Source organism: Daucus carota, chromosome 3 (assembly GCF_001625215.2).
Source record: "Daucus carota subsp. sativus chromosome 3, DH1 v3.0, whole genome shotgun sequence".
NCBI classification, from domain to species: Eukaryota; Viridiplantae; Streptophyta; class Magnoliopsida; order Apiales; family Apiaceae; genus Daucus; species Daucus carota.
Genome location: NC_030383.2, coordinates 15,753,358 through 15,825,446, shown reverse-complemented (window position 1 = coordinate 15,825,446; position 72,089 = coordinate 15,753,358). Strand labels below are relative to the sequence as shown.

At 36.6% G+C, this 72,089-nt stretch overlaps 1 protein-coding gene, 1 long non-coding RNA gene and 1 other non-coding gene across 28 annotated transcripts; all 3 read left to right on the top strand.

Annotated features, from left to right (window-relative positions):
• Positions 1 to 22,134: 22,134 nt before the first annotated feature.
• On the top strand, positions 22,135 to 22,241 carry LOC135151804 (small nucleolar RNA R71). Its single transcript, XR_010290720.1, has one exon. It is a non-coding gene; the product is annotated as a small nucleolar RNA R71 (small nucleolar RNA).
• A 19,244-nt stretch (positions 22,242 to 41,485) lies between these two features.
• On the top strand, positions 41,486 to 45,457 carry LOC108203755 (uncharacterized). Its single transcript, XR_001803504.2, has 6 exons — positions 41,486 to 41,815; positions 42,072 to 42,122; positions 42,381 to 42,447; positions 42,868 to 42,935; positions 44,157 to 44,458; positions 44,857 to 45,457. It is a non-coding gene; the product is annotated as an uncharacterized LOC108203755 (long non-coding RNA).
• Positions 45,458 to 45,733: 276 nt separating this feature from the next.
• Positions 45,734 to 53,308, top strand: LOC108192711 (uncharacterized). Of its 26 annotated transcripts, none has more exons than XR_010290377.1 (12): positions 45,880 to 46,222; positions 46,349 to 46,420; positions 46,508 to 46,556; positions 46,792 to 46,846; positions 47,722 to 47,821; positions 49,071 to 49,158; positions 49,812 to 49,845; positions 49,965 to 50,138; positions 50,597 to 50,698; positions 51,241 to 51,334; positions 52,162 to 52,629; positions 52,726 to 53,308. XR_010290377.1 is itself a non-coding variant. In XM_064090432.1 (9 exons), coding segments are annotated over exons 3-9 (579 nt in total). In that variant the 5' UTR covers positions 45,880 to 46,222; positions 46,349 to 46,420; positions 46,508 to 46,554; the 3' UTR covers positions 52,233 to 53,308. The 26 variants fall into 26 exon arrangements, 1 of the variants encoding a protein (XP_063946502.1); XR_010290376.1 differs by having other exon boundaries at positions 49,802 to 49,845; XR_010290367.1 differs by lacking the exons at positions 49,071 to 49,158; positions 49,812 to 49,845 and adding an exon at positions 45,734 to 45,873 and having other exon boundaries at positions 46,133 to 46,217; positions 46,792 to 46,827.
• Positions 53,309 to 72,089: the final 18,781 nt, after the last annotated feature.

The window sequence follows — 72,089 nt, the reverse complement described above, 5'->3', positions numbered from 1 at the left end:
AGGGTTGCCTTCCCTGGAATTCTCAACTGATGATCTTTGTGAAGCTTGTCAGAAAGGAAAAGCGAAGAGAGCATCTCACAAAGGCAAAACCATCAATACCATTACAGATCCACTTCATTTGTTGCATATGGATCTGTTTGGCCCTGTAAATGTTGAATCCATTGATGGAGGAAGATATGCCTTGGTTATTGTGGATGACTTCTCAAAATTTACTTGGGTTTACTTCCTGGCTTCTAAGGATGAAACCCCGTTGACAGTGATTGATCATATAAAGTTAGTTGAATTGGATAAAGGTGTGCCAGTCAAAGCTGTAAGGTCAGACAATGGCACAGAGTTCAAGAATCAAACTCTAATTAACTTTTACTCTGAAAAGGGAATTAGAAGGCAGTATTCAGCACCAAGGACTCCTCAGCAGAATGGAGTCGTCGAAAGAAAGAATCGTACACTGATCGAAGCTGCAAGGACTATGATTGCTGAAGCAAAGCTTCCACTGTACTTTTGGGCTGAAGCTGTGTCTACTGCCTGCTACACCCAGAATAGAACTTTGATCAACAAGGATCATATGAAAACTCCATTTCATCTGTATAACAACAAGAAGCCTTATGTCAAACATCTTCATGTATTTGGAGCCAAGTGTTATGTTCTCAAGGATGGTGAAGAGAACTTGAACAAGTTTGAGCCAAAGGCATCTGAAGCAATTTTTGTTGGTTATACAAACAATGCTTATAGAGTTTTTGTAATTGATACTCTGTCAGTGAAAGTTAGTGTCAATGTAACATTTGATGACACTAAACTACCAAGTTTACAATCTGCTGATCCATCTGAATCTCTGAGGTTTGACAACTATCCAGATTCTGATTCAGATGATGATGTGCCACCTGAGGTTGCCACAGGTGATGACAACAATGATAATGATCCAGGCAATGGTGGAGGAAATGGCAATAATGCTGGAGATTCCACTAATGCTAGTGGTGGATCATCAAGTCAACCTGGCAACAGCTCAGGGGGAGCTGGTGGATCAACTAGTCATACACATCAGCCTAATGATGATACTGCTGAATCATCAAGGACACAACTTCCAAGGGAAAGGATTTGGAGCAGAGATCATCCCTTTGATCTGATTATTGGTGATCCTGATGTTGGTGTAAGGACTAGAAGTGCTACGACAAATGAATGTATATTCTCTGGTTTTCTTTCACAATTAGAACCAAAGAAAATAGATGAAGCACTTGCTGATCCTGATTGGGTTCTTGCCATGCAAGAAGAACTCAATCAATTTGAGAGACAAGAAGTCTGGGCCCTGGTTCCAAGACCAAAAGGAAAGTCTACAATTGGATCTAGATGGGTCTTCCGTAACAAGTTAGATGGTGATGGCATTGTTGTGAGAAACAAAGCCAGACTGGTTGCAAAAGGTTATTCTCAAGAAGAAGGAATTGATTATGATGAAACCTATGCTCCAGTTGCTCGTCTTGAAGCCATCAGAATATTTCTTGCATTTGCTGCACACTCCAACTTCAGAGTTTATCAAATGGATGTGAAAAGTGCATTTCTGAATGGAAAGCTGGAAGAAGAAGTGTATCTGGAACAGCCCCCTGGCTTTGAAAATCCAGAATTTGCTGATTTTGTGTACTTCCTATTCAAAGCTGTCTATGGGCTTAAGCAATCACCAAGGACATGGTATGACACCCTCTCTGAATTTTTGATTGAAAATAAATTTACTAGAGGTGTCATAGACAAAACTCTCTTTTACAAATTGCATGATAATGATATGATATTTGTTCAAATATATGTTGATGATATTATATTTGGTTCTACTAACGATAACTTGTGCAAGAGATTTGCTAAGTTAATGCAGAGTAATTATGAAATGAGTATGATGGGTGAGCTGTCCTACTTCCTTGGTCTTCAAGTAAGCCAAAAGGAAGATGGAATCTTTATTTGCCAATCCAAGTATGTTAGAGATCTTCTTCGAAAGTACAATCTAGAAGACTCTTCTCCGGCAAAGACACCCATGGCCACTGCCACAAAGCTTGACCAGGATAAATCTGGTAAGAAAGTTGATATCACAAGCTATCGAGGTATGATTGGCTCATTACTTTATCTTACTGCAAGTAGACCAGATATCATGTTTGCAACGTGTTTATGTGCTAGGTTTCAGGCTGATCCTAAGGAATCACATCTTATAGCCGTCAAAAGAATCTTTAGATATCTTAAGGGTACACCTGGTTTAGGTATTTGGTACCCTAAGAATACTGGTTTTGACTTAACCGGCTATACAGATTCTGATTATGCAGGTTGCAGGATTGACAGAAAGAGTACGTCTGGAAGTTGTCAATTTCTAGGACGTCGATTGGTTTCCTGGTACAGCAAGAAGCAACACTCAGTGTCCACTTCTACTGCTGAAGCTGAGTACATAGCTGCTGGCAGTTGCTGTGCTCAGATTCTCTGGATCATAAACCAATTAAATGATTATGGTATTTCTATCGACAAAATTCCAATATTTTGTGACAACACCAGTGCCATAGCCATTTCAAACAATCCAGTGCAACACTCCAGGACCAAGCACATAGATATCAGGTATCATTTCATTCGAGAACATGTCATGAATGGTACTGTGGTATTACATTTCGTACCCACAGCTGATCAGATTGCAGACATCTTCACTAAACCACTTGATGAATCCACTTTCTCTAAGTTGGTTTGTGAGCTAGGGATGTTAAATATGCCATGATTCTCTTTGTATATATGTTATATGTATTGTATATATTAATTATATATTGTTGTGAATTTTATGTGTAATTATATCTATTTTATTAGATGTTATATAATTGTATGTATATTATTTGATAATTATCTGTGTAATTATGCATGTCAATATATTTATCTGTATTTTTCTAAATGCCTGCATACTCCCCTGTATTATTCTCTAAGCATTTAGATAATTATTTGTATTTATTTTGTATTTTTCAAAATTAATTAAGCATAAATATTTGATTTTAAGTTAATTCATTTTAATGAATTAAGGTTAAATTCATAAGTATTTATATTTAATTAGAGTTGAATTTTACAAAATATATGTGTAATATATAATATATTATGTGTATTAGATTTTTGATTAAATGTGCAAAAAGGTTTTATTGTTTTTAAATAATCAAAAATCATAAGATTCACTAATTTTCTTTCTAAATTCCGCTTATTTCAGTCGGTATGACATTTTTATAAAATGTCATACCGCTTCTAGCGTGTCTGGTAAGCCTCAAGAACGCGGCATGACTTTTCTTTGAAAAGTCATACCGTGTTATGCTACTCCCTTTGTATTCATCGGTATGACATTTCTGGAAATGTCATACCGAACGCTCAACATGACTTTTGAAGAGCACGGTATGACATTCCCGTAAAATGTCATACCGACCCCCACATCTCCATATGACTTAGCTTTTGAAAGTCATACCTACCCCTTTTCATCTCCCTCACGCATACACTCATACACTGCCATTGTTCTTGCTCGACTTTTTCAAGTTTTCATTGAAAAACTTGCTGGTTACTGTTATTTCAAGCTTAAAGCTTGCTGGTTACTTCGAATATTCAAGAAATCAAGTCGAATTGCTGCTGAAATTTTGAAAATTTCGAAACCCTTCGACCCGAGTTAGACTGAGTCACCGAGTTTCATCGATTTTGACCGAGTCTGAACGATTCTTGACCGATTCTGTGCTCCTGTGGCCGTGTAGTACCAGTTTTGTGCGATTTGTGGTGGTTGGTGCATACTGATTTCAAAACCCCTGTTTGTTGATTTCGAAAATTAGGGTTTTGAGAAGCCAATTGGGAATTTTTGAAGTTAGTGGGTGCTAAGACATTGTTTGGGACCTTGTAAAGCCATTTTAAGGATTAATTAAATTTTAATTCGATTTTACCCATTTAAATCAAATTATTAATTAATTAATTAATTGATTTGTTAATTATTAATTGAAATTTGTGAGAAATTTGAAAATTATTATTTTATTTGAAAAATTCTCACTTAATTCAATTTTTAATTTTAAAAATGGCCGGTCGCTTTGTTATCGAGGAGACTAATTTGAATGGATTTTTCGACCCCGAGGCCAGTTTGGCTCGATTTAGACCGTGGGTCCGGTTTCTGAATAGCCAGTCGCTCGTCAGCACTGCTATTACAGCTCATGCAGACCTCCAGATACAGCCAATTCAGGACTTCTACACGACAGCCCTGAATACTACTTTGTTGGATAATCATCGGGTTTCTGGAGATATACACGGAGGACGTACGATTACTATCAGCACTGATGATGTGAATAGGATTTTGGGGTTTCCAAGGGAGAATTTTGCTGAACTCCCTACCGAAGCTGAACTCTCCAATTTCTTCGAGACAATCTTATATCAGGGAGAGATCAATTTGCCTAGAATGTTGAAAGGCAATCTGAAGCCTGAGTGGGATCTTTTCTTCGACACTTTGGCTAAAGTGTTTGCTCCGACCACTCGTAAGAACTTTAATGTAATAACCTCGTTGCTTCAGAAGATTGGGTTCAGCATTGTTTATAATCGTCGGATTAACTTTGGAAAGCTTATTCTTCAAGCCATTCTCTCCAAGTTGGGACCTCTTAGGAACAGATCTGTTGAACAGAACGCAAAGGTTTCCTGTTTCTATCCAAGGTTTATTATGTTGTTTCTAAATGATAAGATGACTGACGCTGAGAAGGAACACTACTCCAACTCTCCTGTGGCACAAGTTCCTCGTGCCTGCACCAAACTTATGACTCAGTTGGATAACAAGAATAAATTTGCCAATGTTCCACTAATCACCACTCCTCACCTGCTCCAAATGTTCAATGCTCCTCTTCAACCGTATCAACTTCAAGTGGCTCATCCACCTCAACCTCAGCCACAACAACAACAACAGCAGCAGCAACCTCAAGAACCTCAACCCCTGCAGACTCAACAACCTACACAACACCATCAACAACAACTTCAACATCAACAACAACTTCAACACCAACAACAACTTCAACACCAACAACAACTTCTACAACAACCACAACAGCAGCATTCACCTCAACAATCCCAAGAAGCACAATCTTCACACCACTCATCCAACCAATCATCATATCACTCCCCCATCCATCAACCAGAACAATCTAACCCTTCATTTGAAGATCAAACTTTGGATTATGATCTCTTCGAGCATCAACCATCTTCATCTGAACCTCTCCCACACCAAACACAATCCCAAATCATCCCACAAACACAATCTATCTCACAACCCCTACCCTCTGACTCTCCTATCAACCCAGAGCTTCAGTCCTTCCGTCAGGACCTACAGGTAGCTCAGGTACTTTCTAACTTATCATCTAATTTTAATGTTGATACGTCAGATTATGGTTGTGATTTTGTTTGTAACCTTGATTTTGTTTTCCAGCCTACCAGCAATGAACCTGACAACACACAGGTTCATAACCTAGCTGAAGATTCTCTTCAACAAATTCTCGTTTCTCCAAACACATCAACCAACACTTCTGTTATGGATCAAAAATCGAGGGGTGAGCTTCGTGCTTTTTGACTGATCTCGCGAGTCGGAACTCAGACGGGTCCTCACGAGGTGCCTACGTATCTTCAGCGGGGTGAAGAATCAAGTCAAAAAACGTAGTTCTATTTTGGAGGGGTAGAGCCCTTTATATAGATGTCTCGGGGTTAGAGACTGATTAGAAGTAGGATCCCTGGTGTTAGAGTCCTAGTAGAAATAGGTATTTGAGTCAGAGATAGGATAGGACTGATCTCTGATCCTTATCTTGAGCTACTGGAGGTTATCTAGGACTCTAGATAGTTATCCACGAAATTCAGAGTTCTTGTAGGACTCTTGGAGTCTTGGACTCGTCAGTCAGACTCCTAGTAGGACTAGGATTCGAGTTCTGGGCCCTAACCGGGCTGGGGGCTCGTGCCTTGAGTTTGGGCAGCCCATGTTTCTCAAACATGGATGCCCAACGGGCTTTTTATAACCTCAATCTGCTAGCCACGAATTTTAGGTGATAAACCCAGAATCCGGGCCTTATATTTTGGCCTATAATCAAACCAGGGCTCAAAATAACCCAATAATTTTTAGGGCCAATTTCAGACCCATATCATTTGCCCCCCAACTTTGGATAAGTTTCGTAGAAACTTTTCTAAAGTTTTAGAGCATTTTCAATCACTTCTCGAGCCTATTCTGAGTAAGGTCAGCCATTTAGGCCGATTCTGGACTTCCCTTAGTCGATCCGAGGCATTTTGGGGGTACATCAAGTGTTCTGGGGCGCTTTTTGAGCGTTTTCCGGGCGCTTCCAGGGCGCTAGACCTCGCCCAGGTCGATTTAGGGCGCTCAGGGCGTCCAGGTCGACGCTGGCGCGCAACTCGGGCGCTCCGGGGCGCTCGACCTCGCCCAGGTCGATTTAGGGCGCTCAGGGCGTCCAAGTCGACGCTGGCGCGCAGCTCGGGCGCACCTCGGGCGCTCAGGGGCGCTCGACCTCGCCCAGGTCGATTTAGGGCGGATTGGACGCCCAGGTCGATGCTGGCGCGCAGCTCAGGCGCTCATGGGCGCTTATGGGCGCCCAGGTCGACGCTCGCGCGCACCGTGGGCGCACCTTGGGCGCTTATGGGCGCTCACGGGCGTTAGGTGTTTTTTGTCACCCAAGTCAGTTGTCGACCTCACCCAGGTCGATTTAGGGCATCCTTGGTGCCTAGGTCGACGCTGGTGAGGTCCTCAGGCGCACCTCGGGCGCTTTGGCGCTCCTGGGGCGCTCATAGGGCGCTCCCAGGGCGCTTCTTGGGCGCTCTCGGGCGTTAGGTGTTTTTTAACACCTAAGTCGATTGTCGACCTCACCCAGGTCGATTTAGGGCATTTTAGGTGCCCAGGTCGACGGTGGTGAGGTCCTCAAGCGCACCTCGGGTGCTCTTGGCGATCCTGGGGCGCTCATAGGGCGCTTCCAGGGCGCTTCTTGGGCGCTCTCAGGCGTTGTGGGTTTTTTAACACCCAAATCGATTGTCGACCTCACCCAGGTCGATTTAGGGCGTTTTGGGTGCCCAAGTCGACGGTGGTGAGGTCCTCAGGCGCACCTCGGGCGCTCTTGGCGATTCTGGGGCGCTCACAGGGCGCTTCTCGGGCGCTCTCGGGCGTTAGGGGTTTTTTAACACCCAAGTTAATTGTCGACCTCACCCAGGTCGATTTAGGGCATCCTTGGCGCCCAGGTCGACGCTGGTGAGGTCCTCAGGCGCACCTCGGGCGCACCTCGGGCGCTATTGGGGCTCCTGGGGCGCTCATAGGACGCTTCCAGGGCGCTTCTCGGGCGCTCTCTGGCGTTGGGTGTTTTTTGACACCCAAGTCAGTTGTCGACCACACCCAGGTCGATTTAGGGTATCCTTGGTGCCCAGGTCGAAGCTGGTGAGGTCCTCAGGCGCACCTCGGGCGCTATTGGGGCTCCTGGGGCGCTCATAGGACGCTTCCAGGGCGCTTCTCGGGCGCTCTCGGGCGCACTTGGACGTTGCACGCCTTTTGGCACCTAAGTTGATTGTGGAGCTCACCCAGGTCATCAGGCGCACTTAGGGCGCTTGCAAGGCGCACTTAGGGCGTTGGGTCCTCAAGCGCTCCTTGGTTGTTCTAGGCGCTCCTGGGGCGCTCATAGAGCGCTCCCAAGGCGCTTCTAGGGCGCTCTCGAGCGTTGGGTGTTTTTCAACACCATGTTGATTGTCGACCTCACCCAGGTCGATTTAGGGCGTGTTGGGAGCCCAGGTTGACCATGGTGAGTGTTATCAGGCACTCCTCGGGCGTTCTTGGCGCTCCTGGGGCGCTCATAGGGCGCTCCCAAGGCGCTCATAGGGCGCTCTCGAGCGTAATCATGTTTGATTATGATAGACCCAGTTCAGGTTGATTTAGGAGTTTAGAAGGCTTTTAAAGCCGAGACTCGCTGTGTCTAGTTAGCTTATTGTCTAATCGAGACTAGTTTTTTATTTGTTAAGTCAAACAATAATCCCTTAGGCATATCATAGGCCAATTTCTTAACTAAGACTGAGCCATGGCATGTGTTTTAGGGGCCATTTCTAGGCTTATTCTATAATGGGGTTGTATTAGGCTTTCTCAGGCTAAAGCTTGGAAGGATCAAGCTGAGGGCCACAGAAAGACCATAGAACCCCTGTTTCGAGTTGATTAATTCGTTGTAGATAAACAAATACTCAAGGAAAACATTGAAACATTAGATATGGAACAATCCTCGAGAAATTTTATTGAAACTATAGTAGAAGAGATAAATAACTAAAATCAACAAAGTTTAAAACTAAATGACAATGGTCTATCAGACCTTATTCAATGGTTATCTACTTACTAAGACAATCAAACATAATAAATCTTCATGTTGGTGGCGTGCCAACTTCGTGGAACCTTGGCTCCATCCAGGGTCTGAAAGTTGTACGAGTCGCGACTAGTGACACCACTGCTTTGGCTCCATAAGCTAACTGAAAGACTTCGAGTCTTGAGTCTCCCCAGACTTTTAAGTTCTTGATTCTCAGAGTTCTAGCTAGTCCAAGGCACGCCAATAAGGCTTCACATTCAGCCTCGTTATTTGTGGCCGGGAAATCTTGCTTTGTAGAAAGCTCAATGACGAACCCATCAGGGGTTTGGAGCACAAGCCCTGCACCATTTGTTTTTGAAACTTCGTCAAAAAGCTCATTAAGTTTCTCCTCTTCTTTGGGTTCCTCTACCCTACTCTCCTGCCCCCCGACTTCCTGGTTGTCAATGGTGCATTTAACTAGGAAGTCAGCCAGAGCTTGAGCTTTGATTGCCACCCGTGGCTTGTATCGAATGTCGAAATTTGCAAGCTCTACTGCCCACTTAATCAATCTTCCACTAGCCTTCGGGCTATGCATTATCATCCTAAGGGGTTGGTCAGTCAAGACTTCGATCTTATTTGTCCTCAGGACTCTGAAAGCCTCTCTCAGGCGCTCAAGGTGATCAGCTTTCTTCAAGCTCTTCACTAGCATATCATTGACATAGACCTCCACGGTCTTCTCATTTAGATGCTTAAACATCTTATTAGCTAAGCGCCAATACGTGGCTCTTGCATTCTCAAGATCAAACGCCATAACCTTTTCTGGTTTACCTCGGAACAAGGAGATGGGAACCAATTCCTTAATTGATAAAACCTGCCCCCCGACTCCCCCGGGTTTCAAGGCTGCAACATAACAACTCCTGGCCATCTTCTGGTCTCCTTTTTCTTCTCCTACCCCGTTTCTTGTGGGGAACTTGATTTTCAAGTGATATGTGGATGCTATGGCTTTAAAAGCATGCATCCCTGTCCTTCCTAGGATAGCGTTGTAGGTTGATGAGGCCTTAATGACCATAAAGTTCAACATATAAGTGGCCTGTCGTGGCTCTGCTCCCATGGTTACTGGTAATTGGATCATTCCTTCAATCTTGGATTCTACTCCGTTGAAACCATAAATCGGCATGTTGGACGGTGTCAACTGTGAATCAGCATACCCCATCTTTTGATAAGCATCATAGAAGAGGATGTCTACAGAAGCTCCATTATCAACAAGAACCCTCTTAATAGATGAGTTTCCAATAACGGGAGTTATGACCAACGGGTCGTCATGGGGGAACTTCACCCCTTCTAGATCAGAATCATCAAAGGTTAATGCAATCTCGGTCTTGGCCCTCTTCGGGGGTTCTCCAATGATACACATCACTTCACGAGCATAAGCTTTTCGTGAGTTACTAGACAAGCCTGCTGCAGTCGGTCCTCCAGAGATCATATTGATCACGGGCCCTCGAGGCTCGGTTCTCCTATCATGATCATCATTGTCCCTATCGCGACTATCATTGTCACGGGGATTCCTATCTGCATCCCTAGTATACCTGGACAACTTGCCTTTCCGGATCAAAAACTCAATCTCATCCTTCAACTGCCGACAATCATCGGTCTTATGTCCCGTATCCTTATGAAACCTGCAATACAAGTCCTTGTTTCTCTTTTCGGGGTCAGTCCTAATTGGCTTCGGCCATCGAACTCCTCCCTCTTTCTCAATTTCCATCAGAATCTGACTCCTGGGGGCATTCAGCCTTGCATACTCAGTGAACCTCGGTCCTGATTGCTTCTTGGTAGGTGACTTTTCACCATCTTCCCTTTTCAAATACTTGTTATCAGCATCATATTCAGTATCGTTCCCACGCTTCTTAGAGTCCGTGGTTGGTCCCTGGTTATTCTGGGATTTTCTCATGCTTTCCTCCGCCTTAATATACTTCCCGGCTCTCTCTTAGAGCTCATTCATGTTGTCAGGGGCCCTCTTGGCTAGTGAGCGGCGGAAATTATCATCCGTGGTTCCTTGTTGAAGGGCGATCATCGCTACCTTTTGGTCCAAATCCGGGACTTTGAGCGCCTCCTTGGTGAACCTATTCATATAGTCTCGAAGGGATTCGTTCCTGCCTTGGTGAAGGTTCATCAACGAGGCTGAACTCTTAGCGTGGGTCTTACTCCCAATAAACTGGCCTATGAAAGCTCGGCTCAAATCTCCGAACGAGGATATAGAGTTAGGGGGTAGTCGACTATACCAGTGCTGAGCCATCCCGCTCAAGGTTTGGGGGAAGGCTCGACACTTGATGGCCTCCGTGACTGGTTGCAACAGCAATGCATTCATGAAGGTTCGTACATGATTCGCGGGGTCACCCGTTCCATCATATGCCTTAATAGTGGGCAATTTGAACTTTCGAGAAATCCTTGCTGCCATGATTTCCTCGGTGAATGGGGGGATCGGGTTCTCTGGATCACCTGCAGCCAACAAGTGAATTCTATTCATACCTGAGTTCTGAGGGTTTTCAGTCCTTTGTCGAGGTTCGGGCGGTGGCTGCCTGGTCTGGTGTGCCGCCCTGTCTCTTCTCAACTGAGCTATCTCCTGTTCATAAGCTCGAATCCTGGCTTCGTACTCCTGGTCCGTGGGTCGACGGGACTCGGGGTTATTCGGCCTGGTGTTGTGCTGGGAGCCTCGGCTCTGGTTTCCGTCTCTCCTCCTTCGTGGGGGAATATCGTAGTCCCTCTCTGAATCTTCAGAAGAGTCGTCCGTATAAACTACATACTCATCTGTTGGTCCTCTTGTGGTTGTCACAACGGTAGAGTAATGAGTCCCATGATCAGTGGTTGTGGCCACAACATTAGTCAGAGGGGGCAGCGTGCCAAAAATCATAGGAATCGAGGTTTGAGCAGCGGTGGTTGTGCCACTGCTAGCAAGGGTCAACGTGACTGGTGGTGTGGTGGTGATGGGATTTGAGGTTCCAGCGGTGACCTGAGACAAGGGTGGATCCTGGGTTGCGGTGTTGTCTCCGTTTGAAGGTGCATGAATTTCTGAGCGTAATCTGGTGGACACCATGGTTGTTGTCTTCTTCCCACAGACGGCGCCAAATGTTATGGATCAAAAATCGAGGGGTGAGCTTCGTGCTTTTTGACTGATCTCGCGAGTCGGAACTCAGACGGGTCCTCACGAGGTGCCTACGTATCTTCAGCGGGGTGAAGAATCAAGTCAAAAAACGTAGTTCTATTTTGGAGGGGTAGAGCCCTTTATATAGATGTCTCGGGGTTAGAGACTGATTAGAAGTAGGATCCCTGGTGTTAGAGTCCTAGTAGAAATAGGTATTTGAGTCAGAGATAGGATAGGACTGATCTCTGATCCTTATCTTGAGCTACTGGAGGTTATCTAGGACTCTAGATAGTTATCCACGAAATTCAGAGTTCTTGTAGGACTCTTGGAGTCTTGGACTCGTCAGTCAGACTCCTAGTAGGACTAGGATTCGAGTTCTGGGCCCTAACCGGGCTGGGGGCTCGTGCCTTGAGTTTGGGCAGCCCATGTTTCTCAAACATGGATGCCCAACGGGCTTTTTATAACCTCAATCTGCTAGCCACGAATTTTGGGTGATAAACCCAGAATCCGGGCCTTATATTTTGGCCTATAATCAAACCAGGGCTCAAAATAACCCAATAATTTTTAGGGCCAATTTCAGACCCATATCAACTTCAATGCAACCTGTTCGTAAAGTTGCAAGGAAACGGAGTTCGAGTAGTTTAATGAATAAACCCACAGCTCTGTCTCCCTCAAAGAAGCAAAGGGTGGAAGCCTTGGAGACAACTGTAGCCTCATCTGTGCCTTCCCAACAAGGCTCAGATTTTGAATTGGCAGATAAACAGTCTCTGGACCCATTCTCTCTACAGGATGTGGCCATTGAAATTGACCGTCCGGCCGCGGTAACTTGTACAGAGTCAAGCACTGCGCTAGCACTCACGCTAGTGCCAGCCCAAACAGATACACAGGTTACTATGTTTACTGAGTGCACAGATTTTCAAAATCAATGTATTATATATGAAAACTTTGCTGATCACCCTTTCTTTTCTGATCAGGCGGAACTTGGCAGCGTGCAAGTTAATCTGCCCTCACAGGCGTCCGGAGGACAATTTGTTCCTCCACTACCTTTGAACCCATCTCAGGGGACATTGGTAGTATATACAGGTACAGCGGGAAGAGTGACTGAACAGAGTGATGTAAGGCAAACACCGAGCGATACACATGCACGTGAGGCTAGTGAAACAGCTTTGAGTGTACGTGAGGTGAGCGCACACACTAACCCTGCTCTGTTTGAGGAACAAATGGCAAAGCTAAGAGCTGAGCTTGCCAGAATGATTGCTGAGAACGAGAAGCTCAAGGGTGCACAGTTGGTGACCCTGCAACAGAAAGCTGAGGAGAGGCCATCCAGTTCTTACAGGGATGAGCTTAAAGAGGAAATCCATGACTTGGCTGTTGAAATGAGGTCTAATCATGAGCTTTACATGTCCAAATTTGAGACCATCGACAGCAAGTTAGATCAACTCCTCAGAAACTCCAACAAGTCTGATGATCAACCCTCCGGAGAGGATCCCTCAACTAAGGGGGAGAATAGAGACAAAGGTGACAGGGATGATAGAGGCAATAGCTCAAATCAAAGCAACAAGGATAATACCACTTCTGGATCTGCCCCTGACAAAGAAACTCATAAGTCTAAAGGCAAAGAACCGTTACATCAGTCCGAAAATGTTTTCAATTCTGATAGTTATGATGACTATCCACAGGATATGGATGATGATGACATCTTCGATGCTACCTATCGTCAAGCAGAAGAAGAAGAAGGTAAACTTGATGAGGGTTATTTGTTTCAGGATGAAGAACCTGTTGACCTAGAACATGAGGAGAATGTCCGGAAGTTCAAAGCTGAAAATGAAGCTAGGAAGCGTAAGCTTCGTGATTTCCAAAAACTTCTAGAGGACAAGTTGATCACAGAAGAACAAATCAAGATCGAGAAACAGAAAATCTATGATGCTGCAATCAAGCAGAAGAATCTTGATATAAGGAGGAAAGAAGGAAAAAGCTGGGACATTGCAAGAAGAATCTTTAATGGACCTCAAAGGGAGCCTTTCGATGACAACAAGTTCTTATCTCTGATCTATGATCTTAGAGAGGTAAACCCTGACGAGGATGTCTTTATGCATGCCTTTGCTTTAGAATTAAATTATGTGACTGTGGGAGTCAACAATTTGCTAGAGCAATGGGAGCTAATTGTCTATACACAGAGGAATGGTTCTTTCAGACTATCTGTCGAATCTCTGAAATCATTCTCTGTATCTGAGCTCTGGGTGCTTCGGAATAAGGTAAAGCGCAGCTCCAACCTGAATGAACTTCTTCGTGACAAACTGCTGGAACAAGCTGTATTCAACAGTCCTCAGGTTGTCAGGAATCCTTATTGTGTTAAGTTCGTTCACAAGGAGATCTTCAGCACTGTCTATCTCAACGAAGAAGCCTTGCCAAAGTATCCAGCTAAACAACTTGCTCTTGCCTCCACTCTTTTAAGAACCAAGGGCTTTGCTTCTAAAGCTAAGTCTGATGCTGATGATGTGATTCTTGCTTACTGCACTCGAAAGAATGTTGCTCAATACTTTCGAAGGATGAAAAATGTTACAAAATCTCAGCCATCAGACTTCCGCGAAGACCCTGTGGATTTGGAAGTGCTACATCAACTGGCTCTGGCAAAGGAACGAATGAAGCGTGGTGAATCCACTACATCTGAAGTGCCAACCAGGGAAGAACCATCAACTCCTATTCTTCACACTTCTGATATCGAAGAAGGAGAAGTTGATCTTTAGATTCATTAGGGATTTGTAATATATGTTCAGTAAGAACATCCTTTTGTAATCTAATGTAATCTTTTGAATTCTGGTGAATGTTTAATGAAATACCAGAAACTTTTTGCTATTTACAAATCATGTTTAATCCTTTGTCTTATCAGTTAGTTGAGTTATCCTCTCAATAATTTGCATGTTATATTAACAAACAAATAGGGGGAGATTGAAAGGCATATGTTTAGCCTATTTGTAATTAAAGAGGTACCAACTCAACTCTGATAAGAAGGCAAGGTAAATAGCAAGTACTGTTGAAGGAATCCGTACGAAGAACGTCAAGTGATTTATTGAAATTATATGTCTGAAGAATTTCAGGATGATGCTGCACACCACTGGAAGAAGTTCATTAATATGTTCAAGCCTCAGTGTACAAATAATCTTTTGTAGCACGTCCAGAAGTCCAGAAGGTATAAAGTTTTAATACTTTATTTATTCAGAAGATTCCATACTATTGTTACTAATGAAGAAGAACTACGAAGACAAAGAATCAACGAACAAGCCACATATCAAATGTCTATTTGATAAAGAATATTTAATTCAGCTAGATACAGATGAACCAGACAGTACATTTGTGTGTCAGCTACTCTAATTAAGTATTCTGCATCAACTACAAGTGGCCGTTCGATCAAGACAAAGATCTACAAAGTTTAATCAAGCCTGAAGTCTCTGCAGATGAAGTTATACAATATTATAAGTATTTATTTAATTATCTCACTATTCATAATAATTAAATTGACTATATAATTTATTTATTAAGTTGATTCACCTTCAAATTAATTTAATTTATGAATTTATATATTTAATATAATTAAGTGGGTAATTATTTAATATTTATATATATTAAATCAACTGTTTTTATGCTTAATGAGCTCGGTATGACATTCTCAGAAAATGTCATACCGTGTCAATTGAGCAGGCATTCTCAGGGTTATGTTTTAATGTCATACCGTGGCTGTTTGTATGAGTAAATCATTCGGTATGACTTTCTCTTGAAAGTCATACCGTTTGCTCTCCACAGACTTCATCTGGTATGACATTAGAATGTCATACCGTGTCCCACCTGCAGGCTTTATCAGTTGTGTGTATGACTTGCTTTTGGATGACTTGAAAAAGTCATACCGAAGACAACCGAATGACTTTTGGGTTGTATGTCATACCGAATGACTTAGTGACCAAGTCTGAAATGTCATACCGTGCCTATGCAGTATGGCATTCCTTATTTATGTCATTCCTTTCTTGTTTTAGGGCATGGCTTTGTGTAACAATGTCATATCTTCCTTTGTAATGTCATTCCTAAGCTTAAAAGTCATTCCTTTCAATGTCATACCTAGATCTAAGTGGTTTGCCTATAAATATGGCTTCACTTCTTCATTTCTCAAATGTTCATTGCATTGTAAAGCTTTCAAGTTGTGCTAAACTTGCTTTTGTTTAATCCACAGTTTTCTGTGCTTTGATCACTCGGTTGTTTTAATCCGCTAAGTTAGAATACTTCCTGTCAAATTTATTCTACGAACTAGTGGACTTTAAATCGAACCATATTAATTATATAACGACTTAAAAATTGTTATATTAATTAATTTAAATCTGATTAACAAGTTAAACTCCAATCAGATTATTCCGCCGCGATTATTTTGTGACGATTGTATTCAACCCCCCCCTTCTACAATCGTATCTGGACCTAACAATTGGCATCAGAGCGGTTGATACCATTTTTCCGTATCAGATCCTATACACACTCTGTAACGTCCAAATATTTTTTATTCGAATTAATTTTATTCCAAAAATTAATTCTGATTTAAAATATTTTTCTTTCAAAAATCCAAATCTCATCCAAACACTATTCACTTCAAATCCTTAAATATGAGTACACAAAAGATCAGTAGCATTAAAATCCCACCGTTCAGCAAAGAACACTTTGGCCTATGGAAGAGGCACATGTTCCTATTCCTCCGCACCGCGAACCGAAAATACATCGGGATTTTGGACAAAGGTGTTACTACTCCGATGAATGTCATATTAGCACACGAAGAGGATGGTGTGTTAATACCTCATCAGATCATTCCGAAAGAACTTTCTGAGTACACAGATGAAGAGAGTGAACAGATGAACTTAGATGACGCTCTCCAACTAATATTGGTGGAATCTCTAGATCCAGTAATGTACAATGCTGTTGTTAATTGTACGAACGCCAAGCAAATCTGGGATACGTTAGAGATTATCAATGAAGGCTCAGAGGAAGTTAGGGAAAACAAGAAAGAGATACTGATGGCTCAGTATGAACAGTTTGGTTCTCATCCCGGTGAAGGGATTTCAGAAGTATTTATCAGACTTAATAATTTGATAAATAATTTAAATCTGAATGGGAAATTCTACGACAAGAAAGAGGTCAACATGAAGTTTCTCTTAACCCTTCCTGAACATCTGGAACACAGAATCACTGCCATCAGGGAAAGTGTTCGGTGAAATCTACACGCAAGCGCACGTGATCATAAGTAATATATTTGTTCGTTCCCACAAAGACTGGTGAATTAAGAATACGCACCTATGCAACAATGTATGATCAATTATCACTGCTAAGACAATTAACAAGGATTGGTTTCTTTTATACTAATAACTAAAATTACTAATCAAATTCAGAATAGGATAACACATGGGATTCTAACTTCATTATCGAATTCATCTAGAATTGAAATTACTGATTAACATGCGACTGTTGATCCTAATCAGACAACACGGAAGTAATACATGCCAACTCTCGTTGCACACATATCATACCAATCAAAATCCGCAATTAAGACAGAAATCTCATGGACACCAACAAAGCTCAGACCCTATATCTCTATAGCGGTAGTGTAAGCAGAGAGGTTTAATAACAAGTCATCTATCGTGATTACACAGGGTGATAAAAATAGTTCAAGTCTACCACAAATTATGTTTCATTCACATAATCCTATGTTTACATGGCATAGTTCTAAATTCAATCATCCACTCTCGCTTCAGAAAGAATTAACAAACAACTTAGAAGTTAGCTACGCTCCTAAGAAGAATAAGCACGGCTCATGCAAAGAAATCAACGTACGTCGCTAGATCAAGTAATTAATATTCGTTACTAGACTTCATCGATAAATCCATTAGAACCCCATGAAGGCGGTTAGTTCATAATCGAACTAATCGACATCATGGGTTCCAATGAAAGCATGATAAATAAAAGACAAGAATTAAATGGAATAAAAATGCTTGAATTAATAATAAAGATCACACGTTACAGATTTGAAGTTCACGATCTCGCTTGAAACTGTCACTTCCTCGCGAAGAACGATCTAATACAAACTGATAATGTGCTTGAATGATTAAACTAAATTACGATATTATTCTCTACTAAAACTACTTCTATCCGGCTAGGGTTTTACACACGAGAAATAAAAATACATTGACCAAGTCACACGGGCCTCGACCGCTGCGAAAATCCACTAAAAAGCTGTAAAAATCGGCCCGGGGAAGTTCTGCTGGGCGCGGCCACGCTAACTTAGCGCAGGCGCGCTAGTGGTTGCAGTCTGTAGCGCGGGCGCGCTAACAAGTAGCGCGGGCGCGCTACTTTCTGCACTGGTGGCCCTGTTTCTTCGTTTCTCGCTCGTTCTCGCGTGTATGTCCTTCCTCGCTTCTAGTACCACTTCCGTAGGTGATCACGGTTGCATTTAGCACATGCAACAAGCCCTTTAAACCCCTAGATAGCTCTAGTGGACGAGTGTGCTCTCGTGAGGGTTTGTAGAAGATGTACCCACAAAATCCCAAGTCGTGAGGAATCCACAATTCTCTATTCTTGCAAATAATGCACCAAAACCAACCTAAAATGATAGAAAATCACTTCATCACCTCAACTCGTGACCTGCACAGAAAAACAATAAAAACACATCAAAAGACACTAAACACTTAAGTACAACCAACCAATTTAAGTGGAAATGAAGGCCTATAAGTGCGTATAAATACCACTTATCACACCCCCAAACTTAAACTGATGCTTGTCCTCAAGCGTCAACGACACTATACAATAATACAATGCAATGCATGAATGCAACTACGTGATGAATGAGTGAACTATGAAGTAATTGCCTTGCCAATTATAATACCTCAGATTGTGCTAATGTTCTCGAGTTTCATCTCTCTCGCTACCAAGTCAATTACTCTTCTATTTACAAGTGTGGAGTGCCAGTGTGTGCAAGCATGCTCTTTTATTGAGACAAGACAAAAACTACTACTCCCACAGAATCCCAATCAAGAATCGTAAAAGTTTAAAACTAACACCCCGTCACTCAATTCCAACTAAAAGCCAAGGTCCCAAAGAATGTCCACACCCTTCTATTTTATTCCTTATAATATTTTTTTTTTCTTTTTGTTGGTGTTTAATTGCTCGGTCTAAGGTTAGAGCGCTTCGCAGTGTAAATGCGTTACGAACACCACAAGACTTCACTCACCAATTATTCACTTTATTCTAGTGGTTTATTTAACCGTGCAATGGTTGAGATCCCTAAAGATTTATACACTAGTACCCATGTAGCGAGCGTTGGGTCAACAATCCCAAACCACGAAGGGCTTTAGGTTGTTAGGCACAAAGTCCCCTCAGACTTAATTACTCGAGTACTAATGAGCTCAACCTAGTTAATTCTACCACTTATTTTTCTAGTGAATTTATTACTACTAATTTTTCTTTTTTTTTTTTTTTTCTATCCTTTTTTTTTTCTTTCTTTTTCTTTTAGAAAGGTATATCTACTCCTCAGTTCCCCCAAACTTAAGATTTACAGACCTAAGCTGAAGGGTGTTCAATTCAATCCTAGAATTCATGGAATTTCGTCTAAATCCTATCTCAAGAACATATGTGAATTACAATTTCCAACACAAGCAATTTCCAAGTACTAACCTAGCATTGCAATTGAAATTACTAATCAAGAACTACGCACATAACTCATCATAGGCAATTAACTTGGCTTAACTTCATAATTCATGCAAATGCTCGTGATACTAGCTACGACAATTACTACTAAACATGTAAAAATAAAAAAAAAAATATGAGAAAAATAGAAAAACGTGAGAAATAATCAAAGCAAAATAAAAAAAAACGTGTGAACTACATGAACTAACTAACACATGCAATAATAAACTACATAATAATATGCTCTTCCTTAGATTACCACCCCCAAACTTAAAATTTTCAATGTCCCCATTGAAAGTGATAAAAAGGCTAGAGCACCCACATACCTACTCGGAGTCCGAGTCCTCCCCCTCCTCTGCTGGAGGTGAATCAGGTGGAGGATACTGCATCCCTGCTCCGAATACTGGCCACTGAACTGTGACCCCCTGTGCCTGGAAAGCACTACCTAGAGCCTGTGTCAAGTCAAAAGCAAACCTCTGGTGGATGTCATGCATGGTATCCATCCGTCTCTCTAGGCGGCGATAATGAGCATCTCCCATCGGTTCGGAGCTCCTCTCCGTCTGTGAAGTACCAGCTCCAGAAGCTCTAGGCTGCTCCCTCCTCACAAATGCTGGACGTCCCCCTGGCACCTCATCATATATGTACCCGAGGCCTCGAGGGTGGGGAACTCCTCCATCCCACTCCGTCATCCAACTGATCGCCGAATGATCAATAGGTGTTCCCGGCAACTGTAGTTGCTCGTTGGCTACTACTGTCATTCCTCCTTTCTTAGGCACGCATTGTACTGGGCTCACCCATGAGCTGTCAGAAATTGGATATATGATACCTGCATCGAGCCATTTAAGAATCTCTTTCTTTACAACCTCCTTCATGATAGGATTTAACCTTCTTTGTTGTTCCACTGAAGGTTTGCTTCCTTCTTCAATGAGAATTTTGTGCTGACAAAATGATGGACTGATTCCCTTGATATCAGCTATAGTCCACCCAATTGCTGTTTTGAATTCCCTTAGCACCCTCAAAAGTTTTTCCTCTTCCTCACCTGACAAGTTAGCTGCAATAATAACAGGAAGAGTAGAACGTTCACCAAGAAAAGCATACCTCAAGTGATCCGGTAACGGTTTAAGTTCAAGTTTAGGTGCTTCGATCACTGATGGTTGTAGTGGTTTGTGATCTTCCTTTAATTCTTCTAAGCCAAGAGATTCGACAGGTGGTTCAAAATTCCTTCTCCAAGGTGATGAGTTAAGATGATGGATTTCTTCCAATTCTTCTTCACTGTCCCATTTCTCATCATTGGTAAGGATTGCTTCCAATACATCATCCTGTAAAACCCTTTGGCTATTAGCTTCTGCCGTAGTATCAAGTACATCCATACTGAAACAAGATTCCTCATCGGTTGGTAATTTCATTGCATTGAATACGTTGAACGTGACCGTCTGATCTTGTATTCTCATTGTAAGTTCCCCTTTTTGGACATCGATCAATGTTTGCCCGGTGGCTAAGAAGGGTCTACCCAAGATGATAGGAATCCTTTTGTCTTCTTCAAAGTCAAGAATCACGAAGTCAGCTGGAAATATTAATTGATCAACCTTGACTAGCACATCTTCAATTATACCCCTCGGATATGTGATCGAACGATCAGCCAGCTGTAAAGACATGTTTGTCGGCTTGAGCTCTGGTAGGCCAAGTTGTGTGAAGATAGATCAGGGCATCAGATTGATGCTAGCTCCCAAGTCGCACAGACACTTATCAAAAGAGAACTTCCCAATAGTGCAAGGGATAGTGAAACTTCCCGGATCTTTAAGCTTAGGTGGTAATTTCTGTTGAAGCACAGCACTACATTCCTCCGTTAAAGCCACTGTCTCTAACTCCTCGAGCCTTAGCTTTTTTGAAAGAATACCCTTCATAAACTTGGCATAGCTAGGCATTTGCTCGAGTGCTTCAGCAAACGGGATGTTGATGTGAAGCTTTTTGAACACTTCAAGGAATTTACCAAATTGCTTATCCAGCTGCTGTTTTTTTAACCTCCTAGGAAATGGAGGTGGTGGGTATAATGGTTTTGACACCGGAGCAGCTGCAGGGATAGCCTTATCTTTTTCAACAGTAGAGTTGATTCCAATTGTGTTTGAAGGAAGTTCTGCTGGAATTTCTTGCGGTTCATCACCCTGATCTTGTACTAATGTTGAGGCAGGCCCTGTTGTAGTTTTTCCAGATCTCAGCGTAATGGATTGGACTTGCTCTTTAGGGTCCCTCTTACCTGGTACCTCTGTATCACTAGGGAGATTCCCCTGTGGTCTGTTCAGTAAAGCATTAGCTAACTGACCGACTTGTGTCTCCAAAGCTTTTAAAGTTACTGCCTGACTCTTGTACATGAGCCTTAGTTCTTCCATGTCAGACCTTTCGTTAGCTGATTGCCCATGATTCTGAAATCCCGGCGGGTGCTATGGCTGTTTAGGTGCATACTGTTGTGAAATCCCAGCCTGACTGTACTGTTTAGGTCCCTGTTGAAATCCTTGTTGAGGTTGGTTATACCCCTGGTTATTACTCCAGCTGAAATTAGGATGATTTCGGTTGTTAGGATGATAAGTAGCTGGAGCAGGCTGTTGACCTCTCTGAAAGTTGCTCACAAATTGTGCTGATTCACTAGAAATGGCACACTGATCAGTAGCATGAGTACCAGCACATAATTCGCAAATAATGATTGGCTGTTGAATTCCTTGGTGAGCCAGAGAATCGACTTTCATCGTGAGAGCTTTAAGTTGAGCTGCTATAGCTGTAGACGTGTCAAGATCAAGAATTCCGGCTACTTTCCCTTGAGTAAGTCTTTGAGTAGGGTTCTGATATTCATTAGCCGCCATCATTTCAATAAGATCATAAGCTTCTTCATAACTCTTAGCCCATAGCGCACCTCCAGAAGCAGCATCAAGCATAGGTCTGGATTGAGGTCCAAGACCATTGTAGAAACTGTTTATTTGCATCCAATCCGGCATACCATGGTGGGGACACTTTCTTAGCATCTCTTTATACCTCTCCCAGGCTTCACAGAATGTTTCTCCTGATTGTTGAGAGAATTGAGATAGAGCATTTCGTAGCGCAGCAGTCTTTGCCATGGGGAAGAATTTAGTGAGAAATTTCTGAGCTAGATCTTCCCATGTAGTAATCGAACCAGATGGTAAAGAATGTAACCATCCCTTGGCCTTATCCTTCAGTGAAAATGGGAAAAGTCTTAGCTTCACAGCCTCATCAGAGACGTCATTAAATTTGAAAGTGTCACAGATCTCTATAAAATTCCGTATATGCATATTAGGGTCTTCAGTAGGAGAACCCCCATACTGTACCGAGTTCTGGACCATTTGAATAGTTCCTGGTTTGATTTCAAAGGCTTTGGCTGCGATTGCAGGCCTGACAATGCTTGATTGGATATCATCGATCTTTGGCATAGAGAAATCCTTCAATGCCTTACTGTCTGGTTGTGCTTCAGGTTCTGTCATTGTTTCAGAATCAGAAGAAGAAGTAGAAGATGAATCAATTGCTTTCTTACGGGTCTGAGAACGTGTTTGCATAAACGCGACCCAAGTACCTGAAATAAAGAAAAGAAGAAAAGTGAGAAGAGAATAGAATCCTAGTCAGTGACTTTTAATGCACACTGATGACAAGTACATAAACTAATTAATTAACACGCCAAAAACTTGTTCGGTGAAATCTACACGCAAGCGCACGTGATCATAAGTAATATATTTGTTCGTTCCCACAGAGACTGGTGAATTAAGAATACGCACCTATGCAACAATGTATGATCAATTATCACTGCTAAGACAATTAACAAGGATTGGTTTCTTTTATACTAATAACTAAAATTACTAATCAAATTCAGAATAGGATAACACATGGGATTCTAACTTCATTATCGAATTCATCTAGAATTGAAATTACTGATTAACATGCGACTGTTGATCCTAATCAGACAACACGGAAGTAATACATGCCAACTCTCGTTGCACACATATCATACCAATCAAAATCCGCAATTAAGACAGAAATCTCATGGACACCAACAAAGCTCAGACCCTATATCTCTATAGCGGTAGTGTAAGCAGAGAGGTTTAATAACAAGTCATCTATCGTGATTACACAGGGTGATAAAAATAGTTCAAGTCTACCACAAATTATGTTTCATTCACATAATCCTATGTTTACATGGCATAGTTCTAAATTCAATCATCCACTCTCGCTTCAGAAAGAATTAACAAACAACTTAGAAGTTAGCTACGCTCCTAAGAAGAATAAGCACGGCTCATGCAAAGAAATCAACGTACGTCGCTAGATCAAGTAATTAATATTCGTTACTAGACTTCATCGATAAATCCATTAGAACCCCATGAAGGCGGTTAGTTCATAATCGAACTAATCGACATCATGGGTTCCAATGAAAGCATGATAAATAAAAGACAAGAATTAAATGGAATAAAAATGCTTGAATTAATAATAAAGATCACACGTTACAGATTTGAAGTTCACGATCTCGCTTGAAACTGTCACTTCCTCGCGAAGAACGATCTAATACAAACTGATAATGTGCTTGAATGATTAAACTAAATTACGATATTATTCTCTACTAAAACTACTTCTATCCGGCTAGGGTTTTACACACGAGAAATAAAAATACATTGACCAAGTCACACGGGCCTCGACCGCTGCGAAAATCCACTAAAAAGCTGTAAAAATCGGCCCGGGGAAGTTCTGCTGGGCGCGGCCGCGCTAACTTAGCGCAGGCGCGCTAGTGGTTGCAGTCTGTAGCGCGGGCGCGCTAACAAGTAGCGCGGGCGCGCTACTTTCTGCACTGGTGGCCCTGTTTCTTCGTTTCTCGCTCGTTCTCGCGTGTATGTCCTTCCTCGCTTCTAGTACCACTTCCGTAGGTGATCACGGTTGCATTTAGCACATGCAACAAGCCCTTTAAACCCCTAGATAGCTCTAGTGGACGAGTGTGCTCTCGTGAGGGTTTGTAGAAGATGTACCCACAAAATCCCAAGTCGTGAGGAATCCACAATTCTCTATTCTTGCAAATAATGCACCAAAACCAACCTAAAATGATAGAAAATCACTTCATCACCTCAACTCGTGACCTGCACAGAAAAACAATAAAAACACATCAAAAGACACTAAACACTTAAGTACAACCAACCAATTTAAGTGGAAATGAAGGCCTATAAGTGCGTATAAATACCACTTATCAGAAAGCAGAGATCTGAATGAGATTTCTCTGGAAAGACTCTACGGAGTTTTGAAAACTTATGAACTGGAGCAAGTTCAGAGTAAACAGAGATATGGCTGGGGTAAAACACAGAACCATTCGAGAGCTCTAGTTGTTGAGTCACCTGTACTGGAAGAAAAGAAGAAGGATGTTGTTGTTCTTTCTAAGACTACTCAGGAATTTGTTGTACCTGAGATGGGTCAGACTGCTTCTTCCAGTGGTGACGAAGAGTTCTATACAATGGAAGAACTTGAACTGTTAGAAGATCAATCTCTATCCCTGTTTGCCAAGAAGTTTGGAAACATGAGATTCCGGAAGAACCCTTCCTATAAATACAAACCTACTGTTAATAAGTTTCAGAAGGGAGGCTATTCATCTTCAACAAGCAAAGGAGGATACAAGACTGGGATGGTGGACAGAAGTAAATTTAAATGTTTCAACTGTGGTGAACCTGGACACTTTGCAACTGAGTGCAAGCAGCCCAAGGTTCAAGGAAAGAGAAAGGATTCGTATGATGAGCTGAAGCAGAAGTATGATGCCTTAGTAAGAAAGCATCATGGTACTTCTGGAAGTCAAAGCTTCAAGAGCAAATCATATCTAGCAGAAGGGAAAAGCTGGGATGATACAGATAGTGATGAAGAAGAGCAGATTGGGAATGTTGCTCTCATGGCTGATGCTGGATCATCTTCACCTCCTCCTGCTGGAAGCTTTCAGCTAGATCCTACATGCCCTAAACTGTTTATGCAATTAGGACTTGAAAGAGATGATGCTATTAAAAAGTTGAAAGCTGCCAATCTTAAAATTGATACTTTAGTCTTAGATATTCATGCTTATAAAATGAATGAGATGAAAGTATTAAAACCTAAAATAGAACAATTGACTATGGATTTAGGATTTCAAAGTGCTAAAGTCAAAGTTCTAGAGAAAGGTGAGATTGCTTTAAGACTTCAGCTAGACGAAGAGAAAGTTAAGTGTAAAGCCTTTAAGGATGCCTCCATGATAGTCAAAGAACTTAATGATAAACAAGAGATCAAGAGAACTGTTGGAATAGGCTTTGACTATAACAAATCTGTAGGTAAGGCTAGTAACATTACTCCCTTTAAGAAGAGTGCAAAGGAGAGAGGAATTCCTTTTGTTTTGAAAGATTCCCCTCAACCTTTGTTTAAGGTCTCAGAAGCTGAACCTCTGTTAGAAACTCCTGTTGTCATTAAATATGAACTCAAACAGGAAGACCTTAAAATGAAAGAGAGTAATGAGAAGAAAGATGAGATCCCGACATCACTGAAACCAATCAAAGTGAAAGGCAATGTTAGGTTGCCTAAAGCTGGTTTAGGTGTCAACTCTGAAAGAACCAAATTCAACAAGCCTAATAGTTTTGTGAACAGTAAGAACAGAGATAACAGATGTCATTCTACTGAGAACTTTAAAACTGTTAACAAAGTTAGAGTAGAATCTGTTGACGTTCCTACTGTGATGACTGATATTCCTGTTGCTCCTACATTTGATTCATGTCATAAATTCTGTGGTGTTGATAACTGTATGCTCTGTGCTTTCAATACTATGTCTGCTTATTTTAATAATTTGCATGCTAAAAATGAAAACACGACACCAAGACAACACACAAACCACAAGCATGCTAGATCAAAGACTGCTAGTCCTCCTCGTGTTAGGAAGGAGACTTATGTTCCAAAGCCTAAAACCAAGGTTTATAAGGCTGTTGTTAAGGAAGTAAGTTCAGTCAAATCTGAACCAAGTATCAGTCCAAGAGGCTCTGTTGTATTACCTAATAGAAATCAGTTCTTTAAGACTGCAGGACCCAATCAAGTGTGGGTCCCAAAGACTGTCTAATCAAGTTGTCTTTTGCAGGGTGCCAGTGGAGTTGTTCGTGTTACCTGGGTGCTTGACAGTGGAGCGTCAATGCACATGACTGGCAATAAATCCCTGCTGGAGGACATAAGAGAAGGAGCTGGCCCTACAGTCAGTTTTGCTGATAATAGCAAAGGTCGTACTGTGGGATATGGCAAGTACAAAATTGGAAGGATCATCATAGAAGATATTGCAATAGTTGAAGGACTTCAACATAATCTCCTGAGTGTCAGTCAATTCTGTGACAAAGGATATTATGTTCATTTTGAAAAGGAGATATGTATCATTAAACATATCAAGGATAAGCGTCCTTCACTATGTGGCATAAGGAAAGGCAATATATTCGTAGCTGATTTATCTTCAGGACCAGGAAACGAAGTTCACTGTTTCTACGCCAAAGCGTCTGCTGAAGATAGTTGGTTATGGCATAAGAAGCTCTCACATCTCAACTTCAAAACCATGAACTCTCTAGTCAAGAGAGATCTAGTGAGAGGGTTGCCTTCCCTGGAATTCTCAACTGATGATCTTTGTGAAGCTTGTCAGAAAGGAAAAGCGAAGAGAGCATCTCACAAAGGCAAAACCATCAATACCATTACAGATCCACTTCATTTGTTGCATATGGATCTGTTTGGCCCTGTAAATGTTGAATCCATTGATGGAGGAAGATATGCCTTGGTTATTGTGGATGACTTCTCAAAATTTACTTGGGTTTACTTCCTGGCTTCTAAGGATGAAACCCCGTTGACAGTGATTGATCATATAAAGTTAGTTGAATTGGATAAAGGTGTGCCAGTCAAAGCTGTAAGGTCAGACAATGGCACAGAGTTCAAGAATCAAACTCTAATTAACTTTTACTCTGAAAAGGGAATTAGAAGGCAGTATTCAGCACCAAGGACTCCTCAGCAGAATGGAGTCGTCGAAAGAAAGAATCGTACACTGATCGAAGCTGCAAGGACTATGATTGCTGAAGCAAAGCTTCCACTGTACTTTTGGGCTGAAGCTGTGTCTACTGCCTGCTACACCCAGAATAGAACTTTGATCAACAAGGATCATATGAAAACTCCATTTCATCTGTATAACAACAAGAAGCCTTATGTCAAACATCTTCATGTATTTGGAGCCAAGTGTTATGTTCTCAAGGATGGTGAAGAGAACTTGAACAAGTTTGAGCCAAAGGCATCTGAAGCAATTTTTGTTGGTTATACAAACAATGCTTATAGAGTTTTTGTAATTGATACTCTGTCAGTGAAAGTTAGTGTCAATGTAACATTTGATGACACTAAACTACCAAGTTTACAATCTGCTGATCCATCTGAATCTCTGAGGTTTGACAACTATCCAGATTCTGATTCAGATGATGATGTGCCACCTGAGGTTGCCACAGGTGATGACAACAATGATAATGATCCAGGCAATGGTGGAGGAAATGGCAATAATGCTGGAGATTCCACTAATGCTAGTGGTGGATCATCAAGTCAACCTGGCAACAGCTCAGGGGGAGCTGGTGGATCAACTAGTCATACACATCAGCCTAATGATGATACTGCTGAATCATCAAGGACACAACTTCCAAGGGAAAGGATTTGGAGCAGAGATCATCCCTTTGATCTGATTATTGGTGATCCTGATGTTGGTGTAAGGACTAGAAGTGCTACGACAAATGAATGTATATTCTCTGGTTTTCTTTCACAATTAGAACCAAAGAAAATAGATGAAGCACTTGCTGATCCTGATTGGGTTCTTGCCATGCAAGAAGAACTCAATCAATTTGAGAGACAAGAAGTCTGGGCCCTGGTTCCAAGACCAAAAGGAAAGTCTACAATTGGATCTAGATGGGTCTTCCGTAACAAGTTAGATGGTGATGGCATTGTTGTGAGAAACAAAGCCAGACTGGTTGCAAAAGGTTATTCTCAAGAAGAAGGAATTGATTATGATGAAACCTATGCTCCAGTTGCTCGTCTTGAAGCCATCAGAATATTTCTTGCATTTGCTGCACACTCCAACTTCAGAGTTTATCAAATGGATGTGAAAAGTGCATTTCTGAATGGAAAGCTGGAAGAAGAAGTGTATCTGGAACAGCCCCCTGGCTTTGAAAATCCAGAATTTGCTGATTTTGTGTACTTCCTATTCAAAGCTGTCTATGGGCTTAAGCAATCACCAAGGACATGGTATGACACCCTCTCTGAATTTTTGATTGAAAATAAATTTACTAGAGGTGTCATAGACAAAACTCTCTTTTACAAATTGCATGATAATGATATGATATTTGTTCAAATATATGTTGATGATATTATATTTGGTTCTACTAACGATAACTTGTGCAAGAGATTTGCTAAGTTAATGCAGAGTAATTATGAAATGAGTATGATGGGTGAGCTGTCCTACTTCCTTGGTCTTCAAGTAAGCCAAAAGGAAGATGGAATCTTTATTTGCCAATCCAAGTATGTCAGAGATCTTCTTCGAAAGTACAATCTAGAAGACTCTTCTCCGGCAAAGACACCCATGGCCACTGCCACAAAGCTTGACCAGGATAAATCTGGTAAGAAAGTTGATATCACAAGCTATCGAGGTATGATTGGCTCATTACTTTATCTTACTGCAAGTAGACCAGATATCATGTTTGCAACGTGTTTATGTGCTAGGTTTCAGGCTGATCCTAAGGAATCACATCTTATAGCCGTCAAAAGAATCTTTAGATATCTTAAGGGTACACCTGGTTTAGGTATTTGGTACCCTAAGAATACTGGTTTTGACTTAACCGGCTATACAGATTTCGATTATGCAGGTTGCAGGATTGACAGATTGAGTACGTCTGGAAGTTGTCAATTTCTAGGACGTCGATTGGTTTCCTGGTACAGCAAGAAGCAACACTCAGTGTCCACTTCTACTGCTGAAGCTGAGTACATAGCTGCTGGTAGTTGCTGTGCTCAGATTCTCTGGATCAGAAACCAATTAAATGATTATGGTATTTCTATCGACAAAATTCCAATATTTTGTGACAACACCAGTGCCATAGCCATTTCAAACAATCCAGTGCAACACTCCAGGACCAAGCACATAGATATCAGGTATCATTTCATTCGAGAACATGTCATGAATGGTACTGTGGTATTACATTTCGTACCCACAGCTGATCAGATTGCAGACATCTTCACTAAACCACTTGATGAATCCACTTTCTCTAAGTTGGTTTGTGAGCTAGGGATGTTAAATATGCCATGATTCTCTTTGTATATATGTTATATGTATTGTATATATTAATTATATATTGTTGTGAATTTTATGTGTAATTATATCTATTTTATTAGATGTTATATAATTGTATGTATATTATTTGATAATTATCTGTGTAATTATGCATGTCAATATATTTATCTGTATTTTTCTAAATGCCTGCATACTCCCCTGTATTATTCTCTAAGCATTTAGATAATTATTTGTATTTATTTTGTATTTTTCAAAATTAATTAAGCATAAATATTTGATTTTAAGTTAATTCATTTTAATGAATTAAGGTTAAATTCATAAGTATTTATATTTAATTAGAGTTGAATTTTACAAAATATATGTGTAATATATAATATATTATGTGTATTAGATTTTTGATTAAATGTGCAAAAAGGTTTTATTGTTTTTAAATAATCAAAAATCATAAGATTCACTAATTTTCTTTCTAAATTCCGCTTATTTCAGTCGGTATGACATTTTTATAAAATGTCATACCGCTTCTAGCGTGTCTGGTAAGCCTCAAGAACGCGGCATGACTTTTCTTTGAAAAGTCATACCGTGTTATGCTACTCCCTTTGTATTCATCGGTATGACATTTCTGGAAATGTCATACCGAACGCTCAACATGACTTTTGAAGAGCACGGTATGACATTCCCGTAAAATGTCATACCGACCCCCACATCTCCATATGACTTAGCTTTTGAAAGTCATACCTACCCCTTTTCATCTCCCTCACGCATACACTCATACACTGCCATTGTTCTTGCTCGACTTTTTCAAGTTTTCATTGAAAACCTTGCTGGTTACTGTTATTTCAAGCTTAAAGCTTGCTGGTTACTTCGAATATTCAAGAAATCAAGTCGAATTGCTGCTGAAATTTTGAAAATTTCGAAACCCTTCGACCCGAGTTAGACTGAGTCACCAAGTTTCATCGATTTTGACCGAGTCTGAACGATTCTTGACCGATTCTGTGCTCCTGTGGCCGTGTAGTACCAGTTTTGTGCGATTTGTGGTGGTTGGTGCATACTGATTTCAAAACCCCTGTTTGTTGATTTCGAAAATTAGGGTTTTGAGAAGCCAATTGGGAATTTTTGAAGTTAGTGGGTGCTAAGACATTGTTTGGGACCTTGTAAAGCCATTTTAAGGATTAATTAAATTTTAATTCGATTTTACCCATTTAAATCGAATTATTAATTAATTAATTAATTGATTTGTTAATTATTAATTGAAATTTGTGAGAAATTTGAAAATTATTATTTTATTTGAAAAATTCTCACTTAATTCAATTTTTAATTTTAAAAATGGCCGGTCGCTTTGTTATCGAGGAGACTAATTTGAATGGATTTTTCGACCCCGAGGCCAGTTTGGCTCGATTTAGACCGTGGGTCCGGTTTCTGAATAGCCAGTCGCTCGTCAGCACTGCTATTACAGCTCATGCAGACCTCCAGATACAGCCAATTCAGGACTTCTACACGACAGCCCTGAATACTACTTTGTTGGATAATCATCGGGTTTCTGGAGATATACACGGAGGACGTACGATTACTATCAACACTGATGATGTGAATAGGATTTTGGGGTTTCCAAGGGAGAATTTTGCTGAACTCCCTACCGAAGCTGAACTCTCCAATTTCTTCGAGACAATCTTATATCAGGGAGAGATCAATTTGCCTAGAATGTTGAAAGGCAATCTGAAGCCTGAGTGGGATCTTTTCTTCGACACTTTGGCTAAAGTGTTTGCTCCGACCACTCGTAAGAACTTTAATGTAATAACCTCGTTGCTTCAGAAGATTGGGTTCAGCATTGTTTATAATCGTCGGATTAACTTTGGAAAGCTTATTCTTCAAGCCATTCTCTCCAAGTTGGGACCTCTTAGGAACAGATCTGTTGAACAGAACGCAAAGGTTTCCTGTTTCTATCCAAGGTTTATTATGTTGTTTCTAAATGATAAGATGACTGACGCTGAGAAGGAACACTACTCCAACTCTCCTGTGGCACAAGTTCCTCGTGCCTGCACCAAACTTATGACTCAGTTGGATAACAAGAATAAATTTGCCAATGTTCCACTAATCACCACTCCTCACCTGCTCCAAATGTTCAATGCTCCTCTTCAACCGTATCAACTTCAAGTGGCTCATCCACCTCAACCTCAGCCACAACAACAACAACAGCAGCAGCAACCTCAAGAACCTCAACCCCTGCAGACTCAACAACCTACACAACACCATCAACATCAACAACAACTTCAACACCAACAACAACTTCAACACCAACAACAACTTCTACAACAACAACAACAGCAGCATTCACCTCAACAATCCCAAGAAGCACAATCTTCACACCACTCATCCAACCAATCATCATATCACTCCCCCATCCATCAACCAGAACAATCTAACCCTTCATTTGAAGATCAAACTTTGGATTATGATCTCTTCGAGCATCAACCATCTTCATCTGAACCTCTCCCACACCAAACACAATCCCAAATCATCCCACAAACACAATCTATCTCACAACCCCTACCCTCTGACTCTCCTATCAACCCAGAGCTTCAGTCCTTCCGTCAGGACCTACAGGTAGCTCAGGTACTTTCTAACTTATCATCTAATTTTAATGTTGATACGTCAGATTATGGTTGTGATTTTGTTTGTAACCTTGATTTTGTTTTCCAGCCTACCAGCAATGAACCTGACAACACACAGGTTCATAACCTAGCTGAAGATTCTCTTCAACAAATTCTCGTTTCTCCAAACACATCAACCAACACTTCAATGCAACCTGTTCGTAAAGTTGCAAGGAAACGGAGTTCGAGTAGTTTAATGAATAAACCCACAGCTCTGTCTCCCTCAAAGAAGCAAAGGGTGGAAGCCTTGGAGACAACTGTAGCCTCATCTGTGCCTTCCCAACAAGGCTCAGATTTTGAATTGGCAGATAAACAGTCTCTGGACCCATTCTCTCTACAGGATGTGGCCATTGAAATTGACCGTCCGGCCGCGGTAACTTGTACAGAGTCAAGCACTGCGCTAGCACTCACGCTAGTGCCAGCCCAAACAGATACACAGGTTACTATGTTTACTGAGTGCACAGATTTTCAAAATCAATGTATTATATATGAAAACTTTGCTGATCACCCTTTCTTTTCTGATCAGGCGGAACTTGGCAGCGTGCAAGTTAATCTGCCCTCACAGGCGTCCGGAGGACAATTTGTTCCTCCACTACCTTTGAACCCATCTCAGGGGACATTGGTAGTATATACAGGTACAGCGGGAAGAGTGACTGAACAGAGTGATGTAAGGCAAACACCGAGCGATACACATGCACGTGAGGCTAGTGAAACAGCTTTGAGTGTACGTGAGGTGAGCGCACACACTAACCCTGCTCTGTTTGAGGAACAAATGGCAAAGCTAAGAGCTGAGCTTGCCAGAATGATTGCTGAGAACGAGAAGCTCAAGGGTGCACAGTTGGTGACCCTGCAACAGAAAGCTGAGGAGAGGCCATCCAGTTCTTACAGGGATGAGCTTAAAGAGGAAATCCATGACTTGGCTGTTGAAATGAGGTCTAATCATGAGCTTTACATGTCCAAATTTGAGACCATCGACAGCAAGTTAGATCAACTCCTCAGAAACTCCAACAAGTCTGATGATCAACCCTCCGGAGAGGATCCCTCAACTAAGGGGGAGAATAGAGACAAAGGTGACAGGGATGATAGAGGCAATAGCTCAAATCAAAGCAACAAGGATAATACCACTTCTGGATCTGCCCCTGACAAAGAAACTCATAAGTCTAAAGGCAAAGAACCGTTACATCAGTCCGAAAATGTTTTCAATTCTGATAGTTATGATGACTATCCACAGGATATGGATGATGATGACATCTTCGATGCTACCTATCGTCAAGCAGAAGAAGAAGAAGGTAAATTTGATGAGGGTTATTTGTTTCAGGATGAAGAACCTGTTGACCTAGAACATGAGGAGAATGTCCGGAAGTTCAAAGCTGAAAATGAAGCTAGGAAGCGTAAGCTTCGTGATTTCCAAAAACTTCTAGAGGACAAGTTGATCACAGAAGAACAAATCAAGATCGAGAAACAGAAAATCTATGATGCTGCAATCAAGCAGAAGAATCTTGATATAAGGAGGAAAGAAGGAAAAAGCTGGGACATTGCAAGAAGAATCTTTAATGGACCTCAAAGGGAGCCTTTCGATGACAACAAGTTCTTATCTCTGATCTATGATCTTAGAGAGGTAAACCCTGACGAGGATGTCTTTATGCATGCCTTTGCTTTAGAATTAAATTATGTGACTGTGGGAGTCAACAATTTGCTAGAGCAATGGGAGCTAATTGTCTATACACAGAGGAATGGTTCTTTCAGACTATCTGTCGAATCTCTGAAATCATTCTCTGTATCTGAGCTCTGGGTGCTTCGGAATAAGGTAAAGCGCAGCTCCAACCTGAATGAACTTCTTCGTGACAAACTGCTGGAACAAGCTGTATTCAACAGTCCTCAGGTTGTCAGGAATCCTTATTGTGTTAAGTTCGTTCACAAGGAGATCTTCAGCACTGTCTATCTCAACGAAGAAGCCTTGCCAAAGTATCCAGCTAAACAACTTGCTCTTGCCTCCACTCTTTTAAGAACCAAGGGCTTTGCTTCTAAAGCTAAGTCTGATGCTGATGATGTGATTCTTGCTTACTGCACTCGAAAGAATGTTGCTCAATACTTTCGAAGGATGAAAAATGTTACAAAATCTCAGCCATCAGACTTCCGCGAAGACCCTGTGGATTTGGAAGTGCTACATCAACTGGCTCTGGCAAAGGAACGAATGAAGCGTGGTGAATCCACTACATCTGAAGTGCCAACCAGGGAAGAACCATCAACTCCTATTCTTCACACTTCTGATATCGAAGAAGGAGAAGTTGATCTTTAGATTCATTAGGGATTTGTAATATATGTTCAGTAAGAACATCCTTTTGTAATCTAATGTAATCTTTTGAATTCTGGTGAATGTTTAATGAAATACCAGAAACTTTTTGCTATTTACAAATCATGTTTAATCCTTTGTCTTATCAGTTAGTTGAGTTATCCTCTCAATAATTTGCATGTTATATTAACAAACAAATAGGGGGAGATTGAAAGGCATATGTTTAGCCTATTTGTAATTAAAGAGGTACCAACTCAACTCTGATAAGAAGGCAAGGTAAATAGCAAGTACTGTTGAAGGAATCCGTACGAAGAACGTCAAGTGATTTATTGAAATTATATGTCTGAAGAATTTCAGGATGATGCTGCACACCACTGGAAGAAGTTCATTAATATGTTCAAGCCTCAGTGTACAAATAATCTTTTGTAGCACGTCCAGAAGTCCAGAAGGTATAAAGTTTTAATACTTTATTTATTCAGAAGATTCCATACTATTGTTACTAATGAAGAAGAACTACGAAGACAAAGAATCAACGAACAAGCCACATATCAAATGTCTATTTGATAAAGAATATTTAATTCAGCTAGATACAGATGAACCAGACAGTACATTTGTGTGTCAGCTACTCTAATTAAGTATTCTGCATCAACTACAAGTGGCCGTTCGATCAAGACAAAGATCTACAAAGTTTAATCAAGCCTGAAGTCTCTGCAGATGAAGTTATACAATATTATAAGTATTTATTTAATTATCTCACTATTCATAATAATTAAATTGACTATATAATTTATTTATTAAGTTGATTCACCTTCGAATTAATTTAATTTATGAATTTATATATTTAATATAATTAAGTGGGTAATTATTTAATATTTATATATATTAAATCAACTGTTTTTATGCTTAATGAGCTCGGTATGACATTCTCAGAAAATGTCATACCGTGTCAATTGAGCAGGCATTCTCAGGGTTATGTTTTAATGTCATACCGTGGCTGTTTGTATGAGTAAATCATTCGGTATGACTTTCTCTTGAAAGTCATACCGTTTGCTCTCCACAGACTTCATCTGGTATGACATTAGAATGTCATACCGTGTCCCACCTGCAGGCTTTATCAGTTGTGTGTATGACTTGCTTTTGGATGACTTGAAAAAGTCATACCGAAGACAACCGAATGACTTTTGGGTTGTATGTCATACCGAATGACTTAGTGACCAAGTCTGAAATGTCATACCGTGCCTATGCAGTATGGCATTCCTTATTTATGTCATTCCTTTCTTGTTTTAGGGCATGGCTTTGTGTAACAATGTCATATCTTCCTTTGTAATGTCATTCCTAAGCTTAAAAGTCATTCCTTTCAATGTCATACCTAGATCTAAGTGGTTTGCCTATAAATATGGCTTCACTTCTTCATTTCTCAAATGTTCATTGCATTGTAAAGCTTTCAAGTTGTGCTAAACTTGCTTTTGTTTAATCCACAGTTTTCTGTGCTTTGATCACTCGGTTGTTTTAATCCGCTAAGTTAGAATACTTCCTGTCAAATTTATTCTACGAACTAGTGGACTTTAAATCGAACCATATTAATTATATAACGACTTAAAAATTGTTATATTAATTAATTTAAATCTGATTAACAAGTTAAACTCCAATCAGATTATTCCGCCGCGATTATTTTGTGACGATTGTATTCAACCCCCCCCCCCCCCTTCTACAATCGTATCTGGACCTAACAATAATGATGTGTTTGAAAGCTTTTTGAGTTGGATGATCCAATTGCAAGTTGGCGGTCAGTTGAGTGACCAAAACGCCATTTAACCCAAATAAAAATATAGATTTTATTCACATTGATGTCATTTTAAATAATTTTTGTTATAGTACGATTTTAATATAAAACACATATACTGATTGTGCCGGTATATTATTGTTATTATTTTAATGTATAAAATGTTAAAGACTTTGATCCACCGTTTTCTTCTTCGAAATAATAAGTGCCTTACTTTAACAGAGTATGATAATATAAATGAAACATATCTTGTATATTTTGTATTATGAAATTTGCAATTAAATAGAACGGGTTTAAATATATATGAAATAACAAGGTTTTATCACCAAGAACCTACATCACTACAAGATTTTTTTATTAAATATTAATATATTAAAAAGTTATCACTCAAATAATTAGTTGTATGAAGCTTTTTATCGCCAAATAAGCATTTGTAGTAAAGTCTAATATATCTAATAATATTATATAATGTACATATTTATATAAAGTCAACAAAATTATCATAAAATTACTTATAATCAACTCTTTGTAATGAAGTAAAATTATCAACAAGTCACTCAAATTTACTGTAAAATGGCTTAAGAACAAGTCACCGTATCGAGTTGTCGGTAAATCAAGACACTAATAATGAGTTTATTACAAGAATATTAAATTTTATTTTTGAACAATTATAAAAAAATCACTTGGAGATGGATAAATTGCATCACTAGCAAAACTACATTTCTATGTTTTTCAATAATTTAAATTTGGAGCTCACACTGAAATGAATTATTTATTAGGAGTTGTCTCATATCTGTTATGGAGACAGAAAACTAGTATATAAGCAACTAGAGACTTAAATCATAAATAACCTGCAATATAGCGATGAATGAATTAATTTTCTCTAAAATAAAAGCGAATCAACTATAATTTTTCTTGAAAAATAGATAATTAAGAAATTTATACATAAAAAACTAATATATATTCAATCAGTCATCATCAAATGAAGTTGAACGTGAATGTGAATGGAGATTCAAATATGTTAAATCAAGTCCGGTATTGGTCACCATTTCTTTAAAGATAGTGAAGACAATATATATCTACAAGATTTTCAAAAGAATACACTTATATGTAGAAGGGTATAATGTCACATGAAATTTTTAATTTGAGAAATTTTATCAACCAACTAAAAATTTGCAAGATGTCTATTATAACCTTTAATACTCTTTTGGAAAAGGAGAACGACTAATATAAAATAACAACCTACTTTTTCTAAAGCGTCTGTTATATCCTAACAGAGGGAGTAGTATTCTTTGCCCGCTTCGCATGGTTCTTAGTTTAACATTTTTTTGAAGTATAATAAATAATATTATAAATAGGTATTTGATATAGCATAAAAAATTAATAATTATGGTTACATGTTAAAATAATTGTTTGATTTCTCATAAATCAACTGGTTTTCTAAAAAATACGTTGATGTTTTTCTTTTACGGACCATTATTGCGCGTGTTTTTTTTATAATTTTTTAATGGTTGACGGTTAAACTAAATTAAATATTTACTAAATTATTTTTATGCCGAAAAACTGTGGATAAAATTCCTATATTCAATCGTGTCTCGGGCTTTATGGGCTTTGTTCTGCAGGTTTAAAATATAAAAGCGGGCTCTTATATTACATGTATACATTTCAAACGTTAGATTACAGTAAATCTTTATTACAGTTTTAAGTGGGTAATTAAATGTTGGCAGAGTTGGTTGGGTGTTACAACGCCTTTACCAAATTAAGCTTCATTGGTGTTTCAAGGAAGAATTCAATTTTCAGCTTCATCGCTCCATGTCCTCCATTCGGCTTCCAAACTCTCCATCACTGGTAAGAGAAATCAGATTTATTGTTTTCATTTCATGCTTCGATTTATGGTATGAACCTGATGTTCTATGTACAATTGGTTTTGGTTGCATGTACTGTTACTTTAGAAATCAAACACAAACATGGCCATTACCCCTAAATTCGTGAAATTTCTAGGGGAATCAGATTTGGATGAAGATGAAATGGTAAGAAAATTAAGTAATTTTGTTTGCATGTAAGTGTTCGAATTGTTTACACATATGCTGAGCAGTTCTTAAATTTTTCAGCGCCTTCCACCCCTGTTTCGGGCCAAAGTGTCGAATTTATTCCCCACGGCTGTGCAATTGTTCTTCCGTAATGGTTACAACGTTTGGGTTGGATATGATAACGATGATGGAGTGTTCAAAGGTGTTGGAAAGATCTATCGGAAATTTGGTTTGAAAAAAGGGCAAACCTTATTGTTCGAGTACGTGAGCATGTTCAACTTCAAAGTTTTCATTTTCGGAGCTGACTTAACCGAGATCAACTATCCAGTAAACCCTCCCATTCTTAATTGGAGTCATGGCACAGAAGGTATTTCACTTTCTTTATCCATTATTTTTTTATGTTTTGATTCATAAGTGGTAGTGAGTAATACTCTATATCTTGTGTAATTAGTTGTTAAGCATGATGGAAGTTTGAAGTTTCTTTATGTTCTTAGCTGTGGCCAGGAGATTGTTGATGAAGTGGTGAGTACAGTATTACTTGTATTATAGTTAAATTATTTTTATCATGTAGATTACTACAGTACTAACTGTTATATAATTTAGGAGGTACCATGGGGTCTGGTAGCTTGTTTTGGTAATGCTATTCCACCAACAGTGGAATACATATTGAATGATGGGACTATGTTCCTTGGCAAATTCATCCAGCAGGAATGTAAGCTCACCGGTTTATACAGACTCACTAAGCTGAACCTAAGTCAAATTCAGGTTTATAAACCAACATTAGACAGTAAACTCTAGTTTCTCTATGTAAGGATAGTAAGTGGAGCAACTTACCATGTCCGCTGTTAATGTTTTCATCACAATCTTCATTGACATAATCAATATCATCGTCTGCTGAAATATCACTGTCACTATCCTCAAAGCCATGAATCTCAGGAATTTCTACAAATTTGAAAAAAAAATAGAAACAATAAAATTCATGTGTTTATCATCAGTAAGCAAAAAATTATGTTCTGGACTTGAATTGTGAATGCAAACCTGTCTGGTTATAAACATCAGGATCGGGATTCTCACGTGAACATTCATTGAAATCCAGAACACGCTTGGGTATTCCAAACTGATTGCCCTTGAATTTCTCATGCATAACAGTTGACTCTGAAATTTAAAAATTCAGTTAACGAATATATACAAAATATGCATGGGATTATAATACAAAGCAGGGCAACAAAAGACTTCTAAATACCACTATTAGAAGAATTTCTTGACGCAGAAACACCAGAATCAAGAGGAAATGGTCTTCCTTCCATACTTGGTGTCAACGGAGTTATCCTTGTACTGTTCATGCTGCTGTTTTGATCATGTACACGTAAAGATGCCTTCTTGGATTTATTACTTTTCTGCATGGACTGGTTTGGAACCCTTACATTTTCTTTCTCTGCTGCAGCAAATCCTAGGGGTGTGTAAAACTAAAACTCATAAGTACAAATGTCATTGAGGTAAAAAAATTAATAGATATTGAATAATCAGTAAGGAGGAAACAATACTTTTACCCTGAAATCGAGAGTTGGACTTGGATTTCCTTGCCTCAACATTTGTAAGAGGTGTAACAAATGCAGGCTTCTGATGCATATCCCTGGCAGGACTATCGGGAGTATGTGGACTATATTCATTATTCCCCTGACTGGCGCAATTTCTTCTTATGAGGTGAACCATGGTGGATTTTGTTCGAACGTGGTAACGTGTTTGCTGTCAATGCAGCCGGAGAACCAAGGACATTGTATCCATCACTTCCCTGGGGATTGACATATGGCGGGGTTGAAGTGTTCCCTATGTTCTTCCTCTTATGATTTCCATCCTTGTCGTGTGATGAATGTAATCTAATGTCAGGGGTAATAGTACATAATGGAGCAAAAACAGCCCTCTTCTGTGTCACTGGGTTTTTATCTTTTCTTCGGTCGGTTTGTGGTGTTGAGGAATCATTAACTAATTGTACACTACTTTCCACCATGTTCAAGTCTGGAATCACTGTAGGAAAATACATAAAAGTTGGAACCAAGAAAAAGGGTCCTTGAGTAAAAAATATGCACAATCAAGATCAAAACACAAACACTTTTTGGTATTTACAATCGGGCACAAAAATAAATGTAATATATGTGAAAACAAAATGGGTAAAATGCAAAAACATAAAATCAATTTATGCAACATCAATTAATTTAATGGAACACATTTATTACAGCATAACCAAACTAATGTCCCAAACATCTTTATTACTCAATCATGGCAAGATATGAATGCTTGCATCTACTGAAAACAACAGTATAAAATGGGTCTCGATATTTATTGCTATAGAATAAAATGTTTGAGTGAGGAGATACTCACAGGCGTCAGTCACCCCTTGCATTCGGAACCCATCCTCTGCCATATTATGTTATATATTAATATTCACCTGACCTAGAAAAATGATGAAAAAAACAGAGTTTGATAAGCAAAACATTAATATGAAGAAGAAGCAATAAAAATGGCTACAACCCAGCATGAAAGAAGAAGCAAATCAAAATATTACAATGGAAAGAAATTGATTAGCCGATGGAAACCATTGACAAATCTTGCTTTACTGTGGAAAATGAGATTTTGAAGAGGAGTTAAAGAAAGGTGAGGATATCTGACCATTAAAGACAAAGTCGAAGTACAGGTTTTCGAAATGAAGGGCTTGATCTGATGACACGTTGCTTCGGTTCGTACATGTGAAACCGGAACACCGGATGAGACGGTAGAAGCAGCTGAAAGACTCTGCACAAAAGTGAAAAGAGATTGTGCATATCTGCTTTGTGATGTGTACGTGTCTGAATTTGGAAGTCAAATGGCAAGATGTGGTAAATAGTGCAAAATATAGGAGGACAAACTGGTAATTAGCCATGCAAATAGCCTTCAGGCAATATCAATTAAAGAGATAATGCTGCAACAAGGAGTTTGGTGAGCCAAAAAAATCAGTGTGAAACTACTATTTTACCCCTCATTTAATAGATTAAATTACTTCTAAGTCCCTCTGTAAGCTGTAAAATCTCTCTGTTACATCTTTGCTCGTATATGCACATACATATCTCTTCTCTTCTCTTTAAATGATATTGCCTGAAGGCTTTTCTACAGCAAAATTATAATTGTGTCCTCCTAAAATATACTGTATTTACAAGTAATGCCACGGAAAGTTGTAGACATGTACGTTCATACACTCTGCTACATTACAGAAGGTCAGAAGCACATTGATACACACGCTTCTTTACAAACTTAAAACACAGATTCAAAATTTGAATTTCAAATCATATCCTACTCTTTTTCTCCTTTACATTTGATTATCTTAGCCTCTCTCCCTCTCTTAAGCATCCAATCATCTTAATTTCTATTTCAATTCTTTATTCGTTCTCTATCCTTTGATTTTTTTTTTAAAAATTTGTCGTGACTTAATTTCATTGTATACAACTCTACTTATTTGAAAAATAAAACTAACGAATTCTCGATGTTAATTTTTTCAGATTTGTGGCTGGAAATCAAGCATAGGAGGATCTACTCGCAAAAGATGTGAATGAATATAAGGTGTTTGATTCAAGTTCTCTTCAATTTTATTGTATTATTTGGAAACTGAGTTACACACAGATATGATGATATGATTCAAGTTGTTAACATCATGATAATTTTTGTGAAAATATATGTGAATTTTAGTTGATATTCAAGATTTGAGAATCACATGCCATGTGTTTGATATAGTCCTAATAGAGTTTTTGGATTTTTTTTTTAAGTGTTTAGTCCTTTAATTAGTCATATATTTTACAGTTATGTTGGATGTTTGCAGGTTGATTTATTACAGAACATGTATGTGATCGATTCAGTTCATTTCTATGAGGTATTCGCATAATTTTAATATCTAGATTTTTTTTGTTTAATTTGTTTAGGTTCACTTACTTTATTCTAAGTCGGCATAGCAAAAGTAATTTAATTTGATAAGTCCTTTAACATTTCAGGTGGTGCACCTGAATATTTTATCTTTCAGTTTCCTATAGTAGTTGCTACTGCTAACATTAGCAATTATAAGCGGTATTCCCCTGGAAATCCATAATGCATATTCTGGATATGTGAAAAAAATTGCCCATCTATTATGCAGGGTGGAGCTGCAGCATGGTGCATTGACTTTCAGAAACTTCAAGGTCATGATATTACAATTTTAGGAGGTATGCACCTAGAAATCTCTTTAATTGATATTGCCTGAAGGCTAAATACATAATTGATTACTTCAACTATCCACCGTATTTATAGTATTTTGCCACTTTATCAAGCTGATTTTCTACGCTATATTAACAAAAGACACTGCTTTCCCTCTGCTCAGTTATGTGTCTACGATCTACACCCTTCATTTTAAACTCATGTAAGGTTTAATCCCTAGAATTCAAATTCTTTGACAACCATCAAAATCTCACCATCTACTGTCTATATTAAATTCAAAATTTGAATTTCAAATATCTCTCTCTTCTCTTTCAACCATGAAATGCCATTGCATTTTTTTTCTACTCCAATTGTAATTTTCTCTGTTTTATTATGTTTATATTCCTTTTCAACAATGAATGTATAACAGTTATTGGTTTTGTCTGCAGGTTGTGCGAATATATTTTTGGTGAAGCAAGTATGAAGCCTAAATCAAAGATTTTATTGCAGTGTGAAGGTACACAATTATTCATAGAAATGTGATTTGTTCCTGTTTACATCATTTTTATGAGTTTTGTTGGTTGCAGTACAAGTATTTGATTCGAGTTGTGTCCTGATCTAATATCAAGATTGATCTAATTATCTGCACATCAAGTGCTTAAATATATTATTGAGAGAGTTTTTATATTGTTATTAAGTATTCACACCTATCATAGGTTATGTGTTAATAATATTTTGTGCAAACGAGTGAAAAGACATTATTTGGCAGAAATGAATCACTAACTTCATTCATCTATAAATTAAATATATATATAATTAGTGCTTTTTTGTACTTTGAATTTGTTATAGATGATAAAAATATTATATTATTTTTTGAGTACCACAAGATGTCAAGAATAATGATAACAAAAAGGTATCAATCTTCTCGCAGTATCAATTTTCTTGAATGGATACAATGAACTTCTCGCAGTTATACATTTTTAAACCCGGTAGCATTCTCCAGCTTGATATTTGTGTTTTTTATTCTAATACTTATTGAGTTGTTTGTGGATTTATTTTTTTTTGCCAGCGTGGATTGTATTTAATTATGTCATTATTATTACAAATCGAAAATTTTATGTGTAGCGGATGGTATATATCTCATTAATAATGGTGACATACTCATCCCCTTTTTGTTTATAATTTTATGTTGTTAGATGCGACCCAATTTTTTAGTTGCCTGTTGCCTAATTGACTACCCCATCAGCTGTTCTGATTTGCATTTTAATTATTTACTTTCCAACTGACTAATGAATGTTCTGAGATATACCCGGCTTAGTCAATTACCATATAATGATATTGATATATGCTCTCTTATTGCTTTGACCATAACAATGTATAATTGTTTCAGTTTAATTATGCATTTGACGTGCTTTGATCTTATAAGAGAATTTGAATTGTTGGCACTTGATAATGAAACATGATGAAGCTTTAATCTGTCCGCGAATACTTATTATCCATAATTTTCGTTTATGATATATATTAAATTTTAACTAAGAATTTGAAGGGCTAGAAATGCTCTTATTCAACTCTCCCAATTTTGTTCGGATTTTATTACTTAACAAGATTATTCTGTCGGCAATTATAAATATCCTGATATAGTAAGATGATCTTTGTCCACTCTTTGAAACAGATTTGGTGCTTCCTGGAGATTTTCTAGCTAATTGTTTATTTCCATATATTTGTGTCTTTGTTGCAGGAACAAGTCCTTGAAAGTTTCCATGATACAGAGTTTTGGTATGCAGAACAAGGTAGCATGTCAGGAAATTTAACACGTTCAGGCTCAATGAGGAGGATCATTCCTCCGCCTCAGCATACAGAACTGAAGTTGTGGCTGCCAGTTCTTTGTCTACCTTCCAACGGCCTTTCTGATGAGTGAAAAAAGCATTTACGACACCAAAGCAATTGCACTAATTATATTCTTAAACCAGTGATGACAATTAACAGTAGCGTTCTTGCTGAGATGGAAATCCCGATACATATATGACATCTATTTCTAAGGTTAACGAACAACCTTTTCAAACAACTCAAGTTTGATTTATTTTCCTAAGCATCAATCAAATTTTATGATAATTACATAATACCATTAGACTATTTTTCGAGTCGATTTTAAGGCATCTGTTGCAAGTAGTAACACACGACAACATAAATAATCCTGGAACTAATCATTGGAAGTACTAAAACTGTGTACTGTTAATTCCAATTTCTATTATGATGGATATGAAATTTTTAAATATATTGATTTGTTTCATTTCTAATATATTTTGTTGGTATGTATGGTGACTGAGATGCTGTCATAGGCGACAAGAAGAGCAAATAACAATGATAGAATTGGATTATTGTAATGGAAAACTTAATATACTACAGAAGAATATTATAATAAAACTTTGTTTGGACAGCTATGGAAGAGTGCCAAAGTCTCGGCTTTACAAAATCAAGGTAAATGAGAATCACGGTTGCTGCTTATTCTCTTCTAGAAGCTTTTTGGGGGACGAAAGGAGTGTTAAAATCCGATTTTCTAATGAAAATTGCAAAGTCAAAAAGTAAGTCTGTAGCACAGATTGCCTTGAGATGGGCTTATGAGCAATGGGTGCTTATTGTGGTGAATAGATTCAACAAAGAGAGACTAAAGCAGAATCTTGAAATTGGCAAACCTTGCGCAGTTCTTTATCTCTGAAGCTATCCCTTTCAAGACAGTCCAGGAGCTCTGGGATGGAGAACTTTGAAAAAAGCTTTCTTGCCGGGTTATGCTTTCCAAATTTTATACATACTTGTTATGTAATAATTCCTATAACGCACATTTGTTTTCTGTAGTAAGGAAATAATAGTTTGAACAACTTCTTTAAAATTATATTTTTCTTAACAAATATAATTAACTTTTTTTTTTAGTTTTATGTTCTAGAAATTGTGCATTGTTTATAAACATATACTCATAAAGATTTAAGAAAGACAACAACCAAATATTAGAGAATTATGTTTTCAACGCACATTAATTTTAGATTTCACGTGATGTTAAGAGGGCTTATCAATATAATATCTATATTTTTTTATTAAAATATTTATATATTTAATTAGAAAATAAAATCATTGTAGAAATATCATATTCGCCATGTAGGGCAGTCTTTTTAAATGATCATTTATATAAATATAATTTTTATATGTAATGAACCAACATTAACAAACTATTTTCTCTGTTCCCTTTATTATTATTTTTCAAATTTTTTATTAATATTTAAATTCATTTTAAAACGAATTAACCTAATAATACAAAATCTACTTCTATATATAATAAGGCGACCAGGGGCAAATTGAGACAAGAAATTCCATGTGAAGTTACCGACATGCCCTTAATTAGCTTGAAATAACAAAATTGCCACTCTGCAATATGAAGACTCCTTTAGTCCCAGCGTATCTGCGTATGTGACTCTTCGCGTGCCAGAAACCTCTCCTTTATTGCACTTCTTCCTCTCTATCTGATAGTTTGCATCAGTTTTGCTTTCAAGTTTCATCAATTGTGTAAATTCGGGCATAATTCATAATTAATGATAGATATTCTGTCATGGCTTACAGCTAGCTAATCGTTGTGTGAACTCTAAAATTAAGAATTTTCCTCCGTATGAAGCCACAAGATCTTGATTTGTGCAGATAATCTAATGTTTATACGTTTGCTTGCAGGCTTTTACAGAGGATGCTGCAAGAATGTTTCAAAAAAAATCGAGGAGCGAGTTTATGATAATTCTAATGAGGCGAATATGTACAAGTTATGTATATATCTTCATTATTGATTATACTGTAAAGTGTATATGATTATAACAGATGCTAATTTTATCATGACGGTGTTTATAAAGCAAATGCATTCCTTACAACAGAATTAGTTGTGTATATATACAGGTTCCTGCAATTAGATTGTTTTGATATTTGATTGTTTCTTCATCACATTGGACACTTTATACAGTCATCAAGGTAGTAATATATGTTTGTTCTTTTAATAATATTTTAGTTTCCTGAAGGTTACAATAATTTGATCATTACATATTTTTCTTTTCCCAGATATTACTTGTTTTTGCCTTATTGTAGAGTTTCTGCTTTCCGAAGAAATGTAAGACTCTAAACTCGTAAATATATGCTTTTCACTAGCCATTTGGGCTAGGTTGCTATATGAGGTTTTAGCTGAATTAAAATATTTAATTAAGGCGATTAAACATCTTTTTCTATCTTGTAATTAGCCTGAGATGTGGCTATCTAGGGGCATAATCTAAGCAAGAAAAAGTTTGTTGCAGCGTTTTACACCGAAACTCTAAAATGCCTCTAATCCTGGAGACATTTCTATGCAGGTTGTGTGAAAATATGAGTGTGACCGGAATGTCAAGGTAGGCAGGGGCAGCCAAGGTACCTTATCGTTTCAAACATCGATACAACCATTACCTGAAATTGTAAAATCTACAAGTCCTTTAAACCATTTGGTGAAATAAGTGGCGAAAAGAAAAAAGAATTAAAAGAGAAGCGAGCAAAAAGTTGGGGTCTTTCGATGCGATTTAAAGTAGTCAATCAGTCATAGATGCAATACAAGGGAATTAAGCAAAGTTGCTGGTAGACGAGGGAACTAATTATAGAGGAACTGAGGCCTTGTCTCAAACAACAAAATTCCCATCAGAAGTAATCATACACCCCAAAGTCTCTTAAAATTCTGTTATCTGGTTGTCGAATCCAAAGACTATGAAATTATTGGGGTTAATTGGTGAAAAGAGAGTGGCGGTAATGATTGACCTTGGGTTCACTCATAATTTAATTTCCATTAGCAACCAACCTTAACAGAGTTAACAATGCACACACTAGCGATACAGATACTAATACATACCCGATTGTCATCATTGAATCTGATGAGATAATCCATGTGTTAAATTTGGAGTAGCGCTACTCGTCTGATAAAGCATATAAATGAATTTAAGATTTGTTACAGGGAGATCTCTTTATATATTAAAAAAAATAATTTTCAATCACTTGGTTAGCTACTCCCTCCGTCCCCCGAGTATATATATCTCCCGACACGCATGTTTAGTGCTCCTGTAAAGTATAATTCTATAATTTATTTTTAAGATTTTTTTTTGAATAGAAATTTAGATATTAAAATTTTATTCAAAAAAAGAAAATCTTAAAAATAAGTTACAGAACTATACTTTATAAGAGCACTAAAGTGCGTGTCAAGCCCATGTGAGGGAGTAAGTTTTAAGTTTCAACATGATGCCTGTTCTTTATTTGTGCAGAGCCAATTGTCAAAAACCTTTTGCATGGCTGATTGTCAAAAACTATGCAGATTTGGGGGAAAGTTTGAACCCTCCATTTTTCGTGATAAAGAATAATGAGGTATCATGCTTTCCTTAATGTTTTTTTTATTGACATATATTCTGATGTCTTGTGTTTGTGATCTTGGCCTAAAGAGTAAATTTATTATTAAAGCTTGGTTTTTTACATTTACTATAGTAGTAAAATTAAACATGGGATTGTGCCAAAATGAGTGCCTTACATATAATTTTGGTTTTAAAATTGTGAGCTCGCTCATGCACTGCTAGGAGAGTGAATATATAAGTATTTTTGTATACATAGAACTCCAAAGAAGTTGAAGAGTAGTATATATTAAAGTCTAATGACATTAAAATGTACCGTCTTTGTAGAGTTGGAGGTTGTGGATTAATGCACAGTCAATAAATTCATTTAAACATCATTTGTAGAGTCTGAGTTTGCTGAAAAAGAAGACTATTTTAGTTTATGTTAAGACTTACGTGTGCAATCTGCTCCCACAAGTCACCTGTTGGACTCTCCGTTTAATTTAAATTGAAACCATTTTCAAGTCTGTTGATTCGGCTCTTGTGGATCTTCTATGCGCTCAATCAGTGTATGAGAGTAACAAGAATGCTCCAGCTTCATCAACATAATTAGTTTTTAGTTTTGTGGGGGTATCTGGAGTGTATATGCTTCATATTTTTGTTTAACATTTAATAAATCATGAATAACCATGTTGAGTTTTGCATGTTTTAAACTGCTGTAGCCTGTAAGGAGAGAAGAGATGTAATAGTTTGTGTTGAGGTACAGTATTCATCATCAAACTTCTAATTTTGTCTAACCAATTTGAAATTTTGTAAATAGTTTATATAGGACGTTATTTATTTTCTTCAATTGCAAAAATATTAAAACAATATTAATCAATTAATAAATAATTTCTTTAAAATCCTAATTAAACTAAAATATAAAATCACAAAATAATCTAAATAATAATTTTAAAATATAATTTAAATCAGAGACCCGTGCCTTGCACGGGTTTTTACGCTAGTTAATTTCTTATACCATGCGCAGCGGGCAAAAAATACTAGTCGTTATATCTCCTCTCCCGTCTCACTTGACTGCATCTGTTGTTCATCCTCTATGCTATTTGGTGTAAATTATTGTTAGAGGTCATACCTACCTTCATCTGGATTTTCGTATCCTTGGTAATATCCAATCAAGTAATCTATCCTGAATATAATTTTTTTGTATAACCGTTTAAAATCTCTTCTCAATACATTTTCGCCCAATTTTCGGCTATGGATTCATAAGATTGTTACTCGTGTTGATGCAGTTGAATTTGTGATTCGCTGCGCTAAGCTTTCGGTTATATTTGTGGGCCGGGATAAGAAGATTTCAGGCTTATGTATTTCTCTTCCCAGGTTTATGTCAAATTTTGTCGCACCTCCCTGTTTGATAAAATTCCTAAACGACGAAACAGATGTTATGAAAAAGCATCAGAATTATCTCAAGGTTTTAATTACATACAATAGTTGTGATTATTTCGAATTCCCCGTGATAGCCTACAAGTCCTTCACTCTATATGCTGGACAACACTGACTCTTATAATATGTAGTTCTCCCCTATTTAGCCTGCTAATAGAGATATGCTACTTCAGTGATAAAATAGTGTCATGACAAGTAAAAGGGTTATGATTTTCCTACATTTGTAACGTAATTTATCTTTTCGGATCCTTTTAGAATATTACTATTGTTTGGCCTTGAAAGTTATCTAGTATTTACTTTATAACTCTAAGAAACAACTTTTCTGAATCAGTTTACTTTATGATCAAGTTTTTTGAATGCAAAGATCATTTGCAAATTTTGACATTAAATTAAGGCCTTTATTTGAGGAAGTTCTAAGTTTATAACTAACCTACCTCGTAAAATCTTGCTAATAAGATATAAGAAATCTGCAATAGATGTAGAAAAGTCAATTGGCTGAATGTCTACTATATTTGGAGTGTTATTAATACATAAAGGATCTTAGCCAGTTTTTTTTTTTTTTTTTTTTTTTTTGCTTCAACTTGTTAAAGATTTGGAACATGAACAAGTACAATGGAGTGCTTGGTATCTGGCAAAGCTAGCAGAGAAGACGATTCAATATTTTCTAAACCTCTTAACTTCATGATTGATGTCCCTTTTGGAATTTTTTAATTTATTTGTTCTTACTATCTTTCGTTCTTTAGGATAAGCTTGATCCAGTTGTAGGAAGGCAACCACAAATTGAACGTTATTGGGCCGGAGGACTAAAAATATCCTTGCCTAATTCGAGAGCCCGGTGTTGGAAAACAGCTATTGTAGAAGGAACAGCTCAAAGGATTGAAAATGGCGATGTTCCAGAAAAATTAGAGGTGGAGAAGGTGAGTGATTAAAAATTTTAGAGTTTTACTTGTAGTATATTTGTATTTGGCAGTGTGGTTGATGTCACACATAATTTTATTTTTTTCACATCACATGATATTTTTGTATTTATTTTAACATACTTTAGATATAGGATTCGATAGTTATATAATGCTGCAACATGGGTTTTGATGAGCCAAAAAAATAGTATGAAGTTACAATTTTACCCGTAATAATATTACTTCTTTATCCATGTTATGATTTTCGATGTCCTATAATTTCTGTAGCAGCGGTTCATTATATTTGTACAGGAATGGATGTCAGATCATTTGTGATTTCTGTGTGCATTAAAATTACAAACAGGAGTACAACAGTTGGATCCTCTCCTCGTCTTTTGCTTGCATCTGTGACACTCCATCTTCTATTTTGCAACCTCTGCTGCACATTAGTGAATTGTAATTTATTTGTTGATTTTTAGGTGTTTGTTTGTTTGATTCAAGGGTCTTCTTTTGGTTCCGGATGTTTACGATGCTGCACAGAAGATTGGATTAGAGAGTTTCTAAGCAGTTTATCCAAGAGTGTGAGTTTTTAAGCAGTTTATCCAAGAGTGTGAGCTGCTTGTGTCTCTGTGAGTATGCATTCTTATTGTTAATGTGATGTTTACGTTTGCAAGTCTAAAGAATCGTATACTAATTGGGTGAAAGAAATTTAAAAGATTCCTTTTAACTATATGGATCAGCGCTCTAGGGCTGGCTGGTTAGTTCAATTGCCGAAGCTAAAGTCTCCTTTCTAATCAAGGTTGTGGAGTGTGGAGGCCTAGGGCCTGACAGAGCATAGAAGGATATTCAGAATAGTCGCTGTTTTTATGAATTTATTCTCAAGGACGTTTCTATAGTTTGAATACCTTGGTTATAATAGAAAAGGTCTTCATTATATTGGCTACAATTCGACCTCACTATGCTTCCATTTTCTAAAGTTAATTTTTTGTGCAAGTTTATTACTGAAGTTATTGCTTCACTTTTATATTTGTGATGATTCTTTTATTACTGTGAATATGCGAGGCAGTATTGATGTCAATCCAAGATCCCTGATTTTTTTACTGAAAAAGTTCTGGTGATGCAGGAAATGCACTTGGAGGATTCTTACAATCTAGCATGTGTTCTTACACTTCCTCCCTATCAGAGAAAGGATTATGGGAAATTCCTGATTGCGTTTTGTAAGACTTCAGACTCTTATATTATGTCATTGTTAAATTTCCTAATGCAGTGAATTGTAGTGCGGCCAACCTTTTTGTTATAGGGAACGACCCTTGAAATCTATCAGGTACTCATTTAGCACCTCATCCAGTTTCACTTTTGTAAGGTTTTGCTCATCACTCAGTATCTCCAAGGTCCTTTCATTCTGTAGATTCTGAGAACTAGAGGAATAGTAAATGATATTTTGGATGATTAGTATACAATACAAATGAAGGAAACAATTAAATGAAACCAGTGGCACGGGTCATTCCATTGTGTGAATAAAAATAAAAACCAACTTAAAAATTAAGACTTATAAAATGTTTTAGACGCTGTCCTGACCCGAAAGTAAACAGAGTCCACAAAATACTAAGTAATGCTATAATTAATGTTTGAAAGGAGCTTTGAAATTAATCAGTGTTATATAATTTGCTGATTTGTCTAAGAGTAAATTATGAGTCTTTTTATGAGAAGCGGCCACCTCCATTAACATGAATCATGTTACTATGATTTACATCAATTGTTAAGATCTATAACCACAAGGGAGAACCGAAATTTTCAACATTTCTCTGATGAACGAAGCTAAATTTTTTAGACTGAAAAGGCACTATATCTTTATAGTTGATCGTAGATTTAATGAGTTAGGGATCATATGGATCGAGCTGGTCGATACAGACAGACACATTATTCAAAACAAGTAGATACAGAAAATCAACATTCTTATAATTAGCATATAAACTTTAATCAGATTTTTTTACATATTGAAAGAACTCATTATAAAGCTGAACTGCCTTTAGTCGGTATTCAGGGATGTTGTCTACCTGTAATTTTCCAATGAAGGAAGAGACATTCGCAGTTTTTGGTGGATCGGATAACTGAAGTAATGGAATCAGTGCTTCTATCACTCTTTTTGCTCCATATTAGTTTGTTTCACATGTGGCGAAAGTAGCTTGAAGGAAAAAGAGCGCTTCTGACTAGGGACATGCAGGTGATTCTTAGGGAAGAAGTAGGAACTATTGGTGATGAGGTGCTGAAAGCAAATGCAAACCTGGTAAAGTGGATGCTCCTTTCTTTGCATGGCCATGGAAATATCTGGGTAGTTACAAGGTACTAGCTAGAATGCTCTTATTCTTTTTTAGCTTCTTTTTTGATGTACTAGGCAACACAATAGATGAGACTTGCTGCAAAACTATAAAACAGTCTTGGTCGGAATAGACAAAGCTGCTGCAGATCCCAGCGAACTATTGCATCTCTCACAATTATTTGTAACATGCAGGTAATTTTAATTAAATTCGTAACAATATATTTAGGCCATTAAATTCCTACGATAAAATCATAAATTGCTTATTTGTTCTGGCCACTGTCTGAAAAGACCTCTGAACTCTTCTCAACAACTAAAAGACTTCCTAGCACTTTCATTCATTGAGTCTGCTCAGTATGATTTTCCTATAACAAAATATGTACGGAGAGTATGCAACGCTGTTGACGGAGCAGCAGAAAGTACTGATATTCTTGGCAGAATTGCGACTGGCTTCAATGTTTCTGCTCTAGGAGGGATTTTCGGAAGATCATGCAACTCTATTTTTGACATCCAATCCATCAATAACAGTTGTGGATGGGCATGGCAGGTACTTTGTGCAACATATGTTCTTCTGGTTCAACCTTTTCAGTATTTATGTTATGTAGATCAGAGTTGCCGCAGAGTTCAAATGAAATTCTCATGAACTCGGTATAGTTTCTTCTCGTTTTCATTCATCCTTTTCCCAAGCAATGTAAAGAACTGGTAATGCCAGTAGGATCTGCTGCAAATGATACAATGTTCGGAGAATGGCCTTTTAATATTAAAAACCTTGATAGAAAGTGTAAAGATGCCTTCGGTGTCACTCCCAGGACTCACTGGATTATGACGGACTTTGATGATCATATATATTGATGCTACAAAATGCAAGTTATAACTGTAAGCAGTCATATTGTGTTTCTTATCTTGCTTAAGTTCTGATAATTTTTTGTGAGTTTTGTCTTTTATACAAGAAACATCTAATAAGAATCCAAGTAGATTTCTACAAACTTCTATTTTAATCATGTTGCAAAAGAAAAATATTGGATATATCTGTGTCAGAAGGTCGCCATCTACTTCAATTTTTTTTTTTAAAGTTTAACAGCTATGGTCAAGTTCTGAATTTTAGTTTTGATCATCATTTAGTGATCCCTAATTTAACCTCTATTTTTTTTGCACAATGGCTTCTTACCTGGAACTTGAGGTTCTGGTTTTGAATTTTTCCCCTGGCCAGGTTACACAATTCAAAATCTTTAAATTTGAATTGCTTAGTATCACTGAAAGATCTCGAAGGAAACTAACATAAACTGTGTGAATGTTCGTCCAGGGAGAGTTACAATTTCCTACCATTTCAAAAAGGCATATTTTGAATGTGGTTTCATGCCTCTTGGAAAAGACAACATGCATTGTGGAAGTATTAAAGCATAAAAAATATTGCACTTTCCTATTTAATTCAGCAGTAACTCAATTACATAGATATCTAGAGCAGGCCCGTGTCTCGCACGGGCTATAAAGCTAGTTTCTGAATAATTAGACAACATATAAAATGCAATTTTTCTCTATACTCAGGTAATTTTAAGTATATATATTTCAAAAAGTGTTCACATATCCCCTCCCAATCTAATTGGTAATATATGATTGGCTGCATTTATAGTTATAATAATGTGATCCTTTCTATATACTTAAACCACTAGTTAAAATTAGTCATTATATAGCTCAGTTGAAAAAACATCGGGAACATAATTTAAGATACGTAGCACTTGTTTAATTATAATGACCCCAATATAAGTAAGAGTAACCTCAAATTATATTTTTTTTGTCATATTAATCTCCAAATCTTAAACTCGTTTTGTTTTACATTATTTTGACCAAATTCCATCAAAATTGATTATCGTTCTTATCATGAGTTGGGGTGAAATATTAAATATTTATATAATTATATTCTAAATTTTAATAAATATTTCATATTTCATCTGTCATCGTGTCAAAAGTATCTTTATATTTGAACGAATTTTAGTCAAAACGACCCAAAACAAAGCAAGTTCAAAATAAAAAATAACAAAAAGTTAAGAAAGATACGTGAAACCAAATTGAGTTATCGTTTGGCGTTGCTGTCTACAACACACGGTCTACTCTTGTAAGCAGTTTTTTATTGGAAAGCAGATGAAAAACAAAAACTGTTTCCAAAAAAAAGATCCTCCAATTTTATAAAAGCTGATTTTCAACTTTTGCAAAAAACTGTTACAGATTTTACTATCAAATCTCACTCAAAATATTTATATTTTTATATTATAACTCAAGATAAATAAATTTCAAAATAAATTAACAAACAATTATCTGCTTTTTATAACAAAACTCCCCTTGGAGAAGGAAGCTTTTCTTCTCCCAGGAATGCAGTTTTTAAGAATACTCCCGGACAAAACGGGTTTTCAAGCTGAAAGCCAAGGGGGGGCAAAGCGGTAATTTTACAAGTAAACACGCGAATCCCCCAAATCAACAACCCTAACATTTTGAATCCTCCCTATCCAATTCTCAATCGTAATGGCGGAGAGTATGGTGTCAGTGGAAAAGATCAAAGCTTTCTACAATAATCATGTTCACAACCCCCCACAGTGGGAAATGAACAAGGTCTCTCTCTCTCAGCAACCTGCATTTGTTATTGTCTTTTATTTGAATATTTGTTTAATAACTGAGATTGGTTTTGCATTAAATTGGGTGATAGTATCTTGTAAATTTGTTTGATATGAGAAAATTGAATCCGATTGAAATGTTAGGATTTGTTGTTTGATTTTAACTCGGTGATGTTGAAAATTTTCACTTGTGTTTGCTGCGCATTGTTATGAAATCTTGGAATATTCAATAGTGAATTTTTTGTATAATCGGTGATTTCTAGTGTTCGTATTATTAAGTGATTGTCAAAAGCAGGCATATGCCTAGTGTATTCCTCTTTAGATTGACGTATAGGGAGGGTAAGTTTACGCATACACTATTAATTACTGAGGCTGTTATGGAGAAAAATAAGATTAGATAGACTAGAGATAAACATCAAGTATGTTTATGCTCACATTTATGTGATGAGAGAGATTACTATGAGGTTCATGTGTATTTTCTATTATTGATGGTGAAACAGAGGTTCATCTGTCAATTATATAGTGTAATTTGCAAATAATTACCACTTGCTTTTTTATCTGTTAGGTTAGTTTGGTTCTGGTATGTTTTGGTTTACTAACTCCTCACTGGAGGGCCCTAGTACAATTGTTTTGACGGGACTGTGCTCAGTCATTGATTATGAATATTAGTATCTACTTCCTCCGTTTCAAAATACATGTCGACTTTTAAAAAATCACACATATGAAGAAAAGTGAATTTTGATAAAAAAGAGTTGTATTAAGTCATTAATTGAACATAATATGTGGAATATGGTTGATCTTGGAAATAGAAATTATAAATGTGAAGGTGAGTTGATTTTGGAAATGTAAACTTACATTGAAAGTTGAAGTGGACAAGTATTTTGAAAGAAATTTTTTTCGGTAAAGTGGACGTGTATTGTGAAACGGAGGAAGTACATTCTTTATTTTTACTTGTGGTTCTTTATATTTACATTTTCTGGATGCTACTGTATTTGTATCAGTTCAGGGTCAGTAGGTTAAAATAATTTTGAATTAATCAATTCACGAAAGTTTTCTATTATGTGCCTCACCGTCATTAAGTTGGTTACTGACTGGGCTCCTCAAATCTGTCACTTGTCACCCTTTAGGGCTGGTCTTTTTAACTTGATAATCTTTTATTATATTTTTTGGGAAATTCTCAATGGTACCCTCTTAGAATTGGCTTTTTCAGATGGTACACAAAATTGTTTTGGCTTTCGGATGGTACCATTCTACTATTATGTTATTCTATGCAATTCTATGCAATACACCTACCGTTAACCTCCGTTAGTCAAACGTTAAATTCTGGATATCATTCGGAAAAGTCAATTTTAGAAGGGTACCATTTGTAATTTTTCTTAAATACTATTATTCACATTTTTTTTTGAATCCTATTATTCTGAAAATATTATCTCCAATATGTTTTTATTACCATATCATATATACATAGGCATGTGCTCAAATGAGAACCAACCAAACTAAGACTCAATCTCGGTCTTTTATTTCTTTAAAAATTAAACCATTCATTTAGATAATACACACATAATAATTGTTTGTATGCCTAATATAGAAAAATGAGAAGATGTACTCGAATTGAAATAATTAAGATTTTTTTTAAATAACAATTGAGATTTTATGGTACTTCGTCAAAAATGATACTCGATTTTGGTTCCTAATCTAATTCTGATTATTCCCAACTTTGTTCGATCAGTTATCCTTAATTTTAACCTAACCCCGACTTTAACAACTGATATTTAGTTTAATCCATATATGTTTAAATTTTCAGAATAATAGGATTAAAAGAATCATAGTAATACATTAAGGGAAATTTTCAATGATACCCTCCTATAATTGACTTTTTCAAATGATACTCAAAATATAACGTTTGACTGACGGATGTTAACGGTAGGGGTACCGCATAGAATAAGATAATAGTACAATGGTACCATCCGGAAGCCAAAACAATTTTGTGTACCAACTGAAAAAGTCAATTCTAAGAGGGTACCGTTGAGAATTTCCCATATTTTATTAATCTTCTTCCATTTTCCCATGTTTATATTATTGTTTTTTTAATAATTTCAATTGATTTGCATGAAATTGGGTAATAGTATCTTGTAAATTTGATTGGGGAAATAAATTAATTTGAATTATGATTGTTAAGATTTATTTATTTTTTACTACTTCACACTTGTCAAGTTGATTTTATATATCGTGTACAAGGATTTATTTTCCGTCTTGCATTTGAAAGCTTTTATCTGTCATGCGTTTGAGAGCATACATTTATTGATAAAAACTTCCGGGTTTCCAAGTAGTGCATTTAAAGTGGTCAGCATTTCAAAATGGCGTTGTAAGTAACAGGAGTAGGGGTGAGCAAAACCAAACCGAAACCGAAAAACCAAACCGGGCCGTGCAAATTCGGTTCGGTCCTGATTTTCTAGAAATTTGGTCTATTGGGTGAAATTCCAAAGGAAGGCGAGAAGAAAGCAACAATAACATACAACATCATTATTTGAACGCATCTGGGATCATATATGATTGAAATTTCTTCGTATCTGTAGCTTTGCTGTATCAAAGACAGCTCTTCTCTTGTTACACTGCACATGATTCATATTTAGGATGTCTGTATCTTTATTCGTTCCATCTTGAGCAGAGAAAGACCCATTGATATTAGAGTCCTCCTCATCAGTGTTCAAGAAGTTCAAAAAATTGTTAACAGCCTGACTTCCAATAGATTGTACTTCAGAAGCACCATCACCTATCAATTCTACAGAAGAATGTAATGCATTACCTTTGCCGGAAGTCTTTTTTTCTTTTCTTTACCTGAATCAATATATTCTTTATCTCTACTGTCCTCTATGAGTTCAGTAATTTCATTATCTGGCATTCCCATCAATCGCTTAGTGAAGGCCTTTGAGTGTGAACTTTCAGATTCTGAGGTTTTTAGAGTTTCTTGTGGTCCATCAGGGTACATTATTAAACGTAGAACCTCCTTCTCAAGCCTTAGCTACCATTCAATATGTCACCACAAACAGCAGCAGAGTTCATACTGTAAAGCTGGTTTTGTAGGTTGAGCATCTCAGATTTCATCTTCTCCACTTGCAAGTTTCGCTGGCATTTCTTTTCTTCATTTTCACGAATATGTTGTAGTTGGGCAGTAGGTGGTTTATGGAGGGAAAAAAGGGAGGGAAAGAACATGTACTACTGCCTTGTAGACAAGCTCCTAACGTCTCTTAAGGGAGTTTAACAGCAGCACACACATTGCACCATTTACTCTAGTTTAGGTACTTGTTTTGCTTAATTGATTGTTAAGGTACAGATTATGCACAAGAGCCATAGTTTAGGTCCACATGTTGCAGTTTACTCATATATATATGGATACATACATACATATGCACACACACGCACAAAATTCACAATATTCATTTCTTCAAACATAAATATTTATTCAAAACTCGTATATAATTCTTCAAAGTGGACTTTAAGTTGCATCATATATATTGGTATGTTGTTTCAATTTTTTTTAATACTGATACTAGATTCAAACACTCTTTACTTGTATACGTATCAAGGATCATGATCCTCCATTTAAAACTGACCTTTTGAAAAAACCATTTCCCATAAATTGTAACAACCTATCCAAACTGATTCATCTTTTATACGAACTAGAATGAGAAAGTCTTATTAACACACAATTTCAAACCCATCAAATCAAAGTACAGATTCATTTTTTATGCCAAAGAAGCCAAAAGTGAAGACGGAAGACCACACATCATAGTTGGATATTCACAACTCTAATATAGTTAGACCATAAGAAATGTGAATATGAGTATAGCAAGTGTTACTTTATGAAATTTAGGATTGAAGTGGTCTGACAGGATTTGTATAAGTACACTAAATGCACTTTACTGGAAAAAAAGGGTTAAAGAACCTTCTAAGTGTATCATTGAGTATTTCTGCATACTTATATGTTATACAAAGCAGACATATATAGTGTATCCCGCTTTAGAGATATTTGACGGATTCTTGTAGGTTATCCAACCCTTGTTGAATATGTTTGACGCACATGTGTACACCCATTTAGAGATATCTAACTAAGTACCTAGATTCTTTCTCTCACTAAAGGATACTTCTGTATTAGTTCAAAAGTATGAGTTAGTTTTAATCATTGTGAATATTAATCATGTTTCATACTTATCCAGCGTGATTGAACATACTCTGCACCTTTAAGTTGGCATGTGTTACTCTATTCCTTTCAATTAATATTATTTAATCTTGATTCTGATGGATCGGCTAGTGTTCTGGGCGATGATAAGTTAAAGAAAATATTATACTTCTTTGCAGAAATTGCTTCGTGCAGTTGGACTGTTTGCCGGCTCCATCATTTTCATGCGGAGTTTTGGTGATCTTATGGCCATTTAAAGATCATGACAGATTGGGACTCCAGACTCTAAATTTCTCTTGAGAACTTTTTCTTTCATTAATTGTATTCTATGAATAAATTGCTCAGACTTGCACGGACCTTGACCTTGCTGTACCTTGTTATTAATTGCCAGGATGAAATTTTTGCAATACTGGTTGTTCTATTTCAGATTATATATGCATCTTTTCTTGTTTGGTTTGTATATTTCCATTGTCAAGCAAGGGTTGCTAGCAATCACTTTGGATCAATTTAATTGTTTCCTTTTATCTATTGGATTAGTTGTAGTCCTAGAAGTTTGTGTTTATAAACTTCATCCAACATACTAGAGATAGCTGTTATTGTATGATAATTCCAGCGGAGGGAGGTACTCGTCCCAATTTCCTTTAAATTCCATCACACTAATCCTCAATTTGTCTTCAAATGTTTGAATTATTCTCTCTCTTGAACCATCAGTTTTGGGATGGAATGCAATGCTCATATCTAGATGAGTTCGAGGGCTTCATTGAAACTGTCTTCAAATCTAGAGTTAAATCCTGGATCCCTCCTGTTTGATACAACCAAAACTGGAACTCCATGGCTTATTACTATCTCTTTTAGAAATAAAAAAAACCAAATTATTCATAGAAAATCTCTCGTTGATTCTAAGCAAGTCTGCTGACTATCATAGGTGTCTAATGTTCTACTTTTACTCTTTGATATGTGTAGCATTTGCTGACCCATTATGCAGTCTCTTTCTTCATGTCTGGCCATCATAAATTCTTTTTCAAATCTTGTTACGTCTGCTGCTTGGATGAAAAGAATACCTTGAGCCATGTACTTTGTGCATAATTTCCTTTTTCAACTCTAGTACATTTGGTATTCAAATTCTAGAGGAAAACCTCAAAAAACCTTTTCATTTTTTTGTGTACATATCTCTCCCCTTGTTAACTCATCCATCCCTTGATCCATCATCACTTAATCTTCGCATTTTTGTATTCCTTCCAACTTAATGTTCGGGTTGAAACATTATTTTGCATAGCATGCCATGAATAGCATCCAAATTACGTACTTCAAATTCTAGTTTCTTAAACTCTCTGTATAATTCTGCCGTCACCGATATCATATTCAACCTATCTTTTCTGCCCAATGCGTCTGCTACTACATTAGCCTTTCTAAGATAGTAGTTGATGGTGCAATTATAAACTTTAATTAACTTCAACCACGTTCTTTGTCTCATATTGAGCTCCTTATTAGACTCTTATGATCGATCCGTGAAGATTTCACGATTTTCTCGACGGTTTAAGTAACGTCTCCAAATCTGCATCACCGAGACCATAATCACTAGCTCTAAATCATGATTACGGTAATTCTACTAGTGACGTTTGGGTTCCTTGAAGCATACATGATCAGTACACATCCTAAGCACCATTTTAAATTATAAATATTTCAAAATTTCAAAATAAATTACCAATGATGTAATTCACACAAATGTCAATTATTAATGCTATAAAATTTAATAGATTCACAATATTTCTAAGGAAATATAACACATCATTAGCAGTTCTTTGAACATTATATCAAAATTACATTCAAAATTATTGGATCATTACATCAATGGTCACTACTATTATGAAAAGAATTTAAAATTGAAATTAAAGAAAAAGAACTAACACATAAAAAGATAATTAAAATGGACTATTTGTATAGTAATAAGTAATATGACTTTAATTTCGCCCCATTTAAAAGAATTATATATATATTTCGATCAAGAAATATGCCTTTCATTTCAACATAAATCTTTTATTAATTTTTTTAAAAAAATGGAAAGCCTGAGGTCATAATTATTATTTGGGGCAACATTGTAAGACTAATAAAATTTATTTCTTTGATGCATTATAATTTTTTTTTATATTGTTCATATAAGTATATTCTTTAAAGTAAAAAAATAATACATGGCTAAAAAATTTGAACAAAAAATACACATAATACATATATAACCATACCCGCACTCTTACACTTATCACACCTAAGAATTTTAATTTGTAGTCAAAACGAGGTAATGTACGAAGAATCTTATTGATATTGTTTGTGAATTTTTTATTCATATGATTTCATCATATCTTTAAATCACCTACACATCATACTATTGTTTTTATATTCTCTAGCATTAAAATTACAAATAGAAAAAAGTGCCGGTTAAGATAGAAAACTGAAATATACCAACACACAATAAGAACTGAAAAGTTGATAGTTGTATTTGAATTCTTCTTTTCTCTACTTTCAAATTTTATACTTTCATTTTTGACTAAATTTTTGGCTTTTTATAAAATTTTTGATAATCATTCGTTTCTTTTGCATTTATAAATATTAGGGGGCATGTCCTACAACATTGTGTGCCTGGTGTGATCAGAGTATTTCTCATATAGAGGTGCTGTTTTTTTTTTCATTTCAATTGATTGAAAGCTTGTTAAGTAATTTTTGTTCCCTATTATCAAATCACAGATAAAAGTGATTAGGGAGCACGTCCTACAACATTGTGTGCCTGTTGTGATCAGAGTGCATTTCTTATATAGAGATGCTGTTTTTTTTTTTCATTTCAATTGATTGAAAGCTTGTTAAGTAATTTTTGTTCCCTATTATCAAATCACAGATAAAAGTGAGGTATTATTTTGAATTCCAATATATCTAAAACTTGTTAGGTAATTTTTTTCCTACATCTTTTTTATAATCACACAATTATGTGTCTCAAGCAATGAGATCTTGTTCTTGTTTATGTACATATCTCTAATACTACTTTTCTCTCTCCAGAGGCTAATTAATATATATATACACGGGTTTTGTTTATGTACATATTTCTGATATTTGAATTGTTGTCATGCTACTTTTCTCTCTCCAGAGGACTTAATACACAAATATTTGTTATCATGGTCAGAAAAGCTTGCTTTCTTAGTGATATTAAAAGTAAGTCTTTCTCGGTCTCAAAACTTGTATTTTTACCATATATTTTTTTATGCATAGAAATCTGATGGTAGAATATGATATATTTGAACTAAAAACCTCTTTCTTTGTGACATTATTTTACTTTCTTACTTATCAAGTCCTTTTTCAATAGAATATTTTTTCAAATTTTAGGTGAATCCATTCTACAAAATTCACTTTTACTCATAAAAGTTTCACCACTCAAAACTATTTTTCTTAATTATGAAGTTTTATTCTTTATTCTTACTACTATTACATAGTATAAAATAACATGCTATATTTAAATAAATAACACTTAAATTTGAATTATATATCAAATACTACTCCAACAATCATTCCCTTCATTCATAATTTCAGGCCAAATCTTTCTTCAAACATCCTTGCTCGTTTGTGCATACATGCTTTATCATAATGTCTCCTCTTTCAATACAGTGCTGGATAATATAACGAATTTCTATATGCTTACTGCGATGGTGAAACACCGGGTTTTTTGTCAAGTCTATGGCAGACTTGTTATCCACATATATATATGGCAACTGGACAAGGCTCTATATCAGTTATCTGCAGCAACAAATTCCATAACCAAATTTCTTGGCACGCTCCTGTAGTAGCGGCCATAAATTCAGCTTCATAAGAGGAGAGTGCCACACACCTTTGCTTTTGAGGCACCCACATGTAATTAGGTTCTCTTTAAGATAAAACACAATCCCCCTCATGTGCTTCCTCTCTATCATCAACATTACTAGCTAAATCACTGTAGGAATAGCCTGATAAAATGTAATGGCCAACATTTGATGAGTATACCTGCCCATTATCATGTTACTTTAACATAACGGAGTATTCTCTAATTTGCTTCTTTATAGTAGTGTAGCTGCCGCACTGCAATCTCGATACTTGGGGATTCTTGGGTGGCAATTTTTGGGATTTCTTCACTCACCCACGAGTGAGAGAAATTAATGAAGATACTTAAAAACATAAACGATTAAGTACATTAAAATGCATCGGTTGTGTTATCAAGTAAGAATGACACATAGTATTAAGGATAATGAACTTATTTAATTGACTATTTAGTATAGTTTAAATGAAACTCCTGAAATATATATACTACATATATACTTAATATGTTAATATATGCTAAATGCTCAGCATCCGAATCCCCATAATTTTATATTTGCCGAATTTTCCCTATTCTCATCTGCTTTTTAAACTTCATAACGTTTGCTATGTTAACCTGTTACAAGTATACCGTATACATAAATAGCTATGATTAAAATTCATCACCTTACTTTCTTGTGTATACAACATGCTCATATGGGCATCTTTAGAACTCAAATCCTTTAGACATTTGTTAAGACTTGGCCTAATCCGTAAAGTGCTTTCAACAACATATATGTAGACCATGTGCTTCTGATATTTTTTCTCGAAACACTCCGGTTGAGTTACACAGACCTCTTCAACTAGTTCACCATTCAAAAAATTTATTTTCTCGTCAAGATGGTGAACTTCACATCCATTCTTAGCTGACAGTGCTAGCAGTAAACGGACTGTTTCTAGTCATGTAACCGGCGCGAACACCTCTATAGAATCGATGCCCTTTTTCTGCTTAAAACCCCTTGCAACTACTTTTATTATCTCACCATTTGTATCTTTCTTCAACTTGTATATCCACTTCAAACTTATAGCTTTCTAGCCTTGCGGTAACTCTATTACTGCATCCTGGTGAACATAAGTATATGTATCGATAATGATAAAAAAATTTTGAGTAACCCATACCTTCTGTTTCATGTTGATCATAGTTCCACCTTTTGCTTTCTTCAAATCTTATAAAATCGAGCTGAGGTTTTTTCTCTTTCCAAGCTTAAGGTGCACACCTAAATCTAATTAAGGTGGTGGCTATAAAATCTGAGAAATAAAAGCAACTTAGGAGACTTATTCAACTTCAACTACTAATACTAATCCACTACTCTCCTAAAAACTCTCAAATACACCTGGGCTTATATTCTTGCTGCTATTACATAAAAAATAACACCTATATTTAATTAAATAACACTCAAGTTTGAATTAACAAATATTACTCCAACATATATGGTGGTATAATGCGTAGAATATCTTGTATATATCTCACTTACAAAAGATTTATGAAACTTTTTTACTGATTTGGTAATTTCAGAAAGACCTGATCTACTCAGCTTCAAAGGTCCAAGAAGAAAGAGATCCGTGCTCCCACAGTATTGTCTGACAAGCATAGGAAGACTACACCGACAATTACTGCAGATCCAACATGAACAACAGGGTGCAGAAAAGACACCAAACGAAGATGGAGATGATTGTCTTATTGATAATAAGAATGTGATGTCTTTTTATTAGAATGTTCTCCCTTCTATGTGGCACAAACGCCACGAATATACATTAGTTTATAACTGGAAATATTTGGTTTTTTTATTGTATACCTATATTGTGTAAAATGTAATACCATAAATATCAGAGGCACGGAGCCGCGGATGACCAGGAATCATGTTCTTCTTAAAACCTCCCACGGCCTCTACCCAAATTTGGATATGGGTGTTCTTAGGATATATTGGCTCCCCAACATTGTTTACATTGCCTAGAAATTTAGTTGCTTGCTTGTTCGGGTCCTAAAAAATGTTATTCTCTACTTCCAAAGCTTCCGGCCCAAAAGCATCCCTCAACATCTCATATTCATCATACACATCTTCGTGATCATTCATTTGTTCATTTCTCGACCCGCTAGATTCGCCATGATAGTGCCATATGATCTAGTACGTTTGGTATCCAAATTCTAGAAGAAAACTTCAAAAAACCTTTTTCATATTTTTGTGTACATATCTCTTCTCTACCTAACCCATCCATTCCCTGATTCATCACTTCATCTTTGCATTTCTGTATTCCTTCCAAATGTTCGGGTTGAAACATTATTTTGCATAGCATGCCATGTATAGCATTCAAGTTACATACTTTAATTTCTTTTCTTTTTTTTGCCACAAAACATACTTTAATTTCTAGTTTCTCAAACTCTTTGTATAATTCCTTGGTCATCGTTAGCATATTCAACCTATCTTTTCTCCTCAAACTTCAAAGCATCTGCTACTACTGTAGCCTTTCTAGGATGATAGTTTATGGTGTAATACTAATCATAAACCTTAATTAACTTCAACCACATTCTTTTTCTCATATTCAGCTCTTTATGAGTGTAAATATACTTCAGACTCGTATGATCCGCGAATATTTCACAATTTACTCGGTTTAACTAATGTCTCCAAATCTGCAACAACGAGACCATAACGACTAGCTCTAAATCAAAATTAGGGTAATTCTGCTAGTGAGGTTTGGGTTTCGTTAAAGCATACATGATCACTTTACCATGTTGCATCAATACAAATCCTAGCTAAGCACCGCTCTAAATTTCAAAATCTCCTTGATTGCTGGGAAGTGCTAGAATTGGAGCGGATACTGACCTGACCTATGATCTAATTCTTGAAAGCTTTCCTCATATATAATATTTCTTTCACACTTATGATTCTTCCTCTTAAGCTTGGTCAAAGGTAATTCTTCTTCAAGGATTCCCAAAACAAATCTTAAATAAATATATATCCTTCATAACTTAAGAAACTTCATACCTATATTTGACAGGGTTTCCCAAAGTTGGAGAGGCGGTGGTAAAGGGGAGAGAGAAGACACATGGACGGCGGGAAAAAGTGACCAATAGAGGCCATTGTGGAGAGGGAGAGAGTGCAGAGAGCTGTATGTATAGAATTTTGTGTCTACATTGTGAAAAATAAAATTATGGATTGGTTGGCTTTTATAATTGAAAACTCCGGATTATTCCCAAACTCTGGTTTATAAAACATTTTCACCACTTCCAGTGAAAATCAGAAATTCATATTCTTAAATAAAATTTAAGATTTTAAAATAAATAACCAATCTTATAATTCACAAGAATATCAATTATTATTGCTATAAAATTTAATTGATCACAATATTTATAAGAGAATATAACATATTATGCAAATAAATAACAATTCTTTGAATATTATATCAAGATTACATTTAAAATTATTTAATCGTTACACCACTCAACTACTATTATGAAAAGAATTTAAGATTGAAATATAATAAAAGAACTAACACATAAAAAGATAATTAAAATGGCCTATACATGCAGTAATAAGTAATATGCCATTCCACCCCATTTAAAAGAATTATATATTTAAATTTCATTCAAATAAGAGGATATGCCTTTCCTTGTAACATATATCTTTCATTAATATTTTTTTTAAAAAATAGACAGTCTAATACATTATGGGATTAAAGTCATAAATAATATATATGGGGCAACATTCTAAGACTAATAAAATTAATATTTTTTGTTGCATTATAAATTATTTTTTTAATATTATTCATATAAAGATATTCTTTAAAATAAAAAGTAATACACCACTAATCATTTGAACCAAACATACACGTATAGGTATCTAAGGAGACCCATATTCTTACTCATATTATACGTAAACAAGTGCTAGCATTTTAATTTGTAGTCAAAACAAGGGTACTCAATATTTGATAATATTAAATATTAATAAAATTAGTTAAAAATAAATTTTACATATATCTTTTGCTATTACATTCATCAAAGAAAGTGTTAGCACCAAAAAATAAATTATGAATTAACATACTATGCCAAGGAAAGAAAACGGAAGAGTTCATATATTAATTAATTTAAATATGGGAACCTTTCTTATTTTTGAGTTTGACTTGTTTGATATCATTTAAGTATAGAATCACTTATTTATTTCTTTCAGTACTATTTATTATACACTCTTGGGCTTTATATTAAAAAATATATTTCATAATTAGAAATAAGAAATTATAAGATAATAATTAAGAAAGATAATGTGCGAAGAATCTTATTGATATTATTTTTGAATTTTTTATTCAAATTTTTGATTTCATGATTTCATCATATCTTCAAATCACCTACACATCAGACTATTATCTTTATATTCTCCGGCGTTAAAACTAGAAATAGAAAAAAAATACTAAGTTATAGATAGAAAACTGAAATACACCAACACAAAATAAGAAACCGAAAGTTGAAAGTTGTATCCTGGATTCTTTTTGCTGTACTTTTCAAATTTTATACTTTTATATTGACTAAAATTTTGACTTTTTGCAAGATTCTTGATAATCATAAGTTTCTTTTGCACTTATAAATACAAGACAGGTCCTTCACATGATTTTGTGTTTGAAATAATCAAATCTGGTTCTTGTTTATGTAATATTTGAATTGCTGTCATAATGACCCTACTTTTTTCTCTCTCAGGAGAACTTAAGAAATATACACGGGTTTTGTTTATGTACAAATTTCTAATATTTGAATTTTCTCTCTCCGGAGAACTTAAGAAATATATACACGGGTTTTGTTTATGTACAAATTTCTAATATTTGAATTGTTGTCGCACTACTTTTCTCTCTTCAGAGGACTTAATACACAGATATTTGTTATCATCATGGTCAGAAAAGCTTGCTTTCATTGTGGGATTGATGGTAAGTCTTTCTCAGTCTCAAAACTTGCATTTCTTGACATAAAAACTTTTATGTTTGATAGATTTCTATGACATATGTTGGTAAAAAGTGGAATATAATATATTTGAATCGAAAATCTATTTCTTAGTGACACTATTTTATTTTTTTATTTATCAAGTCTTTTTTCAATAGAAAATTGTTTAATATTTTAGGTGAATCAATTCTACAAAATTTATTTTTACTCATAAATTTATATTTTTATTAGTTTCACTTTCACCGGTATTCTGAATTCTATTTTGATTAATTTTTAAAAGATTCAAATAAATTTTTATTGAGTAATCATATCATAAAATTATTTTCTTATAACTTATACTTGTCGCAAATATATATTAATTTTATTTTGAAATCCATTCTTTTCAACTACATCGTTAAATGAATTCTCTTTTGAAATTCAAATTTTTTGATTGATTATATCTTATTATATTAATTTAAATTTTTCCCAAATTTATATGATATTTAGTATGGAAATTAAGTCATAATGTTCAAAAACTAAGTTAAAATCTATATGATAACAAAATTAAGTATAATATTTTTTACATTAATTCTAAAATTATTCTCCCACTCCTTATACAATATTATTGTATCCTCATGTCACTTTTTTTGTGGCATGAGCCTATTGAATTATTAATCTCAAAATTAGTATGAGAAATAATGTCTGATATTTGTTCAAGCTATTCCATATTTTAGGAAGTTTAGCTTAAGTCAAGTAGTGGTTTATACATTTGAGTGCTGTGAAACGAATACTGCTATATATTAGAGGGTCTATTCAGTATGGATTGGTTTATACAAAGAATGGTGGAAATAGTATCATTACAAGGTTTTCTGACAGTGATTTGGGTGCCTGTGTGGATGAAAGTCTAATCTCCTGGGTGTCTCAAAAATAGAGATGTGTGGCATTGTCTTTATGTGAAGCCCTATTCATGGCGGCTGCTGCAGCAGCCTGTCAGGTATCTGGCTGAGTAATGTTTTGAGTCAAATTTCGGCTGATTTTGTTTTGGTCCAGTTACTCTATATATTGACAATAAATGATCAGCCATTAATTTGGCGAAGAATATGGTGTTCCATGGAAGGAGATCGAGTAAGCATATAGATGTTCGTTATCACTTCATTAGAGAATGTCTCGAACATGGAAAAATCATTGGTGAACATGTGAGTAGTGACAAGCAATGAGAGTACTGCTTGACAAATGGTCTGGTCATGACTGTTAAGTTTGAAAAAATGTGGAATCTTCTAGGAGTCAGAGAATTAACCAACAGAGTTCGAGATTAGGGGGGAATTGTTGGATTATTAATCTCAAACTTGGGATGAGAAATAAGAAAAAGGGCCCCGTATATCATAAAACTTATAGCTAATGCCCAAAATATCAGAGTTCAAAAAAATGGCCCTTGTTGTAAATCTTGTAATATATACTATTAAACTATACAAAAATAAGAAAAGGAAACTATTCTGGAAAGTATAAAGAGAATAGGAGATGGAGAGAGAAAGTAGTTGTATTTCAGAATATTTCAGAATTGAATTCATTTCAACTGAACCAGCTATTTATAGAGGTTGGTTGATGAATCTTCCTAACTAAGATTTGCAATACTTCTAGGTTAAGTATTACGATTCTTCTCGAGTAAGTATCGTAAGTCTTCCTCGATAAGCTATGCGAGTCTTCTTTAGTAAGTTTCGCCGGACTTCCTTGATAAGCTTTGCGAGTCTTCCTTAATAAGTTTCACCAAACTTACTTGATAAGATTTGCGAATCTTCTTGACTAAGCTTTTGACAATCACTTAATATATTATTTTATAACACTCCCCCTTGATTGTCAAATGCGAGTTATCATAGAGATTGACTGCCTCGTTAAAACCTTGCAAGGAAAAACCCAGTGGGATAAAAACCTTGTCGAAGGAAAAAGAGTACAATCTCCCCCTGAATTAAATTACTCACATTTCGACATCTTGATCTAGTAGACCTTTTAATCTTCGTATACCCATATAACTTCGTAACTTCTCAAATGTTGATGTCGGTAATGACTTTGCAGGTTTATCCACCAGGTTATTGGATGAACGAACTTGTTGTACATCAATATCACCATTTTCTTGAAACTCTTGAGTATAGAAGAATTCTAACAATATGTGTTTTGTTCGATCTCCTTAGATATGTCTTTTCTTGAGTTGTCTTAACCAAATACATCATTTGCTTGCTTCATGAATTTCCAGTAACTTTGTTTGTAATCGCCCAAAGTGAAGATCTGACATGTATCCAGCATCTTTTAGTTGGGCCAGAATTGAATCTCGCCAACAGGTTCACAACAAATGCAATATAAGGGCTCCAATTGCACGAAGGTAGGAAACTTCAGATTCGAGTGCTTATTCATCCTGTTCTCTAGGACGGAAGGGATCCTTTTCAACCTCAAGTGATTGACAAACCATTGACGTGGTTAGTGGATGAACTTTGTCCACTTAGAACCGATCAAGGACCTTTTCAATGTAGTTTGATTGATAAACAAATATGCCTAAAGATAAGTGTTCCACCTGTATACCTAAATAAAATCTTGTCTTTCGAAGATCTTTCATTTCAAAACTCATTTTTCAAATGGTTAATAGCATTAGTAATATCTTCAAAAGTACCAATAATATTCAAATCATCCACATATCAACAATTATAACAAAAACGGTTGGTGAACGTTGAATAAAAATGCAAAGACATACCTGGTGATTAACATATCCATCATTCAATAATTATTTACCAAACATGTTGTACCACATACGACCAAATTGTTTCAAACCATATAATAATCGTTGGGATATAACATAATATAAATGTCAAGGCTTAGTGTCCTCTATCTCTAATCCTTCAGGGATTTTCATAAAAATATCACTATCAAGTGATATATAAAAGTATGCTATCACAACGTCCATCAGACGTGTTTCCAAAGCCATACTCATTATAAAATGAGAGGTAACTCCATCCATTACAGGAGAGTATATTTCCTGGTGATTAAAATTATACCCATTAGGAAATAAAAGTAACTCTATCCCTTATAGGAGAGTATGTTTCCTAATAATCAAATCCAGGTCTCTGAGAGAATCCTTGGGCTATCAACCAAGCTTTATATCTCACAATTTCATCTCTAATTTCATTTTCATACAAATACTCATCTATTCCCAACAGGGACTTCACCAGCTGGTGTTTAAACTATAGGTCCATATACATTTACCTTGCGCAAGAATTGCAATTCTTCCTAGATTGCAATTTTTCATTTTGGCCAATCATATCATTGTCGACACTCTTCCACACTTTGTGGTTCAAGATCGGAGTTCATAATAATATTGCATACATATCGCAATCTCAATACTCCCATGATCCAATTATCTCATTGTCGACACTTCTCCATACTTTGTGGTTTAGGATCGGAGTTTATAATAATATCACATACATATCATCAATCTCAATACTCCCACGATCCAATCATCTCATTGTCGACACTTTAGGATCGGAGTTTATAATAATATCACATATCACGGAAAAACATACACATCATCAATCTTAGTACTCTCACGATCCAATAATTTCCCTTTATGTACATAAATTATAGAGATCTCATAACTTTCAGGTACCTTTGCTTCCATGGAAGCATTTGCCACTTCTAGGGCATTTGCCACTTCTAGGGCATGTGCCACTTCTGGGGCAATTTCCTCTTCAGGAGGATTTGTCACAGCCACTTCAGGGGCTTGAACCTCTTCAGGAGGCAATACCACTTCTGGGGTATGTATTTGTCACTTCTGGGACAATATCATCTTTCAGAGATAATCCCATTTCTAGGAATTTTGTTTCAGCCACTTCAGGGGCTCAAACCTCTTCAGGAGGTAATACCACTTCTGGGGTATTTTATGGAATTGTTGCCACTTCTTGGCAAGTCTAATTAATTTCCGTTTCATAAAAGAATAACCTCTACAAGGGGTAATACCGCTTTTAGGGTATATATCAAAAAGCTTGCCACTTCTGGGGCAAGTATAATCAATTTGTAATTTCACAGTACAATATCATATGTACGAATAGATTTC

Bases quoted from the DNA above. Each gene is read 5' to 3' on its own strand.
- LOC108192711 (XM_064090432.1), top strand. The intron at 50,699-51,240 runs GTGAGTTTTTAA...CTGGTGATGCAG, and splicing joins TAAGCAGTTTATCCAAGAGT to GAAATGCACTTGGAGGATTC. The intron at 51,335-52,161 runs GTAAGACTTCAG...GTCGGTATTCAG, and splicing joins GAAATTCCTGATTGCGTTTT to GGATGTTGTCTACCTGTAAT.